The sequence below is a fragment of the Geotrypetes seraphini genome, chromosome 3 (genome assembly GCF_902459505.1).
Source record: "Geotrypetes seraphini chromosome 3, aGeoSer1.1, whole genome shotgun sequence".
NCBI lineage: Eukaryota > Metazoa > Chordata > Amphibia > Gymnophiona > Dermophiidae > Geotrypetes > Geotrypetes seraphini.
In genome coordinates, this window is record NC_047086.1 from 303,154,746 (window position 1) to 303,226,834 (window position 72,089).

At 40.6% G+C, this 72,089-nt stretch overlaps 1 long non-coding RNA gene across 4 annotated transcripts; it reads left to right on the forward strand.

Annotated features, from left to right (window-relative positions):
• The first annotated feature begins 17,581 nt into the window (after positions 1–17,581).
• On the forward strand, positions 17,582–47,821 carry LOC117357617. 4 transcript variants are annotated; one of them, XR_004538836.1, is made up of 5 exons: positions 17,582–17,781; positions 18,010–18,126; positions 19,583–19,747; positions 20,798–20,997; positions 46,691–47,821. It is a non-coding gene; the product is annotated as an uncharacterized LOC117357617 (long non-coding RNA). The 4 variants fall into 4 exon arrangements; XR_004538835.1 differs by lacking the exon at positions 46,691–47,821 and adding an exon at positions 22,885–23,411 and having other exon boundaries at positions 17,583–17,781; XR_004538833.1 differs by lacking the exon at positions 46,691–47,821 and having other exon boundaries at positions 20,798–21,386.
• The last annotated feature ends 24,268 nt before the right edge of the window (positions 47,822–72,089 follow it).

Genomic DNA, 72,089 nt, shown 5'->3' on the forward strand with positions numbered 1-72,089 from the left:
TAAAATAGTGCTTACGTCCAGGATCTGTACATCAAATGAAAGCTGGTGTAAATCCTGGTGGGTATATTATGTGCAGATCCCCCCAATTCTATAAAACAGTGTGCATCTCTAATGAATGACCCTTACCCTCCCTCGCCCATTCCATTTTTAGTTGTATGCTAAAGGATTTATGTGCACAGCTTTATAGAACAGTGTTTAGCAAGATACATACTTAAATCTGAATTTTTGCCAATTAACATCAATAATTGGTTATTAGTCCTAAGTGGCTCATTAAATTGCATGCTTAAATTGGACATGCATGATTTTAAGTACCATGTATAGAATATGGGCCAATATATATAATGTCTGTGTGCATTAGAGAATGACACAGGGAGCTATCCCCGCAGGGAACCGCGGCGTGGCTGCGGGCTATGGAGACTCCATAGCCAAATCGCTGCAGACACAGGGACAAAAGTTTTCACCGCCCGCAAAAACGGTGAAAAGATTTGTCCCCGCAGGCAAATGTATCCCCTTCTACATACCGCGATTTACTGGGTGTTCACCGTGTGTTCGGTTCACTTCGGGACAGGTGTCTGATTTTTTTCCGGCGGCAATGCTTGTCGGCCATGTGGTCTCCTCCAACTCGTCTCTCTCCACCCGACTTGCACGTTGCCTGACTCTGCCCCCTTCAATATTCTGGCTCCTCATTAGTCAGTTCTTTCCTGCTCAAGAAGGGGACCAATCGCTACTGCCACGCATGATATTTAATGGGTTGCAGTAGCGATTGGAAATCGGGGGATTTCGGAGCTGAGAGGCAAGCCCAGGATTTTTTTTGGAGTCGCTGCCTGGATTGGAGAGGAGTCACTGCTGCAGACTTGGAGGAGCTGAAATTTCATTGAAAACTTTGGCGCTACAAGTAGAGGTAAGGTGCACACTTTCCTACTACTTGCCTGCCCAGGGTTGGCGGCGGCGGCGGCAGGGGTGGGGGGATTCTTTGTCCGGTTGGAGACGGGAGTCTGGCTGAGCTGGGAGCTGGTTCTTTTTTTTTTTTTTAATCTGAGTACTAGTGTAGTAGTGTGCTGTGTCCATTCCCATGGGTTACTGAATCCTATTCCTGAACATGTGCTGCAAGAATGGAGGAATCCAGCACATGTTCAGTATGTAACCCAAGGGAATATGTTAATAAAGATAAGTATATAAAATCATACCTGTTTGAGGCTTTTATGCATGCTGCGGTGATGGTGACGGGGCGGTGAATGGGATGGCAGTGGCAGTGAAGGGGCGGTGAAAGGGATGGCGGTGATGGTGTCGGGGCGGTGAAGGGAACGGCGGTGACGGGGCGGTGCAGAGGATGGTGGGACGGGGACGGGGCGGTGACGGGGACAGATTTTTTTCCCCGTGTCATTCTCTAGTGTGCATGACTATTGCTGCTAATGCTTTTGTTTTTATTATTTAATTTATATATAGCACCTTTGGGTGATTTGTTGTTCGAGATAAGTTCCTGCTCCATGGTCTGACTCACTAAAGCTAAGAGAGCCTGGTGAATTCTCACAGCAAGTTGTGCCTGAGTTTCTAAATGAGCACAGCTCTGATTTCTCAGAAGAGTACTCATCCTATCAGTACCCCTGATGCAGGCGATTTTCACGTCTAAAGACAGTGCTGTGTTGGGTTTGGATTTGAATAAACATTTTGATCAGATTTGGTTTGACTGTGGTCTGGTCCTTTGAACATTGTGGTTTGAGTCGAAGGTCCATTGTCCTGTCCCACTTATTTTCTTCTGCTTGTACTCTTGTGGGCCTGTATCCTGCTGCACTCCTTGCAGTTCAAAGGAGAAAATTGGTGCCATTATTGGAATCAGCAGTTCAAATATACCCAGAAACAGGTCTAACATTTGAGGCACCAAAATGAGTGTTGACCAGTGTAATACAAGTAGCAGTAGGTGGTGTATCCCTTTCAACCAAAAGCAAATTTGTTTTTTCAGTATTAAGTTTCAATTTAAATATGGTCATCTAATTTTCCATTGTGTCAAAAACTCTTTCTAGAACATCTATAATATTTTCAATTGAACCAGTAATCAGAAGTAAAATAGTGAGGGGGGGGGGGGGGGGATGGCTTGGAGATGCTATGAAATGGATGTGTGATTGTGAGGCTCCCATCTCCAGGCATAATTTTTCATGATTTTTAAGCCTTAAAAAAATTCCTCATAAAAAACTTGAATATACATAGGGCTCCTTTTACTAAGGTGCGCAAGCGGTTTTAGCACACGTTTAGCGCCCGCTACAATGCCATGTGCACTAAACACTAATGCCTCCATGCTCCCCCTTAATTTAAAAATGCCGTTAGAAATCGAAAGGGCGCATAGAATCCCAGCAAGTCAGTCAGGCCCCAGGCCTTTAATATTTCGTGTCCTCCATTTCCAACATGCTATGGAAATTTTACGGTTGGCAAAAGAGATTAGAAGCCTAAAATATAAAGACTCAAAAATATTATTTGTCCCAGATTTTGCGACGGCAACCGCAAACTTGCATAGATAATTTTTATTGTTGAGACCACAATTAAAACAGCTCAGGCAAAATATGGTCTGTTTTACCCTGTGATAATGAGGGTTACTTATTGTAATAAATCTACACAATTTGATGACCTCGCTAAATTAATGGAGTTTCTGTTTCAACAGGCAGAGCCAATGAATTGAGGAAGGAGCACCATTTATTGATTTAACATTGACTTTATTTTTTTTTTCATTTCATATGGTTTTGAGGTTAAAAAATTTAAAGATGGGAGATTGTAGTGCTTATCAACTTTCAAATACTCTTGTGTATGCAGTATGCCTTCTGACAGTGGGAATGATGCAGTCAGCATTCATGTCAGTTATGGCGGTTATGGCGGTTGAAAAGAAGCTGTAATCCTGCATTGACTCTGGCTCTACGGTGAAGGGATTTTTTTTTCGGAAGGTTGGAGGGAATCTTGTGCAGGATCTGTCGGATTGCTGGGATAGTCCGACCAATCCACTGATGGAGCCATATCGGTGTCGGTATATGGACAGCCTATAGTTTGTTCATCAGGAGGTTCTTAAGAGATGGCTGAAGGTGAAGATAATTTTAGGTGCAAAACTCATGGCCGTAAATATTTGTGAGCTTTGCGAAGCCTAAAATGTGACCTGGATGACTTCAGCATGGGTGAATATTACAGGAACTATCAGCAGTCTCAGGCACAGAATGATTGATGGACTCAGGGCTGTATCTTGTGCTGCTACTTCACTTATATGTGCAAAGATATGTTTTAGCCATAGCCATTTACAAAGAAGCCTGCTTTTCAGAATTCAACCACAAACTATTGTTGAAGATAGAACAAGGTGTCTGAGAGAGATATGGAAAAGATAATATGATGGACAGAAATGGAGAGGGAAAATATAGCTTGGACCAAGATCGTAAAAAAAAACAAAAAACAGTTTTTATTCCTCTACCCGGGATTTTTCTGTCTTCTGTGTTTTACCCAGTTTTATTGCATCCGGGTAGGAAAAACAATTCCACAAACGGATGTGGCACTGGAGTATCAACGGAGAAGATTATCTTGACTATTATAGCCAGTACAGCAGAGAGACAGTTAATTGAAAGTTCTTCAGACGCAATAGGGAAAGATTGGATTGGCAATACAAGATGTAATAACTGGGTTCTTGCTGTCTAAACTTGGATACTGTTGGATGATAAGGTGATATGGACGACTGAAGAAGGGGGAAGTTGTATGAGTTTGAGTTGAAAATAAGTATTTGGTTACAAATGGTTTGCTATTATGGATATCTCAACCACTTTAAGAGAGAAGGGGGAAGGAAAAAGAGAAGGGAAAAAGAAGGGGTGAAAGGAAAATTTTTTTAAAAAATATCTATTTATTAATCTTTATTTATCTTAGAATGTTATTTATTTATCTGTATTCTATATTTCTTTGTTACTTTCTGATATGTAGTTTGTGCTGGTTTAAGTCATTGTTTTTATTCACTTGACATATGTTATGAGATATATTCATTAGTTATGGGGAGTTAATTTTGTCTCAAATTGGGGGTAAGCTTGAATATGCCAGGTAATGACAAATAAGTAACTTAACTTACTAGATGCTATTCTCTTTGTTGACATAGTTAATATTAATTTCAATCCATGGGATTGGGATTTTCTGGGTTATGATATTTTAGGTAGAAGGAAACTATTGGGAGATATTCCCAAGTTTATAATGTATTATGCTATTGGATAGCTTTTTATGGTTTCTAACTACACTTTCCTTAATACATTAATTTATGATATATCTCTAGTCATAGGTATAATTATAAATACAGAGCAAATAATTTGAGTTTTTGAGAGAGTGGATATAGTATATGATTTATGATTTTTAGGGAGTACATTCATTATATTTTCAGGATGATTTTAAATAATGCATAGGAACAAACAAAAACAAACTGCAGATGTGTACAAGATGCAGGCAGAATTTATTGTGACAAATATAAATTTATAAAAATATTTTTACCAAACAAGGGACCCGACACGGTCCGTGTTTCGGACAAACCTTCTTCAGGGGTCCAATATGCAAAAAGGTTTGAAAAATATGCCACAAAAAATATAGAATAAAAAATCATAAACCAAAAGGTCCAATATGCCGAGAATCGCCAACTCCTTTACAGGTATTGGACCTTTTGGTTTATGATTTTTTATTCTATATTTTTTGTGGCATATTTTTCAAACCTTTTTGCATATTGGACCCCCGACGAAGGTTTGTCCGAAACACGGACCGTGTTGAGTCACTTGTTTGGTAAAAAGGTTTTTATAAATTTATATTCGTCAAAATAAATTTTGCCTGCATCTTGTACACATCTGCAGTTTGTTTTTGTTTGTTCCTGGTTGGTTTTTTCTGCAGACAAGGTTGGACCCCTCCTTCCAAATAATGCATAGAAACATATTGTTTGATGAATTTCTTATATGATATTTAATTTTATATGTTAATTTAACATATTTATACTTTTTTCGATTTCATGAGATTTCATATGTATTATATTTATATTTTTACACTATTAATTTTAATTTTTCATCTTTATTTATTATAATATATCACAGTAATTGTTTTATTAATTTATGTATTTATGCATTTATTTATTGGAATACATTGAGGCTGATCAGTGTTTGGTTTTATGGGGAAACAATAATGATGCCTGGAGGTAGGTGTTATTTTTGGGATTGGGTGGAGGGAGGGGAAAAGGGGGGTTTTCCTAAGGGGTTTTGGATGTGTATTGGTTTAATGATGTTGATAAGGATAAGGATAAATATAATTATGGTTTATTTTTCATGGTCCCATTCTGTTAAAATTTTACCATGAGTTTAAAATTGTTTTCATTAAATGTCAATGGGCTCAATCATCCCATAAAGAGGAAAAATCCCTTATTTTTTTTAAATGACAGGAAGCGGACATATGTTTTATTCAGGAAACTCACTTATCTACTATTGAATCGACAAAGTTGGAAGGGGGTGGGTTAAGCATAGTTTTTTCACTCCTGCTGTGGGGAAGAAGGCTGGGGTGGCTATCCTAGTATATAGAAAATGCTCAGCTGCATTTGGTGCAATTACAGAAGATCCTATGAGAAGATGGATTCAAGTGGATATGAGCTCAGGAAAAGATACTCTTCTTCTTAAAGTTTATGCCCCTTATTCAAATCAGACTGAATTTTTCAAAACTCTTCAGCAGTTTATTCTGCCACTGGCTACTTCTAATTTAATAGTAGCTGGGGACTTTAATGCTGTTGGATAAACAACCCAGTAAGATACTAAAATCAATGATGCCGGTGCCCGAAGATCTGCCTCCTCTTCTTTCTGTCATTTTTTCTTGTTCTCAACTATTTTAAAGTACATTATGCCTTATATTATTGCACACTTCTTATACTTTATATCAAAGTGCTTTGTGCTTACTTATTTCATCAACCTCAACTATATTTTATAAATAAATAATATATAAAAAGATCAAATAACTTAGCTTTGTATCATTTAGTTCATCTAACTTCATAGACCTTCAGTTTAGTTTGTTCGGTTTGGGAGGGTTGGACCTGACATGTTTCGCCCACTGCTGCTTCAAGGGTCCTCCCACAACCACCAAAATCGATCCACCTCTATCAAATTTCAATTCTTTAGCACTTTGATATAAAGTATAAGGAAGTGTGCAATAGTATAAGGCACAATGCACTTTAAAAATAGTTGAGAACAAGAAAAAATGACAGAAAGTACAAAATAGAATGAGCCAATGAGGAAATAATCATGTAAAGCTCGCCGTGATGAAAGCATTTTGAGGCGGTGGAGTGGTGGGGCTAAGGCTCAAAAATTCTTCTAAAATTCAAAAGTTGTGAGGGGGCTCAGAGTACTCAAACCATAATGAATATAGTAGTTGGCATGTATGCATTTAAGGTTTCCAACACAGTGATCTAATGAAGTTTTCTGTACTTTTTACTTTAGAGACTCTGTGAGTAAAATGATTTATTCACTTACCGAGTTACTCTGAAGCAGCCAGTCGGCAAAACGCGTCAGGATCCGTGGCTGAATACATATAATTGCACAGCTATATAAGTATTTTTCACCAAACAAGAAAAACAATTTGTGCAGTGATTGAGAACACAAGTTATTATTACAGTGGGCTGTTTGCTCACTTAAGGTCTCATGATCCAGCATATCTCTGAGCGCAAGATAAGCAATACTATACGTTGGGTTATTTGGTGTATCTGGTGAATGGTAGTGATTGTCTTTTGCAAGTATCTTTAGCACCAGATTTTTTTGAACATTATATTCCATTAGTATTTTGAGTCAGATGATGCACCAGATGATTTTTTTGTATGTTTTATGCCATTGGTTGCTATTAAAGTATGTTTTGTTTGAAGACCAGGCTCACTCTGCTATTTCTTTTCTGCCTCTATGATAGATTCAGATGTTATGGTCAGTCCTAATAAAGTAGAAAGCAGGTCTCTGGAGTAGTCCAGTGGGTGGTATAGTCTACTACAGAGATGGGTACTAACTCTAGCTACTATATCCAACTCTAGCTACTATATTATGGTGAAATTTGTGAGCCTTCCAAAATCCACTTTAATCCCCTGTACCTACATGTAGGTGATACCTACAAGTATAATGGCTATTGGGGTGGTATACAGTTGAATTCAATAGGTTTTGGGTGGGTTTTAGAGGGCACACATACACTATTAGGGCCTCTTTATGTGAAGTTCACTGCAATGCACCCTAAGGTACCCCACTGCTTTGCTAGGATGTCTGTGTGGCCAGTCTACTAAAAATGCTGCCCCTTGATTTGTGCATTTTCTTTTGGATTAGTTTTTTTTTGTTGTTTAATAGTTCAAAAAGATAGATGCACATTTAAAAAAATGGTCATTTTTGAAAAAAATGCAAGATAGACGTTTGTTCTGAAAATAGTCATGTTTGGTACTGGATATTTGTGCATGTTCCGCAAAACGTCCAAACTCAGATTTGGACGTCATATTGAAAATGGCCCTCCAAGTGAGTCATATAACTCAGTGGTCTCAAACCCGCCGCCCAGGGGCCACATGTGGCCCACCAGGAACTATTTTGAGGCCCTCGGTATGTTTATCATAATCACAAAAGTAAAATAAAACAGTTTCTTGATCATATGTCTCTTTAGATACAAATTATAATATTATTATTATGACTTAGCCAAAAGGAAAGATTTATAAACTATAAAGAGTTTTACCTCATGCAAAATTGTCATTTCTTTAATAAGATATTAACTATTTTTTTCTGAGGCCCTCCAAGTACCTACAAATCCAAAATGTGGCCCTGCAAAGGGTTTGAGTTTGAGACCACTGATATAACTTGACTCCAATTTATAGAGTTGCCTCCTTGAAAATTGTTAACATTTTGAAAATGCATTTTTGATTTGCTTGGTCAGCTAAGGCTTGGGCAACAACCCTCTTCTTTTAATAGAGCAAACAGTTAAATAATTAAGCAAACAACATCATAAACAATAAACATGAAAGAAAAAAAAAACAAGGAAAAGCCTCAGCAGCAAACCTCTATCTACTCTCCTAAAACCCTTGATTGGAGAGGTTGTTGGGTTTTAGAACCAATAGGAGAGACCAAAGACACCCCCTCTTTTACAAAGGTGTGCTATGCTTTTTAGTGCACGGTAAATAGTATTGTGTGCTAAACGCTAATGCATGCATGTTATCCTATGGACGCATTAGCGGTTAGCACACATGTTGATTCAGCATGCGCTAAAACTGCGCTAAAACACTTAGCACACCTTTGTAAAAGAGGCCCTCAGATATCAGATAAGTTATTTTTATTTTTGCACTACCAAGCTTTGCATTATCAAAGTTTAAAGGGAAAGGTATTGGGACTCTAAGTTTTGCATTGTACAGTCTTTTGGCTCAGAGGGTCAATCAAAAACATAAATAGTGAAATGTACTATAACTATTTGGTGTCGTGAGTGTGTAGAGATCAGAAAAACATTTCAGACACAGATATAATGATCTCTAAGAGAAAATTTCAATGTGAATACTCAAGACTAATAAAGATGTTATACATACACTCAGAAATGTGTACCGGTAATCTTGCCAAAGCCCAAAGTCCCTATAGCCAGACCCACATCCACTCATTGTGTATGAGAAAATATTAATGGCTCATAAGAACATAAGCAGTGCCTCTGCTGGGTCAGACCAGGGCTCCATCGTGACCAGCAGTCCGCTCACGCGGCAGCCCAACAGGTCCAGGACCTGTGTAGCAATCCCTTATCTATCCCCCTCTATCCCCTTTTCCTTCAGAAAATTGTCCAATCCCTTCTTGAACCCCTGTACCATACTCTGTCCTATCACACCCTCTGGAAGCGCATTCCAGGTGTCCACCACCCGTTGGGTGAAGAAGAACTTCCTAGCATTGGTTTCAACTTTTCTGAATGCGCTCTTGTTTTTGTAGTATTTGAGAGTTTGAAGAATCTGTCCCTCTCCTCTTTCTCTATGCCCTTCATGATCTTATAGGTCTCAATCATATCCCCTCTGTCTCCTCTTCTCCATGGAAAAGAGCCCCAGTTTCTCCAATCTTTCAGCGTATGAAAGGTTTTCCATACCTTTTATCAAACGTGTCACTCTCTTCTGAACCCTCTCGAGTATCGTCATATCCTTTTTAAGGTACAGCGACCAATACTGGACGTAGTACTCCAGATACGGGCACACCATCGCATGATAAAATGGCAGGATAACTTCTTTCATTCTGGTTGTAATATCTTTCTTGATTATACCTAGCATTCTATTCGCCTTCTTAGCAGCCGCTGCGCACTGTGCCGACGGCTTCATTTTCTCATCCACCATTACCCCAAGTCCCTTTATTGGGTACTCTCACCCAATAACAGCCCTCCTACATGCAAGACTACATTTCTCTACATTAAACTTCATCTGCCATCTCGTCGCCCACTCTCCTAGTTTGTTCAGGTCCCTTTGTAAATCTTCGCAGTCCTCTTTAGTCCTAACCCCACTAAATAGTCTAGCTATAGGGACTTCAGTCCTTGGCAAGATTACACATTTCTGAGTGTATGTATAACATCTTTATAGTATTGAGTATTCACATTGAAATTTTCTCTTAGAGATCATTATATCTGTGTTTTAAACAAAAGAGAGGTCTTTTTAATGCCTATGAGGTCATTACTTTTAAATCTTTGTACCTTGAGAGTTGATAGTAGAGGTTTGCTTCTGAGGCTTTTTTTCACCCCTTTTTTATGTTTAAATCTGTTTTTATTAGCAAGAAAAACCACACAGCAACGAATACAACACAGCAGACAAGAATTGAAATGATACAGAGCAGGGATCCCCCCCCCCAAGAGGACTGGGCTCTGATGTCCTATCAGGGTACAATGCAGTTCAAACTCACAACCCCCTCCCCCCCAAACAACACCCTCTACCCCCCACCCCCCCTGTCCAAAAAAAAAAAGAAAGAAAACAAGGTCAGAAAAGTGTGATAGGATACAATTGCAAACTGTTCAAAATGCGATTACGACTTCGGGGAGGCAAAATGTCCAAATAAGGAGACCAAACACGGGCAAAGTCTCTGCTTCTATGGCGAGAGGAGTAAGCCATGGCTGCCTCCCACCCCAAAAATTCATGTAATTTATTGTTCCAATACCAAAAAGAGGGAGGAACATCAGCCAACCAGTGATTCAATATACATTTTTTCCCCCAGAATATAACACTTACTTAAGAACAATATCTCCGCAGAGGTATAAATAGAAAATGCAGAGAAATGAGCTGTTCATTGTTTTTGTTTAGGATATTGCTTGCTTAATTATTTATCTGTTTGCTTTATTAAAAGGAAGAGGATTCTTGTGTTGTTATATTTATATCTCTTCCATCCTCTATTGTGTTTGCAATTTGATTCCAATTAAGGCATGGAAACATTAGAGGAAGACAAGAGAAGTTTGCACTTCTCTTTATCAACTGAGAACACTGGAGGAAAGGTTCAAGTTTCTTCAAGTTTTCTTCATTTTTGATATACCGTTTATCATACAAGTATCTAAACAGTTAACAATAAAATAGAATATAAAAATTAAAAACTTAAAATAAAAACATGGCTAAGCCAAAAGGAGGGAAGCACTTACGCATATACGTACATGATACAGAAGGGAAACAAGGGGAGAGGAGAGCTTAAAAACATTTAAATGAAAAATAAAAATAAAGAGAGGCAAAATGGGAAGGGAAGTACAATTGGATAAGGGGGGGGGGGATCGTTTCAAAATGTTCTGTGCTATCATGAGATAGGAAGCCATCTTTAAGACCTGGGCACTAGAGTAACATAGTAACATAGCAGATGCCAGCACATAAAGACCCGAATGGTCCATCCAGTCTGCCCAACCTGATTCAATTTAAATTTTTTTAAAAAATTTTTCTTCTTAGCTATTTATGGACAATAATCCAAAGCTCTACCCGGTACTGTGCTTGGGTTCCAACTTCTGAAGTCTTCGTCAAAGCTCACTCCAGCCCATCTACACCCTCCCAGCCATTGAAGCTCTCCCCAACCCATCCTCAACCAAAAGGCCATATACAGACACCAACTATGCAAGTCTTCCCAGTACTGGCCTTAGTTCTTCATTATTCACTATTATTTTCTGATTCTAGATCCTCTGTGTTCATCCCACGCTTCTTTGAACTCCAGCACCATTTTCTTCTCCACCACCTCTCTTGGGAGTGCATTTCAGGCATCCACCACCCTCTCCGTAAAGTAGAATTTCTTATCATTGCTCTTGAATCTACCACCTTCAACCTCAAATTATGTCCTCTGGTTTTACCATTTTCCTTTCTCTGGAAAATATTTTGTTAACTATGTTAATACCTTTCAAGTATTTGAACGTCTGCAAGAGGCAAGTAATTTAAATGCCCAAAACAAGGTCTGATAAAGTGGCATAGTAAGAAGGGGGTGGGGGGGGACAGTCTGCCCTGGGTGCCATCTTGGTGAGGGCACAGGTACCCATCCTCCTCTCCATCCCCTCTCCTTCTCCTTCCCCTTCTGCCATGCGCGCGTGCTGCTTTCCTTCCCCCGTACCTCTGTAACGTTCATGGCGTGAGCAGTAACCCCCAACCTGCTGTTGCACCAGCATTGGCTCTTCCTCTGATGTTACTTCCTGGACCCGCACCTAGAAAGTGATGTCAGAGGAAGAGCCGACGCTGGTACAACAGCAACTTGGGGGTTGCTGCTCATGCCAGGAATGTTACAGAGGTACGGGGGAAGGGAAAGTAAAATTACACAGTATTTTCACACTAATACTGATGGAAAGCCATGGGTAATGCAATGCAGGCAGTGTAAAAATTTCCTTCTTAACACAATATGTATGAGATACTACTTTAACAGGCATGATAATTGTTATCAGCCTTTAGAGAAGTTGCTTATATATATATATGCAGACACAAGGATTCTTTTTAATTAAAATTTTATTAAGTTTTACAAGAAAAATCAAAGAAAATTATATTAGAATATCATATCATCACAAATTATAAGATTCAAGTCCATATGAGGGAAGGATCAAAACTGGAAGTATTACTTCAATTTGCCCTAAGCAAACAATTTAGAATTTCCTACAGGACAGTATCAATTATTTATTGATTTATTTTTTAAAATTTTATTCCGCCAAAGATCTCAGCAGTTTCCAGAGTAACATGCAAAAAAACATTAAAATACACATAAGCTGGTACACAGTAATCCAAAATTGTCATGCGTATTGCTAACGACAAAAGAAAAGTACCCTTAAAAATACTTTCAGCAATTACAGAGGAATAATTGTCATACCGTATCATAAGTAAGCATCGACGATTAGCTTAGTTTAAGCAGCTTTTTAAAAATAAAGGCCCAAATTCTGTAACCGGCGCCTAATGTTAGGCACCTATTTCAGAGACGCCTAACTTGATAGGTGCCTATCTAAATTGAATAAAGCTCAATTAAGCCTTGTTACAGAATCGCTGCTCTTAAGCATGCTTAAGCACTCGCATGGGCGCCTAACTTTAAGCTGTGCCTAGAGCTGGCCTATTTATTGGGCGCCTCCAAACTAGATGCCAAAATAGGTGCCGCTCAACGCAATTCACTAAACAGCACTCAATTGTACATGAATCGAGTTGAACGGTGCCTATATCAGCGCCTAACTTTTGGGCGCTTCTTATAGAATTTTCCCCAAAATGATGACGTCATCAGGGACGCGGCAGAGGAAATTAGGCCAGTAGAAGACCCGAAGCAGCGTTTAGTGTGCCTGCAACGCTGCTGCTCCTGCCGGGTTTGTCATCCCTGTAGCAGTGGGAGGGGCAATGGGGGTTTCGGTTGTGTCGGGTCGGGTCGGCGGGGGGGGAGTCAAGCAGGCAGGCAGGCAGGCAGGCATCGGGGGTGGGGGAGTTTCAGTGGAAGGTGAATGGGAGGGAGGCAGGCAGGCTGGCATCGAAGGAGGGGTGGGGGGTTCAATGGAAGGCAGACAACCAGAATGGCATCGGGGGGGGGTTCCATGAAAACATGCTGCTCAGGGGGAAGGGAGGTAAGCAAGCAGGCAGGCATGGGGGTGGGGGGGTTTTCAGTGGAAGGGGAATGGGAGGCAGGCAGACTGGCATCGGAAGGGGGGTGGGGGTTCAATGGAAGGCAGACAACCAGGATGGCATCGGGGGGGGGTTCCATGGAAACATGCTGCTCAGGGGGATGGGAGGCAGGCAGGCAGACTTGCATGGGGGGGTTCGGTGGAAGGGGGATGGGAGGCAGGCAGGCTGGCTTTGGAGGGGGGGTTCAATGGAAGGCAGGCACGCAGGATGGCTTCGGGGGGGTTCCATGGAAATATGCTGCTCAGGGGGATGGCAGGCAGGCAGGCTGGCATGGGGGGGTTTCAATGGAAGGGGGATGGGAGGCAACGGAGGGGTGGGGGGTTATCAATGGAAGGCAGGCTGGCATCAGATGGGGAGGAAGGAGGCACTGGGGGCACTAAGGACATAGAAAGGGGCACTATGGACATAGGATGGGGCACTAAGGACATAGGAAGGAGGCACAGGGAGATTCACAGACAGAAAAAATGACAGACAGGGAGCATGCAAGGAGAGAGAGACAGACATCTACTCTAGCACCCGTTAATGTAACGGGCTTAAAGATTAATATATTCATAGTTGATTGATATACTAACTTCATACTATTAACTGATCGCAGAGCTTTACCGGTTCTGTACATATCCCAGAGACACTTGAACCAATATGGTACTGTTCGATACAAAATTTTATGCACCAAGGATAATACTTTAAAATGAATCCTCTGTTCGATTGGTAACCAGTGTAGACTTTTTAATACAGGGGTAATGTGAGATGTTCTTATTACTAAGCAACAAAGTCACCTCCAAAAATCAGCCACTGTACTAGTTCACAGACTACTCAATGCCAAGCCTCAGAGACCTAGTATTCAAGCAACGAGTTGCTAGATACACAGTCAGGTCAAAGTCTCAATCACTGGCCAAAGGCTTGGCATTGAGTAGTCTGTGAACTAGTACAGTGGCTGATTTTTGGAGGTGACTTTGTTGCTTAGTATTCATTATATACTTCCATAGTATTTGTGTTTTAGATGTTCGTATTACCCCACTAATCACTCTAGCTGCCGAGTTCATCATAACCTGTCAAGCTCTCAGCTTAGTTTTCACTAACCCCAGTAACAATGAATTACAGTAGTCAAGCCTACTCAAAAACAATGATTGTACTACCGTTCTAAAATCATAACTTGTCAGGAGAGGTTTCAGTCTATATAGTAAACAAAGTTGAGCATAACCCTTTTGAACCATACTCAAAACTTGTTGCCCCATATTCAACAACCATATCTAGGCAAACTCCCAAAAAGTGAATTTCCTTCTTTACCTTTATCACCTCACCCATAATAGCCAAACTCGCCATCACAGCCAACTCAATATCTCTTCTTGCAATCATTAGTTCTGTTTTATTCACATTCAACTTTAGACCGTGTTGAGTCATCCATTCGCAACCCTAACCAAAACTTGAGTCCAATAACTGATCATCCTGAATTAGATTTAGATTCTTCAGGTAAAAGAAAAATTTCCAAATGTACTGGATCTAGGAAAATATTGGAATGAGACATAAAGTTCCATAGAGGTAAATCATAATTTTATCTTGTTACTCTTTTTGTAAGTTCTTTCCTATTAGACACAGTCGCCAAAATGAAGGATTACTAGCTTGCTTTCAATTTCCCTTTCCCCCCTTCTTTTCCTAAGGAGCAAAGGCTGTGAAGCATCTTTGAGCATATTTAAATGAGGTGATGCACTTTCGGATTTGAAAGATACTGTACAAATAAATAAATGAATCTGATGACTGAAGGATGAGCAAGCATTTTTGACTTCTTGACCTCAGTGTAAACTGAATTCACAGTGGGATGTGCTTATTTTGTTTCCTCTGCCCTTTGGAAGGGGGATAATTAGGGTCATGCATGTTGTAATGAATTCAGTAGGGGATTTCAATCTTAGCTCATGCCTTTCTTGGTAGTTTCAAGGTGTTACATTCTGGTTCTGTAGATATTTTCCTGTCTGAGGGCTTACAATATTAGGGGCTCAGCAAAAAATGGTTTACCACATGGCACACTGTGAGATCCTGAGGTAATTTTATTTTTTTTTTGTAATCTTTATTAAGTTTTCAAAGCTAACAAAAAGTGCAAAACATTATACATACATATATTAATAATCACAATAAGCACTTATAATCAATCGGTAACAATACAGAAAGAATAAAAAACCCTCTCCCTTCCAGCATTTTCAATCCTGAGGAAATCTGAAAATGCGTTATTTTATTGTGTTGGAGGCTAGACTAGGAGCAGAGAGTGGGCATGATATGTGCAAATCGGTTAGCATGTGGGCATTGCTGTGCACTAACCAATCAGGTCAGGTTTAGCACGTGAGTCCCTACCGCCATTAGGTGGCAGTAGGGGATGATACACTAATGTGCCAATGGAAGAATGAGTGTGGGCTCATTAAGACAAAATATAGGAAAATCAGCCATTTTACCCCAGCAGTAAAAATGGTCTTAGTGCACATGGATTGAGCTATCCAGGTTTTACTCCCATTGAAAGCAATAGAATTGAGGATGGATAGAGACATCTGGGTTTTACTTCCATTGAAAGAGAAGTAAAACCCGGATGTCTCAATCCATTCTCCTTTTTTTCCAGAGTCATATGGTAACCTTACCTGATATGACCTTAGGGGCCTTTTAGCAAACACCAGTAAAAAGTGGCCTTTGTGCACAGGAATGATCTTTGTAAGGTGCGCTAAGGACACTTTTTACTGGTGTTTGGTAAAAGGCCTCTAAGGTCATATCAGGTAAGGTTACCGCATGACTCCAGAAAAAAAGGAGGACAGATTGAGACATCCGGGTTTTACTTCTCTTTCAATGGAAATAAAACCCAGATGTCTCTATCCATCCTCAATTCTATTGCTTTCAATGGAAGTAAAACCTGGATAGCTCAATCCGTCCTCTTTTTTTCTTGAGCCATATGGTAATCAGAGGCATTGGAGGGTTAAGTGACTTGTCCAGGATTACATAGAGCAGCAGAAGACTTTGAATGCGCGCTTCTCAGCCCACATCTTTGACCATCAAGTCACTCCTCACTCTGCTATCTTACATACCTCCAACAGGCCAACTTAAAAACTCCCATAAACGTGCCTCTGAGCCAGAATTTTTAACATTGCATGTGCTGAATTTTGTCCTAGCCACCAAACGTCTCTTCATTGTACAAATTCCTAATGCACAAATCGAGGTGAATTGCTGTATGTCATTGTGTTTGTTCCTGACATATTATTGGAAAGTACTGTAAATCGTGAACAGAGTGCTTTGTTCCCGAGAAGATTTTAATTAGGATTTCAAACAGTGAGATTCAATGCATATACCTGCATGAGATGGTAGTAATAACCTCAGTCAGATTTTTTTTTTTTTTTGTGGAAGAATATTCTAAATCTGGTTCAGCATAATACAAATTATTCCAAACCTCATAGTTGAGGGACTGACTGATGTACTCCTTCCAAACTATCCACTACAGAAACCTGGTCAGACCAGTGTAGCCTCGGCTGAACTGAGCCGTGAAGGCACTGAAATGCTGCAATCAGCTGTTTGTACCCTGTCTTGATCTCTGCAGTGAAGGGTTTTGGACTAAAGAGTTTGGGGTGAATGCCTCTGTTATTTCTTCAACCTCTATTTGCTGTGAAGATAGCAGAGACACTGACAGACCGGCCTGAAGCGTCGAAAGCGGGCTGAAGGGGAAGAAGGCGAGTGCAGGGTGCTGGTTTGCTTCCTTGTAGTGAGTCCTTTGTCCACTGTCTTGGTACATTTTCATCTGTACTACAGTGAAATATATTTTCTGAACAACTCTTAATTGTTTTCCCATTATGTGGGAGGTTTTATTACCCACCCACCCACCCCCTTCCCCATAATGTTTCTGCTCGTTAGGTAGGAAGATCTTGATCCTACAGAATTACCCAGGGCTGGCTGGGGCTATCCATATGCACAGTTTTCCCCTTGTAAAATACATTTAAAAATACACTGTGGCCCCTTGTAAAATAAATTTAAAAATGTATAAATAAAAATAAAGATAATACACATACCAAAAAGGAAAACCCTACATTTTACCACAGATATTGCCCATGTTTATGATCACAAAGATATTTTGTTTCAAACTTCAAATGAAATGAACATCTCACACTTTCAGATTTTTTTTTTTTTAAGGAAGGTGAATGTTTTCCCAAGATGATTTGCATCTGTAAAACTGAGACAACTGACCACATAAACTGCTCATCTCTCAATTTGGTCCATTTTAAAATGAGAAGGAGAGAAAGGAAAAGGAACTCGTCGTCCTGTAGTGTAGTGCATTTCCTTGTGAAGAAAATTCAGTCAGATCTCAATGACCTGAGCCAAAGCAACAAACAAACTGGTTTGATGCAAGAATCTTTAATTCTAATATCCATCAGTACCACAGACATTTCATATACAATTGTTTTATGTCATCCAGGGAGGAGGGGAACACTGCAAATAATTACTCTTTTTTTGGCATGTGTTTTTTTTTTTCCTGGTCTGTCAACTGATTGCAGATTTCACTTGAATTTCTACTGGAGCAGGGAAAAGCTCCTCAGCATAATGGGTTCTATCATTGTCACATCTGTACTATGTTACACCTCACCTGAACTAAAGTGAAAAAGGAAAGCTTTCTAACAGCAGGTTCCATTCACAGGAGATAAGAAGAAAGGAGGGAAGGCAGATGAATGATGAAAACAGAAAAGGTCAGTAACACAAACCTAAAGAAGATTCTTTTTTTCCCCCTGTAGTGCTTTGTACATTGGAGATATTTCTGTTCGACTAGCTTTGCTTAAATCCAGTCTGCCAGGTTCTATATGAGGGCATCAAGACACATCCCTGGTGATTCAGAAAATCTAATTCTAGCCTTGTTCTCTTTGCTTCCTTATTCAGTACAAGAATACCTATCTTGATCTCAACATTATATTACTTAGTATCTTCTAGGGAGAAGATCATATTGCCTAGAGGGTCTTCTTTTTTATTTTAACTAGAGGCCCCAAGAAAAAGATTTGGATGATCCTAGGATTACCCGAGGCAGTGAAGGCTGAAAGGTATGTAGTATTCCATATATCACTTGGCTAATATTAGCACTGTTCCCATTTAATACAGCAATATTTCTTCAAAATTGGTGATGTGAGTAATAATGTTATTTATTTTGAGGCCTTGGAACTGAAAAGTGACAAAAGTAAAAATTCATGTAAAAATTTGTGAAAAATGGTTTAAAAAAATTCACAAAAAAATATAATATGTTCATGATGTAAATGTATGCATTAACAATGGAATCATTTTTTCTTTCTAATTTGACCACTTATAGCTGATAAGAACAACATAAGGCAATTTCTACATAAGAATAAAACCAGCTTATTCCTAAATTGGGGATCATCTATGGGGATGTAAATATTAGGAGGTGATGAGAGAATTTCTTTCCCAAGGAGGTTGCTTAGAAGGTTTTTTGGCATTTCCAGTTTTGTTTCTAGGAAAGTGTCTGATGCATTACAGACCCTGTTTGTTCTCTCTCTTTTTTTTTTTTCCACATTGCTAATCTGAATATATACGCTTGCCCTTTGCTCAGATTTATGGGCTGGGGCAGTGCTGTGTGTATTTACAGTCTCGTGACCTGAAGACCTGGAGCAGAACAAGGGAAGGAGGAAACTAGGGCCCATTCCATAAACAGAGACAGATATGAGTGGGAGGCAGGGTGCATGGCTAGCAGTTAACATTTTTAACTATTCAACCACATAGACAAATTAACAATTATACTGGAACCAACATAAAAAGCAGAAAAACAGCAGAGGTACCCTCAATAAATTGTTTATATCTGCTATTTTTATATTTTTTAGGTTAAACAAGTAAAACTACAGAATATGTGCTCATTAAAAATGTGTTTTAGAGGGAGAGAAAAAGGATAATATGAGAATTTAAACTGAAGAAAAGTTTTTTAGTTCTGTCTTCATGGCAAAAGTAACAAATATTCTATAGAAAAAGCACATGGAAAAACAAGGTGTGCATTTTTGAACTAGCATTTTCAAGTTTCAAGTTTTATTTCAAATTGGATTGAACGCTTATTATAATTTCTAAGCGATGTACATCGTTTAAAATGGGGACACCAAATTTTAAAAAACCAAAAACGTACATCTGAACATTCACCAAAACTAGACTAACTAGAGACAAGTTGGAAAAGAGGGGGGGAACTACAATTTTAAAGTAAAGGAGACATTTAAGGGATGAACAAAAGGAGGGCTGAGGAAAAGAATTAGGGAGCCTTGATAGTTAGGCAAGTGAACTTAGTGGTACTAACACTCTAATCATAGTTTTCAAATGCACCCTTAAAAAGAAAACATTTGAGGCAGCCTTTAAATCTGTTTAGTGTGGTTTCCTCCCTGATGTAAATAGGCAGGAAGTTCCAGAGCTGGGGGGGGGGGGAGGAAGGGACTGTGATTGAGAAACTTGTGGATCAATGTTAAATAAAATATACAAAGTAAATATTTGTTTACACATGTCTTTTAGCTCAGTTATAGTCAGAGATTCAAATCACCTGAGGAACGAAGGTTGCATTCAGTAAATGCTGCTGCATGGTACATAAAGCCACAGTGCCAAACTGGCATGGTCTCTCCCTCCCCACAAGAAAAAAAGGAAAAGGTGGAGAAGTCACTGCACGGACCCATAAGCACAGTAAGTATAACTTGTAATTCTTCAGCATGCTTAAGAATTAAAGGGGCTATAGAAAAGAAGTGAACAGCAAGTGAAAATGCAATGTTTACGTGGAATGATATGCCTTTTTATTGCAAAATAGATGGTGCAGTCCACTAAGGAAATTTAGCTCTCCTTTGCAGAAATGAATACTGAGCACAGACAAATGACATCCACAGAGATGGGCAGAGAAACTACATATTCATTTCCCTGTGTGCAGGTCACTTGCTTTTATTTCTTATGAATGCGAGAACATCACTTTCTAGAAATAAGAAACTTTTTCTGGAAGGAGATATGCAGCCCTGAGAACTGTTTCGAGGCATGACAATGTGGCTGCTATGCTTTTCTTTATCATTTCTGCTGAGCTCTATTTGCCAATCAAAAATAATTTTCTGTTCGGACATGATACACTCCATAGCAACAGTAGGTTCCTTATGTAAGCCGATCCCAGCAGAGGCCTACATCGGTCTGTCAGGAAAAGTACCACATAGAACATTGAGATGGATGGTTCTATTTTATGAGCCATAAAAGTTTTATTCATCTTGTCACTAAAACAGGTTTAGGTAGTGAGCTGACACACCTTAAAGAAATAAGTAGAATTAATTCTTGAAACAATGAAAACAGGCTTACGGCACTGAGAGCAAACTCGTCTCCCCGTTATTTTTAGATATTCAAGTAGATAGGTGCTGTGTTATTTCTGTGTGCATGTGTGAATATGTGTGTGTGTGTGTGTCTTCACCTGCGGTCTAGCTGATCCCAGATTCATCCTCAGTTTATCTGAAGCTGGAAAAAAAAAAAGGTTCAAGACCTAGTTGTACCAGTTCTCCCACTGACAGCTAAGGAACCAGTTTGGCGTCTGGTTTGTCTGTTGTTTTACTGCTGACCTTCAGATCAACTTTAACCCCTGACCCTTGAAGGCATCTATCATGACAAGAGGCTGTTTAACACAAATGATGCCCATTTACAGGGAGAAGAGAGTCAGAAGATTTCCTTTTTATGAAGAATTTGTTTTTTTCACCCCTCTTTTCTCAGTCACCACAGGTGAAATCCCTCCTAGCAGCTGGCTTATGAAATAATGTAAGGGGAGGCCTTAATGAGCTGAAAGCACCCTCAGCTGGAGACAAATGTATGCAAATGAGATGCACAAACAAAGGAGCCTGGACAGAGAAATATCTGCAGCGCCACAGCAAAATGCTGCCTGCAGCTAGAAGATGAACAGCTTTGATAAAATGGTAACCAAAAAAGCACCTTTTTATCCTGGGGCTTGTTGCACATTGCAGTAGGCCATTGTCAGTGGGAGCGGTTTGAACATGGGGAGGTCACTTGCACTGTTTCAGAAACCTGTTACAACCTTTGTTTTAGGCCATTCATGAAATTTAATTAGTATGATTGGTTTTTTTTGTTATTTTTCTGTACTGTTCTAAGTTGGATTTTTATTATAATGATTACTATTACTTTGCTTCACTCTTTTGATAGGTTATCTGTTCTGTGCATGAAGTAAACGCATATAATGTTTCACTTTGGATGTTAACTTTCCAGCCATGTTAAAAAAAACAAAACATCTTTATACTGAAAATCCGTGCTGTAAAGTGTTTAAGGGAATAGGGGATTGAACACTTAAGGATCAAAACAGTTCATGTTTACAAGGAAAAACAAGTGACTAAATACTATTAATTCAGTCACAAAATAAAACATGTTCTTTTTTTCCTCCAAAACTGCTTTTTTTTTTTTTCACTTTTAATCACTCAATTGTTTTAGGTTCATCAATGGCCAGAGCCAGAAAAAAACGCTGTACAGAGAAGCAGCAACACTTGAACGTAATGTAAATTAGTTCAATATAAATAAAATATTGATAACTGGGATTTAAAACACAAAAAGAGAAGAAAACAATCTTAGTGTTAATGAGCCAAATCAGAATAACATCCTTGCCCTAAGAGGTATGAAACTTTTCCCAGAGACTACAGTTAAGCTGTATAACTTCAAACCCGAAAAGTAGTTCTGTGAAGAAACAAGTACCAAAAAAGCTCCTACCAGAGCATCGAAGAATATAAAACAAAGGAGAAGAAAATGAGAAAAATACTGTCTGTTTTTTTTTTATCTTACAAAATGGTTCTGTAAATATTTCAGGAACTCTATGCTACAGTCTTTTAGGGATACAAGTTATAAATATTTTAAAAATCAGACCTTTGAGTTTAGTGAGTCTCCAACAATTTGCTTTACTAAATTCAAGCATCTGCGTCGCTTTCGTAATATATTGCAACCCGAAGCAAGCATTATATCCTGCAAAGAGTTTAATCTTCCTAACCTAAAGCTGATTTGGGAATCTTTAGATGCACGTGGGAGTTAGGGCATAGTGTGCGGGGATACACTATACGCTGTCATTTCACCTTCTGTAAAATCTTGGGGTTGTCAGAATCAGATACCGTCACAGGCTGACGGGTCTGCTGAAACCCGGGGACAAAATGTGACAAGCAGGAATCAAAGAGTTAACTGCAACTTGCTATCATTTTCTGGATTTTCCTCTAGTCTGTATATGAAGCGGCATAATTAGGTTCAACTGCTGTTCTTTGAAAAAGGGCAAACAGTATCTTAGGCAGAGAATAACGAAATTGCAGCTGAGATATAGGCTAGCAAAAGCCATTCTCTCCAGCCTGTTATGATTCATTATTTCCCATTAAATACAGTATTAGAAATGTACACCAGATAGCTCATGGTTGCTGCGCTCAGAGCACATTATCTATATTACGCAGGTCTGGGGAGCAGAATTAGAGAACTTTGGGGGAATAAGCAATATGGGTTTGCTGATAGAAGTACCATATGGCTCATCTTTCTCAATAGCTTTCATTGCAACTCTGATGCTGGAGAAATTAAACTTTTATTTGATGTGGCACAGCTTAATGAACTGTCTTCTGTTAGGAAAATTGAATATGTTGCCTGTTATTCCAGCAGAGTCTTCCTGCTTTTGGCTGATGAGGGATGCATTATGTATTGTTTGTTTAGCATTTCAAAAAACACCAGCAACCTACTGAAGGTAAAATGGATTAAATGGTGAATTTGATTGCATGATAAGGCTTCTTTCCTTTTTTTTTTTCTCTCTCTCTCTCTCTCTCTCTTTCCAGAAATGTCATTTGGCCATTTTGTTAGACTTGCTAAGCTTCAACAGGACATGTATTACGATCCTGGATATGCTGTCCTCTCAGACTCCAGTCGCTCTGGTGGAACATGTTTCCGGCAAATGCTTCATGGAAGTATGAAGCTGTTTTGCTACTTTCTCTCTCTCTCTTTTTTTTTTCTTTGAGCAATGTATTCATTTTTTTAAAAGCAGCCAAGGACTTTGGAGGACCAGTTTAATGAAAGAAACCAGGCCCTTCTAATTGGATTAGCCAAATTGCTTAAGAGCAGACTTGCCTATATCTGCGAGGAAAGGACAACTGGGCTTAAGAAAGAGAAACCTAAATATTTTCCTTACAAATGTTGTTTGAAGTGGGACATTGGCTTCATTATGTAAACCACGGTAGAAGAGAGGGAGAGAAAACAAGATGAATAATGAGTGTTGCTAAAAGGAAAAAAAAAAATGAATAAGCAAATTATATGAGATAAAAGAATTTACTGAGAGTTTAAATAAATACTGTACCATGAACAGTCAACATGAGGAGTGACTCTGATGGAACATTTCATGTCACCTTTTAACACAGAGGCTGAAGCAGATGTAACAGAGTTCACCATCACTAGTTCCAGAGACTGTAGAGATACAATCTCAAAACCTTTAACTTAATTTCAGATTTTCAGAGCCCTGGATAGCACCAATTTAGCCACAGGCATAAAAAAACAGTACTCTGCCCTGTTTTTCAGTATGCTGTGAGTGTATAAAATACGAAGATTTATACCTATAGATACACACACATACACGAAATGGGTGCTGAAAAGTTCTCAACCCAACCAGCTTTCTAAATTCTGAGCGTCATTTTGTCACTATAGCTGAAAAGAGTGTTATCTTATTTTATTAAGTATCAATGTGCAGAAACAAAATTCTATGTTTTGACATTGTTTCAGATCATTGATTGAACCATATCCACGCCATTCTCTTCTTGATTGGGCTGAGAACTTTTCAGCACCCCCTCATATGTGCTGGATTTGAAATTTGATTTTAAAACTCAGTTGCCATTAAAAAAAAAAAAAATTTGTGTGAGATTCAGGGGCTTTTACTGGATCAGACTTTGCGAGCGCCAAGCATGAAAGGCACAGTTAAATGTGCGCACTGTGTATTTTCCAAAACATGCGTCGCTCAAACAGAATTACTATTATATCTGATGTGGACATGATATTTAGAGGATTTAAGAAGCTCTTGCTTCTGAAATCAAATTGGATTAGCACTGTTTCTTATTGCTACTTAAAAAAAAAAACAAGACCTTTAACATTTTTGAATTCACTCTCTGTATCTCTCACTAACCCCCCTCCCCCCCCCTGATTTTACAAAGCCGTGCTAGTAGCTGACGTGTGGCAACGGCCCTGAAGCCCTCTAAATCCCAATGGGCTTTGGGGCAGTTACTGCAGTGGCCCATGCTAAATGCTTTTGCTAAAGAGGCCCTATATGAATTTAAATATATATAGATATGTATACATAGAGCGGCATAGTTATCAATGCAAGCTAATGTTTATATATGTTATTTTATCACTTACTCATGTGGTTTTAGCACAGGGTCTATTTTATGCAATAAGTCCTAGTTACTAAAAATTAGGGTTAACAGTAAAAAAGCATGAGTTAATGGTAGCCCACATACGATAACTTCATTCTCTCTCTCTCGATATCTATCTATTTATCTATATCTATATATATTGAAAGCATCTTTGTGCTGTAAAGGCTGACAAATTGCAGGCTGGAAATATTTTCCTACCCAGGGTTGTTATTAGCCTGCAACATTGTTATAACTAAAAGTCAAGCATGCAACTTACATTTCCAATCAAGGAGTCCTCCAAGCTTCCTTTTGTTTTGTTTTTGTTTTTCTTTGCTTTGTTTTAGTCGGTTGTCTCCTGTCTCTCGGAGGAGCTGTGCATTTATTTTTTCTGAAGCCCTGTACCATGACAAGGGGGGCCTTCTCCAAGGAGCACCATTACGCATTGTTATCAGCATGGTGTAATTTGACTGTTGACAAAGTATCTATGGCAGTGAGAATGAAAGCAGTTAGAAGTGTGGCGGGTTGTAATCAAGAAGTTGCTTAGCTGTGCAACGCTGCATCTTGAGCAGATTTGAATCAACATTGCCTTGAGGGGACACACACATACAAAAAAAAAAAAGTCCATTAATTTTTAGTGGGAAAATTAGACTGGCACTTGATGAAGTGAAATTTGACATGTGTTAATTGCTCTGCAGCTCTCCTAATTAGAGATTTTCAAATTCTTTTACTGCTGTCAGGCTGATGGCACATTGTCTTACTGGACAAATACTCAGATCGCAAATAGGGTTTTATTAAGAAGTTCTTTGCCTGATCCTTCAAGCTACCGAGTTCAAGGCAGGCAATAATACTCTTCCCTTTTTTGCAACTTTAAAAATTATTATTTCAATTAAATAGCATCACTTTTGATCCCGGACATAAATAGGCTAAAGTATTGATTTTGATTTGTGGAAAGAGAAAGGAGGAAATCTATTTTTAATACCATCTATTGGGGTGAAAATTAGAGATTGGCACGGGGACAAATTTGCCCCCGTCTCCGCGGGATCTCAATATCCCTGTCCCATTCCCGCAAGTGCTGTCCTTGTCGCTGACCCATTCCTGCAAGCTCTGCCTTAACCGCACAAGCCTCAAACACTTATGCTTTCAAAGTGTTTGAGGCTTGTGTAGATGAGGGCAGAGCTTGCAGGAATGGGGCAGGACTTGTGGGCACAGGATGGGTTTAGAGAGATCCTGCAGGGACAGGGAATATTTGTCCCCATGTCATTTTCTAGTGCAAATATAATAGTGGCCAACACAAAAAGGAAATTAGGTGTGCATAGAAGTTATTATTAATGGTCTATAATTCATATATAGTAAACAGAACATAAAAAGCCAATACTGTATCCAGGTGTAACATATCAAATGTAGCAGATATGCATGCCCTCATGTCGAAAAGTCATTGTAATTCAGTCCAAACACAAATATTTTTCTGAATCTGGAGCAGCAGTAATTGTCCCTTCCTTCCACTTGTCTAGCTTTTGAACCCATATTAATTCATTAACATATTGAATTTTTTTTTTTTTTTCAATTTTCTTTTTCTTACCATAACAATATTAATGGTAGGGCCAAGGCTTGATTGGAGCTAAATTACTTGTTACCTGCTGGCATTTATTTATATGGCATTGAATTATAAAGCTTTGCTATTGTCAAGCCTTGGGTGAATTGTTTATGACACCAGTAATAGGAGTAATTGTTATTGTTGAAATTACCTGTCAGCTACCCATAGCAGTGGCCCTTGTCCCACTGACAAATAGTGACAGGGGAGAGGGATCCTCCACGCGTCCCCGTGATGACTTCTCCTCTGATAATAAGGAGTGCAGGGCCTCTGATAATTTGCCTGTCACTGCTGAGTGTGGCTTGGAGAGAGTTGGGCCAAATTGTTGTCATTCACTTTGACAAAGACAGCGGCAATGCTCAGTGTAGGAAGAGGATTATTAAAATTAAAAGAAATCACTTATACGGCCGTGGTTTGTTTGCATCCCCTAAAATCCATGGTTTAATATGAGTGTTGTAATGCTGGAATACTTTGATTATCAATGTTGTTCTCCACAGGGTCTTTATTGGGGGGGAGGGGATCACCTATAAAATATATTCTGCTTATTTTTTGTTTGTATGCTGGAAAGTTGATGAGTTGGTTGACCTCTGCAAGAGCAGAAAGAGTGGGGGAAAAAAAGAACTTAAAAATACTCTTTAATAAATTCACTTGCCAAAAACACCTGATTCTCAAATGAATCTGCTTTGCATACTGTAATTTAGCATAAACACTAGAGGGCAAATAGAGGGAAACAGTGTAATACCTGACAATATTAAATTAACCAGAGCTACAACCTGCACATCCTTACCTCCTTCAAATAAATGCATTTTGCTGAAGACCTGCATACCTTTAAGGGTTTTGTTAACTGGTATCCCAGTTCCTTCCTTTAAATTCATATAAAATTAAAATGTCACCCTTTCCCAAGCACTGATAGCTCTTTAATGCGATGTAGGATTCAAAAGACTGACTTTTGTCTTTAAAACCAGCTACCTGTCTTTATATTTACATCTGATGCACAGCTCTGCAGACAAGGATATAAATATATCTTTTTATTCTGTTCATCCTTTGGCTTTAAGAAATGAATGAGTAAAAAAAAAATTCCAAACTTAACTCCTAAGTTGAAATACAGACTGTAGAATAACTTAGGATTCTTCATTGGTTTGATGCATAAAATATTTCCCTCAACTTGAAAAGGGTTTTAAATGCTATCACATTTGTACAACTTTAACTATAAATGATAATATGAAAACCAATGAATTGAAATTCATTCTGAGGAAAAGATAATACAGGTAACCAGTTCATTTGTGGTTCCAGATGCACACTGGAAAGTGTGGGTGTTGAAAAAGGCAAATAAAACCTAAATAGAAAAAGATTTTAATTTCTGATCTGAGGAAGAAGGGGGTTACCTTCGAAAGCTAATCATAAACTACATTAAGAGCTCCTTTTACGAAGCCGCGTTAGGCTTTTTTTTTTATTGCTGGCCACGGCGCTATTAGCTCCAATACTCCTAGAATTCCTATGAGCGTCATAGCGAATACTGCCGCGGCCAGCGATAAAAAAGCCTGATGTGGCTTCATAAAAGGGGGTAAATTAACCCCCCCCCAAAAAAAAAAAGTATTATTTTTTTTCCTTTATGTTTATGTTTTATTTCTACATATTACCTTTAAGCTTAAAAAAGTCACAAATCTGCCTAGAAATGGAGTCTCTCTCAACGTATTATTTTGCGTGCCCAGCTTTGTCTCTGGATAGACACATTAGCGATCCCAAGAGAGAAAATAAACACACATCGTTCAATTTATTTGGATTTAGCTAGCATATTTCAGTGCATTCCTGTACCTTGATTTTTCTGCTCCCATCCCTAAAGCCTGAATTAATCTTCACAGGATGGCTGTGTCTCGTACTCCTCTTTTCATCTGAAATCAAAATACCTTTTAAACAGATTGTTATCCTCTAGAACAAGAGCGCACTAGAACATGTAATTATAAACGTGCTTTCCGCCTTATCTCCCCATAGTTCTGATTCCAGTCGTAGCAGAAGGATAATGCATCTTTAAATTCTGGCTTCATTTCACATGTAAACTTTTAACAAACAGTAATTGCTTGCATAGCTGAATTGCTAAGGTGACTGACAGCAAACCTTTTTTTCTCATGTAACATTTTGAAAATACCCATCAGTGTCAAGCACAACTGCACAAATCTCAGTTACTACTCCAAATAAGGCTGGGCAATGTTAAGAAGAATGTCAGAAAACAAACCTCGGTGGATTCGAGCAACATTTCTGGCTGGTATCAGCATGGATGACAAGACTTCATATTCTGCATAAAGGAATTAAGGAACTGGGGGGAAGGAAAAATATTAAGAACATAGCTATACTGGGTCAGACCAGTGGTCCATCTAGCCCAGTATCATGTTTATTGTTCACAAATTGTGGTTGTGTTTGTTTTTTATTCAGATAAATATGAATAATTAAAATATTATTCAACTGAATATGAATAACGGGCGTTGAGCTTTAACATAACAAATAATAAAAGAAACAAGGTAAAATCAGAGATCCAGTGTTTATTTTCAGGATTTAGCACAGTAAAACCTTGGATTATTCGATTCGAATTTAAATCACTATTAAGCCAAATATGAATAATGTATTCGGTCCACTCTTCGGGGCTGAAATGAATTGAGCATGAATATTCGGTAGTTTGTATATACCTGTACATGGAGTTTGGAAAAAAACAGTCCCCTCCAACATTTTTCCCCAAATAACCCCCCCCAAATGTACTATTTGAGCCCCTCTTTCAAAATGTTGTCATTTAGGAAATGGCCATTAATATCTGTTTTAGCAAAATGGTGTTTAGTGAAGATGGAGAAGTTGCGATTAAACTTTTGCGACTAAATAAGGCATAGGACACAAAAGTGTTTGTTAACAAAGGTTGGGCCGATTTTTTTTTCTTTTCAAAAGTTATACTAAGGCTCTCTTTTACAAAGGCGCACTAAGCGTTTTAGCGTGGATTTAGCATACGCTAAATCAACGTGTGCGCTAACCACTAATGCATCCATAGGATAGCATGCACGTGTTAGCGTTTAGCATGTGTTTAGTGCATTCTAAAAAGCTTAGCGCACCTTTGTAGAAGAGGGCGTGGATCTCAAAGTCCCTCCTTGAGGGCCGCAATCCAGTTGGGTTTTCAGGATTTCCCCAATGAATATGCATTGAAAGCAGTGCATGCACATAGATCTCATTGGGAAAATCCTGAAAATCCAAATGGATTGCGGCCCTCAAGGAGGGACTTTGAGATCCCTGATATAGATGGATTGGATAACTTCTTACATAACATAATATAAAAAACTTCTATGCTGCAGTACCGTTACATTTTATGCAGTTTACAAAAGTAAAATGAATTACAATTAGATGAAATACTTCAGTTGTCTAAAAATCTAGTTAACAGATATGTTTTTAAATCTCGCCTAAATTGTTAATAAGAACTGGAAGTCGCAACTAAACAATTCAAATCCTTATCCCAAGTTGCTGCTCGATAAAACAAGAGAGGTTGATGATATCTTTTACGGCAAATTTATACCCTTTAAGTGATGGAAAAGCAAATAGAGCATGTGAACGTCTAGAGCATTTTGAATTAACAAATATAAACAAATCCACATGATAATTGGGTATAAGGTCAGATGAAAGTCTATAGTCTGTTATTGAGAAAGACATGGGGGAATCCACTGCTTGCCCTGGATCGGTAGCATGGAATGTTGCTACTCCTTGGGTTTTGGCCAGGTACTAGTGACCTGGATTGGCCACCTTGAGAATGGGCTACTGGGCTTGATGGACCATTGGTTTGGCCCAGTAAGGCTATTCTTATACTTTGAAGCAAAATCAACCAAGCTTAAACTTCACACAGGCCTCAACTGGCAGCCAATGCTGTTCGCAGAGAAAAGGCATAATATGATCAAACTTTTACCGATTGAAAATCAATCAAATTACTGCATTCTGAATAATGCGCAATCTGTTAAGATTTTTTTTTGAGCACCAGCAAAGTATACAATGTTACAGTAATCGAGCTGGCTCAAAATAGTAGATAAGTTATGATTTGGAGGAATGTACATCATAAAATATATACAGCAGCTTCAGTGATAGTCTATGAGGATGATGCGTTTTGTACTTAATATATTGATTTTAAGCAAATATAACTGGTCTCCTACTTTAGCAAAAAAGAAAACAATTGTCAGTTTCATTTAGCAGTGTGAACTGGAACTTGCTATGAAGCCATCCACACTTGCTATGTTCCTGAACCTTTTTATGTATATTCTTTCTTCGAGTTTTCCAAAGGTACAAAGAGGTGTTTAAGACTAAAGCACAAGGATCTACAAAAAGAAAAGAATAGATTAGGCACGTTCCTATCTATATAGAAATCTCTATCTACGAGGGGGCCACTGAAAAGTTCTCAGCCCAACCAAGAAGAGAATGATGTGGAGCCATGAAACTTATGAGTTATTATGCACGTTTCTCGACACTTTTCGTTTCAATGATGTGAGACGGAACAAAACGTGTCAAGGAAAGTGTGGCACAGTGGTTAGAGCAACAGCCTTGGCACCCAGAGGTTGTGGGATCAAACCCCACAGTACTCCCTATGACCCTGGGCAAGTCACCTAGGCCCAAATTCTGTAACCAGCGCCTAAAGTTATGCACCTATTTTGGAAGCGCCCAACTAGATAGAGGCGCCTATCTAAATTGAATAACAAGCTCAATTAAGCTAGAAACATAGGCGCCAATCAAGAAAGTGCGATTCTGTAACAAGGCGCCTCTAAAAATTTAGGCGGCCTTCATAAAAATAGACGCTATGCACGTTAGGTGTGGGCGTGGCTATATATTAGGCGCCTTCTTGCAGAATCGCTGCTCTTAAGCGTGCTTAAGCGCTCAACTAGGCGCCTAACTTATAATTGACCCTAGAGCTGGCCTATTTCTTGGGCGTCTCCAAAATAGATTCTACTCAGTGTGATTCATTAAATAGCACCCAATTTTACTTGAATCGCGCTGAACAGTGTCTAATTAGGTGCCTAACTTTTGGGCGGTTCTTATAGAATTTGCCCTTTAATCCTCCACTGCCCCAGGTACGTTAAATCGATTGTGAGCCCTCCAAAGCAGATGGGGAAATTGCTTGAGTACCTGAACGTAAGCCACCTTGAATATGGTTATAAAACTACAAAAAGGCAGTATACAAGTCCCAATCCCTTTATATAAATATCTACTATAATTGTATGTGTGTGAGAGAGATTTGGATATATATTTATGAACATACATGAGTGAAATGTACACACTGAGAGAGAGACATTTTTATAAGTATTTGTAAACATATACATTATACAGCATAATGAAATATGGTTATACATTCATATACTGTAGATAGATAAAATAGATTTACTCATTCTCTCTTTCTCAAACATGCATACATATATAGATCAGGTGTACTGTATAGTGTACATTGCAACATTTTCCTTTTTTTAAACACAGAGTAGTATTAATATGGATGTCATTTGCATTTGTTAACAAGAAGGGAATAATTATTGTGATTTGTTTTAGTTTTATTACTCTGTTATAAGTATACTGTGGGACTAATCATTTCATTTTGAAATCTTTCAGACATCTGGTTGAAATATTATCATTAGCACACTCGGGCCAGATTTACTAAGCTTTTATTCCCACAGACACAGAAGGAGGGGGAAAAAACAGTTGGTAAATCCCCAAACTTATTGCACAATACCAAAAAAAAAAAAAAAGGTTACATCTATTGTAAAAGATATTTCTTTCATAAACGATGAAATTTAGACAAATTTGCCCTTTAACCTTTAAAGATTTGACAATTTTGGACTATCCTTGATTGCATTCATTTGCTATGTAAATTATATCATTAGCTGAATATGAATTTACCAAAAATTCAGATATTGATTTGTAAAACAGTACCATTAATTATTATAATAGCTACGAGCAATTGATATTACAGTCATTTAAAGGTTTTTAATATAGCATGGGGCATACGTAGATAAATAGACATTATGGACCAAACTACAATTTAGCTATCAGCAGTTAATGAAATCCTTGATGTATATTCAGTGTAGAGATTGATTATATTGTTGCTTTGTAGAACAATATATATTATGCCATTTGTCAAAGTATATTGCAATGCAGCAGTCAAATAAAAACAAATTCTGTCAATCTCGGAGTTGTTTTTTTTCCAATATATTAAATGCTGGTAAATATAATTAATTATATATGCTCCGGTGACTTGCCATTCATCTTGACGGGCAGCTTCTTGTACATTGGTTTAATCTGTATGTGAACCATTTTACAGACTAAGTGGGTGAGGTGTATTTTATTAAATAAAGACCTTTTTTTTTTTTTACCAAGACCCCCATGTCCAAAGTAGAAAACATGAGCAGGGAAAATGACAAAAAACCTCTCCCACAATTGTTTATCAACCATATAGCTTTACTTTTTTAAGGAAGATTGCGGACTAAGGGACTTACAGTACTTTAAAGCATCAAATAAGACAGCCTCTAAATATAAGCTTCAAAAAGACAAAATATAAAAAGAAAACCAGAAACAACATGAGCAAGGGCCAGCAATACAGTTCAATGACGTTTAAAATATTAATCAGTTAACCTAATCCATCTTGAGTTAAGTTTACTGCTTTCCACATCACAGATTAATAGTGAGGTCTCGGTGACTTTTTATTCACATCACTTATCCCCTCTTGGCGATATATGTTACTGATTTATTATACTGTTTTTGCTTTTGGCCACGCAAGACTAAAGCAAAGCAGCCTAGTTTTCTCTGAGCAGCAGGGTATCCTTTATGAGAAACCAGAAGGATTTTTTTTTTTTTTTAAGTACAGCATTTGCCATTAACTGTTTGGATGCTGAAGTATTCTTTCTACTAACTTGTGGTCAGGTCTGGTCTAAAGCAGTCGCGTACTTAGCATATGTGACACCCGGGGCCCATCATTTTTTGACACCCCTCCATCTATAGGAAAAATATGATTTTTAGTAACAATCCACATATCGCACAAGAGTGTACCTAGGAAAAGGCAGCATCTTAAACAGTGCAGTGAACACTAGAACACCAACACATACATTGTGAAACTAAACAAGCCAGATCCCGCAGAATTGATCCTGCAGTCAATGCCAACTGAAAACTATGTTCTTTTCATACACACAGAACAGAGATACACCCTCACCCAATATGGAATAATCACAAACTAAAAATAGAAATATGTAGACAAAAGTTAAACTGAACCGCCAAGAAACCAGACTCTGCATACAATGCAACACCACAACACCACAAAAACAGTAACACATGTCCTCTAATACAGTGGTTCCCAACCCTGTCCTGGAGGACCACCAGGCCAATCGGGTTTTCAGGCTAGCCCTAATGAATATGCATGAGAGAAATGTGCATATAATGGAAGTGAGAGGCATGCAAATCTGCTCCATGCATATTCATTAGGGCTATCCTGAAAACCCGATTGGCCTGGTGGTCCTCCAAAACACGGTTGGGAACCACTGCTCTAATACTGTGCAAAATATAAAGACAGTAGATGTAAATTTGAAAAAACTGATACATAACAATCACCACTTTACAAATTAACAAATAAAAATAAAACAAATAATGAGAAATAAGAAAATACCATTTTATTGGACTAATCCATTTTTCAATTAGCTTTCAGAGGCCAAATCTTTCTTCAGAACAGTACTGTTATGGTATCCTGTCCTGACCTGAGGAAAAGGGTTTAGTCCAAAAAATTGCCTTATTTCCATTTCCTATTTATAAAATTTTATCAATACAGTTACAATACTACTTGATTCTAAGTAAAGCAACAAAAAAATCTTTCTACCTTTTGTCGTTTCTGTTTTAATCATCTTCTCTTTGCTCTCTTCTTTCTATACAGCGTTTATCCTCTCTCCCTTCCATCAACATCTGCCCTCTCTTTGCCCCTTCCACCCAGCTTGTGCCCTCTCTCTCTACCCCTTCCATCTACTGTCTACCCTCTCTCTGCTCCTTGCATCCACTGTTCACCCTCTCTCTGCCCCTTGCATCCACTGTCCACCCTCTCTCTGTTCCATATGGCATCTTCCCTCTTTCTATGTCCCTTCAATAAACTGTATATCCTGTGCCCTTTCTCTCCTTTGTACATGATTCATTTTGGCTTCACCCCCTCCTCTATGCTCTGGCATCTCTCTCTTCTCCTTTCCTTCTCTCCCCCCATGCCCTGGCATCTCCCTCCTATCTCTTGCTCTGACACCTCCTCTCCTTTCTTTCCCTCTGGTCTGGCATTTTGTCTCCTTTAGTTTCCCTTCCTTCCTCCATGCCCTGGCATCTCTCTCCTCTCTTTTCATCTCCCTCTTCCACTCCATTATCTAGCATCTCTTTCCTTCCTTTCTTTTCTTATTTCCACCTGGTCTGGCATCTGCCTCCTCCCCCTCCCCCATGATATCTCTCCCCCCCCCCTTCCATGGTCTGGTAGCTCCTTTCCTTTCCTCCCATGGTCTTGGCATCTCTTTCCTCTCCCTTCCCTGGTGTTCCTTATCCTCTCTCTCTCCCCAATTGGGTGCAGCAGCATTTCACTTCCCCCTCCCCCAAAAAAATTGGGTGCAGCAGCAGAACATTTCTCTTCCCCCTCCCCTCCCCCATTAGGAGCAGCAGCATATCTCTTCCCCCTCCCCCTTTGGGTGCAGCAGCAGCACTGCTCTTCCCCCTTCCCCTCCCCAATTGGATGCAGCAGCAGCACTTCTCTCTTGCCCCCTCACCAATTGGGTACAGCAGCAGCATCTCTCTTCCCCCTCCCCCCTTGGGTGCAGCAACAGCATCTCTCTTCCCCCCTCCCCGGGTGTAGCAGCAGCAGCATTTCTCTTCCCATCTCTCCCATCGACGGAGTCGCAAGCTTCCCTCCATCGCTGACCTCTTGCTGCTCTTCCTTGCTTCGGGCCTTCCTCGTTTCCAGGTCCTGCCTTCGCAGAAACAGAAAGTAGGCAGGACCTGGCAGCAAGGAAGAGCAGCAAGACAAGTTTTAACTTCCCTCTGTCGCTGACCTGTCTCCCTTAGCTTCCCTCCGTCGCTGACCTTAGCCTTAGCGAACTCATGCTCCGGGGCTTGAACGTGTGCGTGCCTTCTCTTCTCCTCCCCCACCACCGGAACGTAACTTCCAGTTTCTGAGGGAAGAAAAGGGAAGCTGGCATGAACACTTTAAAACCCCGAAGCATGAGTTCGCTATGTGCTAAGGTGGGAAATCGCCAAGCCGGTGAGAGGTGGGGGTTGTTTTTTTTTTTTTTAATGTTGAGCAGCGGCAGGATTCATAATAGATGGCAGCTGGGTGGTCATCTAAATTAGCCGGGCTCAGCGCCCAGCTAAAAGGCCCTAGGGCAGTGGTAGGCAAACTCATTAGTCAAAAGAGCCAAAATCAGCAATACGATTAAGATTTTTTTTGAGAGCCATGCCCGTGCCCGCTTGCGCTATGATGGCTACATCAACCCGACTGACACCCCGCTCGTCTGCATGTAGTCGAAATCGATTCATGGCAGAGCCTAGAGAATGACAGGGGAAAAAAATTTGTCTCCGTCCCCTCCCCGTCCCCGTAAGCTTGGTCCCCATCCCCGCAAACCACCTGATTCCATCCACACAAGCCTTGAATTGTTTTATATTGAACTTATTATATTAAAGTATAAAAAGAAACAATATTCTGTACAATAGCCAATTTATAAATCAGCGTCTTCTCCCCACTCTCTCTTCCCCATTTCCCTTCAGCGTCCTCAGCCCACTCTCTCTCCACTTTCCTTCAGCGCACGCACATAAAAACAAGCAAGTAATTTTATATCATTTTCATTCTATTCATTCATAGAAATTAAAGTCTAAATAATGCCAGTCACATAACAAAACATGATTTTACAAAAATAATTCCCTGCACAGTCAAGCCTGCAAGGATTACTAGATGTCTTTCAGCAGCTCACCTCCCTCCCCCTTACCTTTGTGGCCAAGTCAAAATGATCTACCAATATTAAAATTTTAAAACACAAAGCACACTGTACGCAGAGAAAATGTTAATTATCATTTATATTCCACGGGTTTTCAAAGAGGTCAAGGCAGATGACTTTATGCAATGTCACCTAAAAAATAGACAAATATATCCCCTCCCTTTTTACTAAACCGCGATAGCGTTTTTTAGCACAGAGAACTGAGCTGAATGCTCCACGCTGCTCTCGACGCTCATAGGTTCCCTGCGCTATAACCACTATTGAGGTTTACTAAAAGGGGGCCATAGTGCAAAATATAGACAGCATATATAAATTCTCAAAATGGACACATTTTGATCACTAAATTGAAAATAAAATCATTTTTCCTATCTTTGTTTGGTAATTTCATCAGTCTCTGGTTGCACTTTATTCTTCTGATTGTGCATCCAATATTTTTTCCCTTCTTTCAGCCTCCTGTATGCTTCCTCTCCTCCAGACCTCATTCCCTCCCCCAATTTTTTCTTTGTTTCACCCTGCCCCCTTCTTTCTTTCTCTCTCCATGCCCCCTTTCTTTCTCTTTGTCTGTCTTTCTCTCTCTCCATGCCCCATTTTTTTCTTTCTTTCTTTGTTTCACCCTGCCCCCTTTCTTTCTTTCTGGCTCCATGTCCCCCCCCCCTTTCTTTCTTTCTGGCTCCATGTCACCCCCTTTCCTTCCTTCTGGATCCCTGTCCTCCCCCATGCCACCGCCATTGGGAAACATGCTGCCACTGCCGCCATCAGGAACAGGCCGGCACTGAGTTCTCCCTACTTTTCTTCCCCGCGGCGCCGACCAACTCTTGCCACCCGATGTCAACTCTAACGTCAGAGAGGACGTTCCGGGCCAGTCAGGCAGCGATTGGCTGGCCCAGAACGTCCTCTCCGATGTCAGAATTGATGTCGGGTGGCGAAAGTTGGTCGGCCCCACGATGAAGAGAAGCAGGACAATCTTGGAACACGGCGCCGGCCTGTTCCCCAATGGCAGCGGTGGCTTGGGGGAGGGCAGTGAGAAAGGAAGGGAAGCAGGTTGGACACCCCTGCTTTTGACGAGCCGCGAGCTGCAGTTTGCCGACCATTGCCCTAGGGAGAACACTGGAGGGTGGCCAGCTGTGCATCCCCTTGGGGCATCCACCCGGAGCAGACCGCCTCTCCCCCTTCCCCCCCTTGGTACGCCACTGGTCTAAAGTCTTCATTGCAAATCACTCATTTTTTTAAAATATATTTGTAACTCTTCTGTGTTAGCATCAGGTGCATGACTCGCTCTCAGTAAAAAAACTCTCAGGCCTTTAAGGTACTTTTACTAAGGTGTGCTAATAGATTTAGCACATGCTAATAGTTAGCACATGCAGTCCATGGGATGCCTAAATGCCATGGAGTCCATAGGATATATTGGGCTGTGTGGAATATAGGCTATATTCTATAGTGTCCTAATTGCAGCTGCCTAGTGATAACTAAGATTTGGATCTGCATGTAACTTTTTTTTTTCATTGGCATAATCAGCGTGGTAATTGACCGTGCCGATTTTCAGCCAATCAAAAAAATAACATTAAACAATTTAACAGTTTGGCACCAAACTCTTAGAAAGCCTAGTGTCACCTAAGTGGAAGCGCCTTCCCATGCCTAATGACTCCTAATGACCCCTATCTGAAACAGTAGGCTTGGTTATAGGTGGAAAATAGGCATGGTCAACTTAGGCGTTGCTAAGTGCCTGACATAGGTGCCGTCAAATTAGGTGAGTGAAAAGCTGGCCTAACGGAGTGGCACCAATATCTAGGATGCCTAGCGATGTCTAAGTTTTCTTAGGCACTGCTAGGCGTGATTCTATAAACGGTGCCTAGCGGTTAATTGGCAACTGTGCCGAGTGGCACGTACAATGTAAGCACCATTAGGCGCCATTTATAGAATCCAGGCTCTAGCTCCTGGGTGCCATTGAGCACAGTCAATCAACCACTAGACACCATTTATAGAATCATGCCTAGTAGTGCCTAAGCATTCTTAGGTGCCGGTAGGCATTAACAACTTAGGTGTACCACCATTTAGGCCAGGGTTTTCTTGACCTAAATGAGTACGCCTAAGGTAGGTGCCTACCAGCACCTAAGTGAAACCATGCCCAAAATTCAGCTCAAACTATATCTACTTGTCAATAGGTGCCTTGGTATAGATGTCTACTTGGAAGTGGTAGGCTCCTACTGAATTAGGCTCCTACTGGCTAATTAACACACACACCCCTTTTAGGAAGCCATGTTAGATTTTTTTTTTATCACCGGCCATAGTGATATTAGCTCTGATGGTCATAGAATTCCTATGAACGTTGGAGCTGATACATCTGCCGCCGGTGATTTAAAAAAAGCCTAACACGGCTTTGTAAAGGGTGGTAAATATTTTTACTGTTTATTAATGGCACTTTCATTTATCAATGCTGATTAAGCCAATTAAAAAAATTAAGTTAGGTACCTAGATTGGCTAGGCATGCTAGTATAGGCGCCTAATTTCTGGCGCCATTTATAGAATCTGGGCCTTAGCGCACACTAATCATTAGCATGTACTTAAATCGGTGTCTCTGAAACTTTTTTTTAGCTCCAGCACACTAAATAGAGCAAATGTTTTTCGCAGCACATTATGATTGAAATTATAAAACTGCAAAACCAACAAAAAATAAAATTTGAGAGTTATTTATTTAAAGTTCTTTAAGCTACGGGCTCCTTTTATCAAGCCACGCTAGCGGGGTTAACACACGTGACTTTTCATCATGCGTTAACCCCTGCACTGGCCAAAAACTACTGCCTTCTCAAGAGGAGGCGGTAGCGGATAGCGCAGCCGGCGGTTTCGCGTACCCTATTACACGCGTTAAACCGCTAGGGCGGCTTGATAAAAGGAGCCCTATGTACGGGTAATTGTAACAATGGTGAAACAAATAGGTCAAATAGAATCGCTAATCAATGCGATGAATGTGCTTGTTTTTGAGTGCAAACTAACTCAAAACATGGCTCGATAGTCGACAAGCATCCACCATCTGGAGTTCTCTCTCTCTTTTTTTTTTTTTTCAATTTAACTTATGTCAGAGCTGAAAATCCAAGTTCGCAAAAATAAGAAGATACAAATGGTAACAAAGCCTTGACTGCTTTGCAGCTCAATTAGGATAACTACTGCATAAAAAATAAAAATAAAATTACTTGCCATTAGTTTCTAAGGACCAATCACGTCAAAGGCCTTTGACAAGGTACCCCATGAGCGGCTACTTAGGAAGCTGTGGAACCACGGGGTGGAAGGGGACGTACACAGATGGATCAAACACTGGTTGGCAGGCAGGAGACAGAGGGTTGGAGTGAAGGGTCACTACTCGGGCTGGAGGAAAGTCACGAGCGGAGTTCCGCAGGGGTCTGTACTTGGACCGCTGCTGTTCAATATATTTATAAATGACCTGGAAACGGGGACGAATTGTGAAGTTATAAAATTTGCGGACGACACTAAACTCTGTAGAAGGGTTAGAACTACGGAAGAGTGTGAGGACCTACAAAGGGACCTAAACAAACTGGAGGAGTGGGCGAATAAATGGCAGATGAAATTCAATGTAGGGAAATGCAAAGTCATGCATATAGGGAGAAAAAACCCGATGTTCAGCTACCAAATGGGGGGATTAGTATTAGAGGAAAGTAACCTTGAAAGAGATTTGGGTGTACTGGTAGATACAACAATGAAGTCAACGGCGCAATGCGCAGCAGCCGCGAAGAAGGCAAACAGAATGTTGGGTATTATTAAAAATGGTATTACGACCAGAACAAAAGAAGTCATCCTGCCGTTGTATCGGGCAATGGTGCGCCCGCACCATTACGGTGTTCAGTATTGGTCACCGTACCTTAAGAAGGATATGGCAATACTTGAGAGGGTCCAGAGGAGAGAGACACGAATGATTAAGGGCATGGAAAACCTTTCATACACTGAAAGATTGGAGAGGCTGGAGCTCTTCTCCCTGGAAAAGCGGAGACTCAGAGGAGACATGATAGAAACCTACAAGATCATGAAGGGCATAGAGAAAGTAGAGAGAGATAGATTCTTCAAATTTTCAAAACATAAAAGAACAAGAGGGCATTCGGAAAAATTGGAAGGGGATAGATTCAAAACAAATGCTAGGAAGTTTTTCTTTACTCAGCGGGTGGTGGATACCTGGAATGCGCTTCCAGAGGACGTAATAGGGCAGAGTACGGTACTGGGGTTTAAGAGAGGATTGGACAATTTCCTGTTAGAAAAGGGGATAGAGGGGTATAGATAGAGGATTACTGCACAGGTCCTGGACCTGTTGGGCCGCCGCGTGAGCGGACTGCTGGGCGCGATGGACCTCGGGTCTGACCCGGCAGAGGCATTGCTTATGTTCTTATGTTCTTATGTTGTCTGGGCGGTTGTATTCTTATTCACACAGACGCTCATAACATTGACAGACTCATGCGTTTGTGACGTGCATGTCATCTATTCTAGAGTATACTTATGAAGGGAATTTTTAAACATAAAGTAAAATTCTGGAATCTCTTGTGGCACACCTGGAATTTCATCATGGCACACCACTGTGCCTTGGCACACAGTTTGAGTGACACTGTATTAAATTCATTAGTGCACCAATACATAATAAAGCAATACCAACATTGTTTTTGTCAAATTCAAAGGTATGGTAAAAATTCTCCTCCGACAGTTGTTGAATCCCTGTGGGAAAGAACCCAATATCTCTCAAGCATGCCCAAAAATACGAGGCTGAACAATGGGCAAATATCTCCATTTATTTGGCACAGAGATGTCGTAGAAATGAGACCGCTGTGTGTTCGATAAAGCTTGCCAAATTAGCTAATTCCTATAGTGCAAAAACAGACATCCATCACCAGGGGTAGGCATTCAAGTTACCCTGATTTTTTGTGTGTATAATGAAGCCCAGAGCTTACTGACCATTAAAAAAATGTATCATCTAGCACTTAGGAGTGACAGTTTACTTCGCCACAAAGGACAGTCATGCCAGCAATTAAGAAATCTTGCTTGAATTAATATCCTGCTTTTTTATTCTGCAAGCAAAAGGGTATTGCTGTCATTGTGTCCTGGTTGTTTATGAGCTCCAGCACAAACCTTCCCAGCTTTGTGTAGTACATTTCTAAAGCCCAGACGGGAACAATGCTATTAGTCCTTATTTCCAAAGCAGCTTGCTGTTATGGTTTGGATATTCAAAGGACATCAATGTATACATTTTTGTAACTAAACATGGTTCTCATTTCTTTTTCTATTGCACCACTGTAAGCTCATATTTTAATTTTGACTGTAGATTATCCTAGAAAAACTCTTCTTGTCTTAAAAATAAATTCATCTATAACTTCTTTGATGTATAATGTAGAAATAAAACAAAAACAAGAAGGGGGGGAAAAAAAAAACACCTTTTATACCTAGCCGCGTTAGGCTTTTTTTCTCACCAGCCGTAGTGATATTATCTCTGATGCTCATAGAATACGCAGCTTCTTAATGGTGGTGGTGGTGGTGGGGGGGGGGGGGTTAAATGTAATTTATGTTTAGGTTATGAAGATAACCCCTTCTTCATCAGATCCAAAAGAAGGGGTTACCTTTAAATGCTAAATCATAAACTAGCCCCCTCTTCCACTAAGCCGCACTAGCGGTTTTAGCGCAGGGAGTCGCGCTGAAAGGCCCGTGCTGCTCCTGATGCTCATTGAGTTCTTATGAGCATTGGGAGCAGTGCGGGCCATTCAGCGTGGCTCTCCGCACTAAAACCGCTCACGTGGTTTAGTAGAAGAGGGAGTAAATTAAACCCCCCTTATACAAAGCCACACTAGCGGCTGCCACATGGCAAAAGCCCCTAAGCCCTTTCATTCTCTATGGGCTTTGGGGCAGTTACCACAGCGGTAGCCGCTAGCACAGCTTTGTAAAAGGGGGGGAGGGGTAAGTTAGTCCAATAAAAAAGTATTATTTTTTTTTCCTTTATGTTTTTATTTCTACATATTACCTTGAAGAGTGGAGTAACATGGCCACTGTACCATTTCACTTGATCTATCATAAAAACTGCAAATTAAAAATTAAATACATGCATAACTAAATATATCAACAAATCAATCAATCAATATATCAACAAATCAATCAATCAAAAGCAACAAACATAAAGGTCTTTATTCAGTAAAATGCCTAAGGGGACCTTTTACTAAGCTGCAGTAAAAAGCGGCCTGAGCACATGCTTATTTATGTGTGTCATTCCTGTGCGCTAAGGCCATTTTTACAGAGTGGGTGAACGGGCCAATTTTTCTCTTTCCAGTATTAATAGCCACACCCTAAATTTTCCCTTTAGCGTGTGGCCATTATCGCATGAGCACTCATTAGCACCTACGAGTTTTGCAGGCAGTGAGGGCTCAGGTACTAACTATGTGCTAATCAGTTAGGGCCAGATTCTATACACAGTGTGTCAATCATGCTTAAGCACCATTTGCAGAACTGCACCTTACAGCACCCATCACAAAGCTTAAGGGCCAATAATGTAGGTCAGGGTTTGACTGGCCTACATTGCAGGTGCTTAAGTTCCTTTCAGAAACACACCTAATAGCACCTATCACTGTTTCTACCACCAAACATGCCCATTTAGGTGTCAGACACTGCTAGACCCTATGTGATAGGTGCCAACCATTTATAGAATTAGCTAGGTGCCTATCAGCCAATTTAATTTATTTTTCCAATTATGAGCTTGTTAAAGCTCATTTACCCCCTTGTTGCAAAACCATAGTGTGTTTTTTAGTGTCGCCGCAGCGGTAACAGCTCCAACGCTCATAGAATTCCTATGAGCATTGGAGCTGTTACTACCACGGCCAAGGTTAAAAATCATGCTACGGTTTTGTAAAAGAGGGGTTAGATACCAATTTATGTAGGCACCTAAAAAAGGTGTCCTCTACAGAATTTAAACCTTATCCCCTATTTTACAAAGGTGCGCATGGCTTTTTAGCTCACGCTAAATATTAGCACGCGCTAAAGATGCGCTAAACGCTAATGCATGCATGTTATCCTATGGACATGTTAGCAGTTAGCGCGCGCGTTGATTTGTAAAAGGGCCTTAGTGTGTGGTGATGTACCTCCTCTAAACAATTTTTTTTTTTATTCCTCCAATAAGATTTTATTGAAAATATTTGAAGAAAACAACACAAACAAACAATATAATACAGTGGTACCTTGGTTTACAAGCATAATTCGTTCCAGAAGCATGCTCGTAAACCAAAATACTCGTATATCAAAGCGAGCTTCCCCATAGGAACTAAGGGAAACTCGCTTGATACGTTCCCACCCAACCCCACTCCCCGAGGCCAGCGGCACTGCTCTACCTCCCCCCCCCCCGAGAACCGGCATTGCTCCTCCCGAAGCCCCCACCCCACCCCACCCCCGCGTGATCTGGCACCCTCCCCCCCCCCCGTGATCCGACACCCTCCCCCCCACGATCTGGCACCCGCCGCTGTGATCCGGCACCCCCCGCCATGATCTGAAATCCCCCAGACCCACCCGAACACGCTTCTTATTTCCATCTGGCCACCGGCACCGGCATGTCCTGTGCGTTGGTGCCGGTGCCCGAATATCTGCCTCCTCTTCTTTGCTGGGCCTTGAGCATCTGCGCATGCTCAAGGCCTGCGACTTCACGCTCTTTCCGAGAGCCCAGCAAAGAAGAGGAGGCAGATCTTCGGGCACCAACGCACAGGACATGCCGATGCCGGTGGCCAGATGGAAGTAAGAAGCGTGTTTGGGTGGGTCTGGGGGATTTCAGATCGCAGTTGGGGGGGGTGCCGGATCGCGAGGGGGGAGGGTGCCGGATCGCAGAGGGCGCCGCTCACAAATCGAGGCAAGCTCGGTTTCCGAGGCGCCGATTTTGCGAATGTTTTGCTTGTCTTGTAAAACACTCGCAAACCGGTGCACTCGTAAACCAAGGCAAGCTCAGTTTCCGAGGCACCAATTTTGCGAATGTTTTGCTTGTCTTGTAAAACACTCGCAAACCGGTGCACTCGTAAACCAAGGCAAGCTCGGTTTCCGAGGCGCCGATTTTGCGAATGTTTTGCTTGTCTTGTAAAACACTCGCAAACCGGTGCACTCGTAAACCAAGGCAAGCTCGGTTTCCGAGGCGCCGATTTTGCGAATGTTTTGCTCGTCTTGTAAAACACTCGCAAACCGGTGCACTCGTAAACCGAGGTACCACTGTATAATATAATACATAAAGTCAAAGGGTGTCATAGCATATGATACAAATTAAATACAATAACATTCAATCTGTGAATTTAAGTAAACAATTCTATATCTTATTAAACTGTCTCAAACTACCTTGCTTAATCACATACATTTTTTTATATTTGCTATATAAACATAAAGTATTCCACCATGTATTATATTCCAATTTAGAAAGATCCTTCCAATTAATTAAAATTTATTTAAGTTATTTATATACCGCCTATCAATGGAGGTTGTCTAAGCAGTTTATATTCAGGTCCTCAAACATTTTTCCCTATCTGTCCTGCTGGGCTACTCTCTGCTCTGACCTGCCCGAGCACTAAAGGAGAAATATATTTGTCACTACATGGGTATTATGCACACATACCAAAAATTACCAAGGGATGCCTAAGCTTCCCAATGGTAAGCAAATATTACTGATACTTAGGGTTCCTTTTACTAAGCCGTGTTAGGGCTTTAACGCACAGAATAGCGCGTGCTACATTGCTGCGTGCGCTAGTCCTTAATGCCAACATTGAGCTAGCATTGGTTCAAGAAGCATAGCACGCGGTAATTTCCTGCATGCACTAAAAACGCTAGCGCACCTTAGTAAAAGGGCCTCTAAGTTACAGAAATGAAGCAGTATCTGTAGATACCTGTCAATAAGATATTTGGGTTAGTTCAGGGGACCGACTTACAGAGGTTTTACTCTATCTCCAATATTCACAGAATAAGGACCAGTATGAATTACTGAAGACCAGTCCATTATTTATTAACTACACAATCAACTAAACACAAGCAGGACTATCCTGAGCCGGAAATGTGTCCCGTGCAATGCATCCCCTAGAGCACATGTGTCAAGCACAAGGCCCGCAGGCCGAATCTGGCCCACCTGGCCATTTTATGTGGCCCACAGTGACTGTGCGCCTTACACTACATCAGGGGTATCCAACTGCATTTTGCTCATTGCCGCCCCTGAGTATTTAACTTCTGGCCAGCTCCGTCCTCCTCACTGCCGCACTCATTTCTCTGCACAATTTAGTGATTGAATTGTATGAATTTTGAGAATTTACATCTGCTGTCTATATTTTGCACAGTTCAGGAAGAAATGCATTTGTTTCTATTTCTCTGGGGTTGTGCTGCATGCAGAGTTTTGAATCTTAGGGTTTCATTTGTATATATTAGTACTTTTAGTTTGTGGTCCCTTATTTGCATAGGGGTTATCTGTGTTCTGGTAGGAATGAATGTTGAGAAGCATGCAGTGTGTTTTGTGTAGTTTAATTTTGTGGTTAACCATTATGTGTCATTAATAAGATTACATTGTGTGAATATATGAAAAATGAATGGGAAAAAATGGTATTACAATTAGTGCTATTATGGGGGTGTGGTCCAGGGTGGAGATTGGGGGAAGGGGTCTGGCCCTTGACTTAGCCTGTGTTTTAGATTTTGGCTCCTTAATGTGATTGAGTTTGACACCTGAGATTGAGCCTCCTGTGTGGCCGCACTGCATAATAGTCTATGATAAGTCAACCTTACGTTGTTTGATCGGCCCAATTCTTTGGTAGTCTCATTTCTTTTATCTTCAGAATACAACTAGATTTCCTCTTCACGTTTAAAGAAATCCCAGCACCGCAGGGAAGTCTTATAAAAGGCTAACAGAACAAAAATTAAGATTTTTAAGAAAAGCGGCCTACGTTGCTTAGGCAGGTGTCATGAAAGTTGTGACTGACATTTAAGGCTGTGATTTAGTTGGACTCTTACAAACACATATCTCTGTCACTAAACCTCAGTATATCTAAATGTTCTTTCAGCAGCACGATATGATTAAACTAAAGGTCTCTTACTTTTTTTTTCTTCTCCCTTTTCTGTTTTGTCCATCACCTTGGTTTCATTCCCCTGGTTTTGACCTGTGCTTTTTTTTTTTTTTTTCTGGAACAGGCACAGGCAGGTTGAGAGGTAATAAGAACCAGATGGACATACTGCAGAAATTGTCCAAGTGGGTATGAGAATGTGGGGAGCTGTCAGGAAAAGAGAGAAGCTGGAATTTTTCAGCAGTAAAATGGGATTTATCACCATTCTACCACAGTCATTGCCGACAACCGTTTACCTTGACAGAAACACCATTCCAATAGGCCACTCCAATGCCATTATTTTGTTTCCTCCAGAAAGAGTGATGATTGGTATTTGTTCTAAGGCTCAAATGGCCTGCACTAAAGGTGAAGCATTAGGCCAAAGTCCTATATTCCCTACTGAGGCAAATGAACCTGCTAAAATAAGTTCTTTCCACAATAGCTGTGTAATTGAAACCAGAAAGTGGGAGAATTTGATAAATTGCTTGACCCTGAAGGAATGTGAAGGTCATAAATCCTCATTGCATTTTTTTTTTTTTGCTCTTTTTTTTGTTTGTTTGTGTTGATTAAACTTTTATTTCTTTCAGAAAATCAAAGATGACTGTTACGCTTCTACGACTGCCCTTAGATAAGGAAAAGTAAACTAGTGAGTCAAAAAGCAGAGCAAGTCAACCTTTTGCCTTCACATGTCAGATCCAAGATACAGCTGCTAATGGATGCTAATTGTGATAACGCCTTCTTATCAGTGTTCTACATGAACGTGGATAATTGGGAAGGTGTTTGCACAGGCTACATTTACTAGGATTATACATGACTTACGAAGAACTTATAAAGTGTGCCAAAGTCTAAGAAATATATTGGATCTGTATTAATAACTGTACTGATCTCCCTGTACTAGCAACTCTATTGAATGTCTGTATCAAACAATCCATTGTAACTTCCTCGGTAGGTGACCCAACCTCTTGTAATGTAATCCAACCTTGAACTGAATAAGTAAATACGGAATAGAAACCCTGATTAACTTAACATAACAACATAAACCATAACATCTCAGCTGTTAATGGGTGTGTCCTTCGGCTGGTCTCAACTATTTCCAATGAATAGGGACTAGAGGTATGCACTCAAGAACATCAATTAAGCTCATCTAGGCACTTCAGATTTGAAAGTAGGTGCAAATCACTTGTATGTGTGCATATAGAGGACTAGGGTGTAGGGCCAATTAACTGTCAATTAAGTTCTTGTTAATGCTAATAATTGTTAGTGTGTAAATGATAATTAGTTTATGCATGGATCTGGGATCCATGCTCAAATCTGGGTGACCTATATAGAATCTGGGGCAAAACACACAGTTCCAACTAGAGGTGTTTGTGGCCATAACAATGTTTTGCATAATTTGGGGTATTTTTCATATTTGTTTTACCTGTTCATGTTTTTTAGGCATGCATTGCATGGAAAAGAACTTAAAATGCAATAGATTGTATATTGTAAGCATATTAATTCCTAGATATACTTTAACTGAAAAAGGATGCCTATTCCCTCCTGCCGGCAGGCCCGCCACTGCAAAATGGCAGTCCTTCCCATTTTCCGTGCATTCTCGGATGCCTAAGGTCCCTCCCATACGCCAACAGGAGACCTAGGCCTCCTTCACAGTGCATCCTGGGATGCACTGGGAGTGGCCTAAGACTCCAATTCTCCAGATACCTAAGGCCCCTCCTATAGCCCCCTTAGGCATCTGAACCAATCAGGGCCTTAGGCCTCTCCCCGGTGCATCCCAGAATGCAGTGGCGCAACTGCCGGCAGGAGGGAGTGGACCTCACTCCTGTTGGCCATCAGATAAATGGGTGGGGGGTTCAGGGGTGGCAGGGGATCTTAGGGGTGCTAGAGGGCATTTGGGACATGCCAGGGGGTCTTGGGGTATCAGGGAGTGTCAGGGGTGGAGTTGGGGAGTGTAGGTGGAGTCAGGGAATGTGGGGAGGTATCAGGGATTGTTTGGGGATAAAAATTTTTATTGAAAAATCTCACACTAACTATGGCATATTTAATATATAAACTATATATTATGTATATTGATTTTAGACTCATAGTATAAAAACTTGTATTATAATTATATTATATAACTATATTATGTATGTTTAACCTGTAACCCATTCTGAGCTCTTTCGGGACAATGGGAAAGAATACAATTTAAATAAATAAATAAATGAGTGTATAAGTGTACAGAATACTGGCACTGGTGGGGGCAACTGTAACCTTACACATACACACCATTCTGGAAGGGTAAGCATAATTTGGATAGGGGCTGATTCTATATGTAGTACCTAAAGAAATTTGTGGCAGCTAGTATGGCACTTAGGGCTCCTTTTACAAAGGTGTGCCAGTGTTTTAGTGCGCGCTAGCCGAAAAACTACCGCCTGCTTAAAAGGAGGCGGTAGCGGCTAGCCCATGTGGCATTTAAGCACATGCTAAGCACGCGCTAAAACCGCTAGCTGAAACCTTTGTAAAAGGAGCCCTTAGCGCTATTCTATAACAGTGTTTCTCAACTCGGTCCTGGAGTACCCCCTTGCCAGTCTGGTTTTCAGGATAGCCACAATGAACATGCATGAAAGAAATTTACCTATAATGGAGGCGGTGTATGCAAATCAGGTTTCTAGAATAGCACACTCAGATGCTATTCTAGCAATCTAGCTGTAGTGTGTCACTGCAAGGGGATGTGCATATTGGAGAGGCCGTGGCATGCTCAGCACTTATGCGCTAAAATTCTAGAATACTGTTAGTTATGCATACAACTGCACCATTTAGTTGTGGTTATTAACAGCAGCCATTGGAATGGCATAAGCAGCTCTAGCTGAACATTGGCTTGTAAATGTTCACTCACACAGGTATTCCATACTGGCGATTATGGGGCTCATAAGTGAAACAAAAATACGTCTAAAACCCTACCCAAATCGGCACTTGGATGATCTAAAAGGCAGGTTGTCCAAGTGGCGATAATTGAAATGGATTTTTAGACGTATCCAGAGACTTTAGGCCTCTGAATCCCACTGTGCGCCCAGAGCTGAAATGGGCGTTTTTGGAGGAGTGGTTAGGGCAGGATGTGGGTGGGACATGGGCCGACCTAGACTTAGTGATACTGCAGGAATAATTGAAAGTTTGATGAGGCTGCCTAGACGGAACTTATACGTTGTGACTTAGGCGATCTAAAACCAGGTATAAGTGTCCAAAAGGTATCCAAAGTGACCAGATAACCACTGCCGGGACAAAGTAAAGACACCCACATCCCCCCTTCTCTCCATGTTCACTGACGCCGTTGCACCCCCACAAAGTTCAGAATTAAAACATACATACCTGCCCCCGGAACATCAGCGCTTGGCAGGGCCGGATTTTCCTATAGGCTAACTAGGCTTCAGCCTAGGGCCTCAAGATTAAGAGGGGCCTACATTCAAATTGCTAGCAAAATTAAAATTACACTATTCTAAAAACAGTGAACACTAAAACACTGAGTCCTGGTGGCGTGAGGTGTGCTTCTGTGTCACTCCTCACGGCGCCTGCACCAGCGACTCATCAAAATTCAGCCAGGGGTGGGGAATCCGAATTGCACACGTGCTCCAGCTCCGAATCGGATCCCGCTGCTCCTCTCCCCCCCCCCCCACCCCTTTCCCGGTTCCGGAGGGGAATCGGTCTCAGCCCCGGGTGGGGGCACGCGCCGGTCCCCAGTCCAATCCTGCCTCCGGTTCAGGTTCTCGACTTTTTTAAAATTTATTATCCATGTCACATTTTTTATAAAGGTTAGAACCGATAACAACATGTTTCATTTAACATATTGATATATATCACTGTAATGATGTATTTTATTATCTCTCATGTAATTTACAAACTTAAAAATGGGAGGTGAAAGGGCCTCATATGTGGAATAGCCTAGGGCCTCTTTTCATCTAAATCCAGCCCTGGCGCTTGGCATAGTAGAGCTGCACAGAGGTGGCTTAAGTAGTCTGGAGGATGGGCTACTGAACCATAGAGAGGAGGACCCAGGCCCATAAGCCTCTAACCACTACATTCATGGTGGAAAATGTGCACCCCAAACCCCCCCAAACCCTATTATACTGCCATACAGGTTTCACCTGCAGCCATAATGGCTTTTGGGATTGTAGACAGGTGGGTATAGTGGGTTTGGTGGGGCTCACCATGACCTGCAAGGGAGTTCTGGTGAGATTTTTATGTGGTACCCTTTTTGTGACGTTCACAGCAGTGCCCTCTAAGGTGCCCCATTGCTATGTTGCCATGTCTGGGTAGCCAGTCCATCACTTTGCTGGCCCATCTCTCATTCAAAAGGTCTTGTTCTAGGCGTTTGGGACTTTGATGATTTTTTTGGTCGAGAATGTGATATAAATGTTAATGGATTATTATTATGGTTTATGGTTTGTTTATTTATAATCCGCCTTTTTCAAGGTGAAGTAGAACAGCACACATATAATAGTACTTCACACACATTTCAGACATCTTACAAAAAAAACCAACAATATACATCATATTCAGCATAAAATCAAAATAAAATACCAGCCTGACAATAATAGCAATACCAATCACTTTTCCTATACCAAGAATCAATCTCAAGCAACCTAATACAACTCAGATTTTCACCGACCAACACCTCATACTGTGTATTAGGGTAAATCTCCACCAATAAAATATATCGCCCTCAAAGAGAAGAATATATTTTATACAGATATATTAATCAGGGGAAAATATAGCTCTGCCTGTTAAAACGTAGCTTTATAATATTATATATATATTAAAAGACCAAGATTAAATGCATTTGCAATCAAACTATAATTTTATTTCTTACAGAGCAGGATTTATAAAATCAGGCAGATAGAGCAGGTTACAGATAGGATTTTTTAAAAACTTTAAAGCAAGGGACATTGTGCCACATAACAAGATATTGCTAAAGCAGAATGATTAATTTACATTGTTTCAAAAGTTACTCACCATGTGAAAAATCCTTTAGTTGGAGAGGAGACCGCATGGTAGAGCTGGGAACATGGCCTAGAAACACATGGTTTATAGAAGAGATGTTGCAGCAAGATGATCCCCAGGAGAAAAAAGAGAGGGAGACATGGTTCCAGTGCTGGTCCGAGGGAAAGAAAAAGAGCATGGGTGAATCTTCTGGTTTTATAAATGTGGGTGGATTGAAATCTGGTCCCATGAGACACCAGAATCCAGGAGCAATTGTCCAATCCCAATGCAGGAACTCGGGGGGGGGGGGGGGGGGGGGGGCTATGTCTCCTCCCTGATGCTGACATCGCCTGTTTCCAGGCGGATGATGTCATCTGATTGACTGAATGTTCTTATCTCTGTCTGAGTGGCTTAAAATGGTGTCCCAAAACAGAGTATTATTACTGTCCTTGCTGAATGTGATGTGAAGAGATACTGGCATACACTCTCTATTATGGTGCAGTAGCACTGGTATCCACCCTGGCTGTCTTTTTGTTCTCCTTTGAATAGGTGCATTTAACACAAAACCTGGATAAGATGGCAGTGCTGGCTCAGGAAACCAAGTTAGAAATACACTTTACTTTAAATCCATCAAAATGAATCATTTCTTGGGTCAGGCAATAACTTTTTATTTTATCATACTACATAAAGATAGACATACTAGTGGTCTGGATGATCAAATGGCTGGAAGCAGAAGTAGATGATTTTCAAAAAATATATATTTTGGATGTACTTTTAGAAAATGAAAATTTTGCCCCTGCTGACTTTGGGCAACTAGCACTCTATGTCCAAATTGGACTACCTCTCCAACCTGCTGATTAGAGAATGACACAGGGAAAATATCTGTCCCCTTCACTGCCCCGTCCCTGCCGTCCCCTTCACCGCCCCGTCCCCGCAGCATCCACCCTTCCCTCTCACCATCTCACTGCCCTTCGGCACCCCTCGTGCGGTCCGTGCATCTCCCTCTCCCCCTTACCTTGTTGGCACGTTTTAAGGTTGAAGATTTGTTAAAAGCCGCCGGAGTGTTCATGCAGTTGTGTGCGTGTGTGGGCAGAAGCTTCTCCTCTGATGCAACCTGAAGTCATGTCAGAGGAGAAGCTTCTGCCCACACACGCAAGCGACTGCACGTATGCTCCGGCAGCTTTCAACAAGTCTGTAACCTTAAAACACGCCGTGAAGGTAAGGGGGAGGGAGGGAGATAAATTCGGGTGGGTAGGTAGGAAGGAGGGAGGGGGCTGCGCGCGATCGGTGACCACGCACGTTCCCTCCCTTAACTGCAGGGATATGGCCATTCACTGCTCCACGGAGCGGTGGATGGCCTTGTCCCCATACCTGCAGTGAGCACCTTTCCCCCCTCCACCGTTTTGGCAGGTTACCCAAGGCTACTCGTGGCTAGCTGCGGGTAACATCCACCATGTCATTCTCTACTGCTGATAACAACACCGGGCTACAAAACCCTCCATAGGGAAATAAAAACCCTACTATTCAGAAAATATATTAAGACAACATCAAGCCAATCCAAAAGATACCTTTGCCCTTCTAATTAGCACAATTTGTCACAGCACCATATATCCCTCCACTCCAGTACCTTGTTCTTTACCCTGTACCTCTTCTGGTAATGCCCAGTTTACATCTTTTGTAATTCGTCTAGAACTGCAAGGTTAGGGTGGAATATAAATCACTAATGTAATAAACTTATAATGACTGGGGTTGCTATTCAACAAATTACGTATAATTGGAAAAATTGGAGTAGATTAAATTATAATTTCTGGTGGAATTCCTTATGTCATGTTTATAAAATGGAGAGATTTATAGCAATACAGAATGGTTCTTTCAAGAAATTTCAGGATGTGTGGGAGCCATTTAAAGTATTGTACCGATTAAATGGCTTTTTATTTATTTATTTATTTTTCCCCCTTAAATTTACAAGTTTGATTGTGAGGGGGGAGGGAAAGGTAAATTTATGTTACATATTGTATAAGGTATTGATTATATGATAAGAAAGGGTGGGAAGGGTGGGAGTTAAGAACATATCATTTGTACCATTGATGATTATTAAGTGATATAATTATTGTTAATTTGTTTGAATATATTGTTATACTTATTGTAAATATGAAAATGAATAAAGAATTGGAATTAAAAAAAAAAGTAATGAACTCTTTGGAATCACAGCTACGTCAACTGTTTATACCACATCTTGTGGCAACAAATTTTATAGTTTAATCACTGCGTGAAAAAAAGACCAACTTTGGCTCAGTTCAGGAAAGGTGTGAAAACAATTTTATTTGCACTACGATTCATGAGGTTATAAATTTGCTTGTGGTGGGTTTCACTGACTACCTTTTTTAGTTGTATAATCTGCTTTTTTTAATGCAGTTTTTATGATGTTTTAAATTTTTAGCTTTTGTCATATAGTTTTTGTAATTTCTGTGATTTTGTCTTGTTCTGTTTTGTATTTTGATTATGTATGTAATTTTGGAACCCGCTTAGCATTGTTGGATTTGCAGGATATAAATATTTTAAATAAACTATATAACTAAATATACTTATTTTCTCTAATTTGTTTCAAAAGGGTTACTCATAAGCTTTGAGATTTAAACAATTTTTTTAAAAAAAATTGTTAAAACATCATCTGCTTTGTAAGATGAAGTATGATGGTTGATACCTTTTATGTGAATTTGCAATTTTGATTTTTTTTTTTGCCATGTTTGTTTGGTTTTGTTGTTCTTTTGATTGTATATGTTTGGTTGTAAATCTGCATCATTAGCAAACTTATTATTTAGTGCAATTTTGCTGTAAGTATTACATTTTGTCCCTTATATATTACTACATGAGTCCATGTTGGGTGCCATTTATAGAATAGTGCTTAGTGCCAAGATCTGGGCTCAATTGTGGTGTGAGGATTTACACCAACCAAACCCTGTTATAAAATCCAAACCCTGGTGAAAAATCCTTGTGTCCAAATTAGGCATGGATCTCTCAAATTCTATGCGAACAAATTCTAGAAGCTCCCCGACCTACCCATGCCCCTCCCATGGCCCCTCCCCCCTTTTTGGATCCACATAGCATAATTTACAGCACATCTTTATAGAATAGTGACTATAAGGATGCATGTGTAAATTCCAATTATTGCCAATAATTGATTGTTACCATCCAATTAACACTAATTGGCTCATTAAGCAAATTAAAATGTGCGCACTGATTTGGGCACCTGCCCAAATTGGCACCTAACACCACTGTGGGCAATTCACATCAAAGGTAGGTGCCATAAATGTACGCCTGGAAACCATTATTGGAGCCAATTAACTTCACTAATTGGTGGTTAGCAACCGATTATGCTAGTTAATGCCTTGTTAATTAAGTTGTCGCTCAACTTGGGCGCGCACCCAAATTTAGGTGAACAGTTTTAGGTGTCATATAAAGAACCCAAGTGTGTTTTTATGTGTGTTGAGTATTATTTACTGGAAAACACATTCTATTGGACACAAATGAATCACAAGTACATGGCAAAAGAAATACAGAGGCAGTGAACGTAACTGATAAACAGATCAGTCTGCTATAGTACAGATCAACAACATTTCAACTTCTCTCAGATAGGACATGTTTTGTGGCTCACTGTGTGACAAACTACTTACTACCTGAAGAAGATGGAAGCTGAAATGCTGTGGATTTATTTTATCTACTTGCATCCTCATTTCTCCTCTCCGTCCCTTTCGGGGTAGGGAATTTCCTTATGTAGCGTACATTTATAACTTGTGCTAATCAATTATATCTTCTCTATATTTACTTTGTTAGGTTTTCCAAGGCAGTTACTTTGGGCCTGATATTCCAAACTATTTTTCCAGGCAGGAAAAGCTCCTGTCTGGTTAAATCACACCAAGGAGATGATATTCAGCAGTATTTAAATTGCCACACCATATTGCCACTGACTAGTTATTAATCTGTTTATTCATTGTCACTGCTTTATAAAACAATAATAACAAAACTTTGGTAAGCTAATCAGTTACTTGTCCACAGCTGTACATCATATTTTTCTTGTCTAACTTACATTTATATGCCAGAAATCTAGCTGAAGATTCAAGGTAAGATATAGAATTCTGGTAGCATTTGATATACCATCTTTCTGTGGTACAATCATAGCAGTACACAGGGCAGGATTAATTTGTTGAGGGCCCCTAGGCATACATGTACCCTGGGCCCCCTGCCCCGCCCCACCCCACCATGCGCCCAGGCGGAAACAGGAAGCTGCGTCAGAGGGAAGCTTTGGGCAAGCAGCACCACTTGCACAATGACAGTTCCCATTGCCTTTCTTATCCGCGTTGCTTGCTTGTCTTATTTTCCGTCGATGGGGGAGAGTTACGTTGCCGATTGGGGTTGGGCCTGCATTGCCGATCGAGGCTGGAAAAAACAATATTGATGCCCTCCTTCATCGGGCCCCCCTGACCATTTCGGGCCCTAGGCACGTGCCTACTTGACCTATTGGTTAATCCTGACCTGGCAGTACATATTATATACAGGTACTTTTTTCTTTCCCTATTGGGCTCACAATCTAGAGGGATGATTCTATAAAAGGCGTCTAAATCGACCAGCGCCTAGAGAAATGGTGCCAGCCATGTATCAATCACACTTAGATGCCATTTACAGAATCACGGCTAGCGGTGCTTAGGTAATACCTTAGGCGCCTGAAATTTAGGCAAGGGTTTTAAAGGCCTACATTCCAGTCATTAGAGAATTACTTAAGTCATGCTCCACCCAAAGAAATGCCCACTTAGGCATTTTGCCAATTAGGTGCATAAGAGGAACCTAAGGGACAAATTATATAAATGGTGTCTCGATTGAAGGCAACGGTAGGTGTCCTACCACTGTCTAACCAGCTAATTGGGATACACGTATTCTTTAAAAAAAAAAACAAGGCAGGCTGCCTACACCTAAGGCATCTGTTGCAGGTGCAGGGAGGCACCTAGGGACACTTAAACTCCCCGAAGGCTGGGCATGGACATTATTTTGCGCAGAAGTAGACTTGGGCGAGCTTAAGCGGCCCTAGATGTCTCCCTAGGGTCATGATAGATGCCTGAAATGTAGGTCATTAAAATACTGGCCTACATTTCAAATGGACACGGCCACAAAGCAGACCGCGGCAAGGAAATCTACTTCCACGATCATCTGAGTGACCACATCAGGGAAGCCCTGAACCCCACTGCAAGTCAGCCAAAAGGAGGGATGCCCATTTCGGTCTGCTGCCACTCCCAAACACCCCCCCCCACAACACTGTCTACGGCAGGAAGGATGCCAAATTCCTCCTGCTGCACCCCCAAACTCCCACCCAACAATGTCCGTGGCAAGAGGGATGCCCATTCCCTCCTTGCTGGAACAACCACCCCCTGCAATAGGCAGGAGGGATGCTCACTCCCTCCTGCCAGCAGCACCACCTCCAAACCCATGATACTATCCCCCAGACCTGAACCCCCCATCCCGGCACCCCAAAACCCACCCTGACAGCCCCAATAGCTTATGTAGTTTGGCAGGTTGGAGGAATGCCTATTCCCTCTAGCCTCCAGGCCCGCCACTTCACATTGTGAAGAGGCAGGCCTGGTGGATGGAGGGTGTAGGCCAAACTATAAAAGGTACTGGGCATCCTTCCTGCTATTGTGGTGGTGGTGGAGGGGTTGTTACAGGGGTTCCAGCAGTGGGAGGGATTGGACATCTCTCCTGCTGCAGATAGTGTTGGGTAGTGGTTCGGGGTGACAGAGGGAGGAAATAGGCATTTTTCCTGCTGGCCAAAGCCTCTCAGCTGATCACAGTAGTGGGATTCCCTTGCCATGATCAACTGAAGGGAAGGGATCAGGTGCGATTCTCTAACTGGTTCCTGTGACATGGGCATCGGTTAGGTGAGGTTGGATGTCTCTCCCTTAGGTAGACGCAATTCTGTATAGAACACTGGTGTGAGATTCTCAGCCACTTCATAGGTGGTTGCAGAAACCGTCCTATACAGAATTTCCCCCTAATTGTTTTTGTACCTGGGATAATAGAGAGTTAAATGACTTACCTAGGGTCACAAGAAGCCACAGTGGGAGTTGAACCCAGCTCTCCTGGTTCACAGACCACTGCTCTAACCATTTGGCTAATCCTCTATTCCATAATACCAGCTTCTCATTAAAAGCTGACAATTAGAGCTCCAATGACATGGGTGTTTATTCTTGTTGCCCTTCCCTTATCTTCTTGTTTTGCATGGTACATTTGCCCCTTTTTCAGTCTTTCTTCAGGTTAACAGCTGCTGAGCTCATGTTCTTGGAGAGAATGAAGAAGCACTACTGAGTGTCTTTTAAAAAGGCAAAATCTTTTTGACTGTATTACTGGTACAGAAAACAATTCTTTGAAGGTTGTGACCTCATTAACTAGGGCAACATAAGTATGCTGCCTATAAATCCCAGGCTACCATAAGATGTCTATAACAAAATCAGGTAAACCCCTATAGCAGCAATCTCCAACTTTTTTCATGTAAAGGGCCGCAGTGTGAAAACGAGAACGCTCAGAGGGCCATCACATGATTTCAAGCTTACACATACTACTAATTTTGTCAATCGCCTTGACCTGCTTGTTCAGGCTGGGTATTAAACATTAACAATTAATGCTAATATTGATTCTACTAAATTTAATGGCTTCAATATATTAGATTTTTGAGTAGAGGCAATATTCAATGCAGGAAAACTCAATTAATGCCACACTCTGTGATATCTTAAAGTTTGTAATATCACCTATTGCTTATAGAAATTTCCTACTTGTTTCTTTTCACTCATAGCAGAATCTTTCCCGACTTCTTATCAAATCCTTATATGGCCTCAGCGGCTACTCTCGAGTGTCATATTTCATGTAATACTCGAGCCTATAAGTAGCCAGCCTCCTCATCGGCCTTTAAATAATTATCTCAATGTTTAAATATAAATAGATATATAACTTAAAATTAATGAAGAATTTATCGCATCTTATGTGAATATACTGAATGGGGCTCCGAGGTGAATTCAGCGTTTCGCATTACAAGCTGTTTCAAGGAGTAATCCCCATTTAAGAAATAACACCACTATCTCCACCACTATCACCACTATCTATCTTAGCACTTCAAGGATATATTTGAAAAACTCATTTTATTTTGGACTGTCAACAGTTATAAAATTATTTAAATGAGATTAATACTACTATTTATTATTTCTATAGCCCTGAAAGGTGTACATTTTAACATACAATAGACAGTCCCTGCTCAGAAGACCTTACAATCTAAATTTAGACAGGACATTTCAGGGTTGGGGAGGTTATAGTGGGTATAGGTAACTGATTGCAGTGAGGGGGAGTTAAGAGTTGAAAGCAGTTTCAAAAAAGTGGGCCTTTGAACACTGCTATGGACGGAGCACGAGTAACACACTTAAGAGATTATTTGCAGTTATCTGAGAGGACAGGGGCAGTTTCGATCTGACTCACAGCTCTCCATAGCTCCATCTAAGTCACTGTGCCCATTTCCAAATGACCCTTACACAGCTCTGTTATGCTCTCCTTAGCTCTTCTGGCAGCTTTGGTCTCAGTGAACACCATTCTGTGCCTCTCTTATTAATTTTTTTTTTTTTATTTGGTAGTACTCTGCTACTTTGTTTTATTATCAAGGGAGGAATCTATCAATGTATGCTTCAGCTGAGCAAGAACCCATGGTTCTTTCTCGGAGTAGGCCCAAGCAATGTCTCAGGAGCTATCTCATCTTGAGCAGGAATAATAAAGCCACTCAGTGCATCACATTGGTACAAATTCTTACGCCTTAATAGAGCAATGCGGCCTCAAGAGACTGAATCTCGTTGGAATATTGAACTGAATTTAGACTTAGCAGACAGCGAATGGCAACTTATATGGTGTGTAGATCAGCGTCGTTTCTTCAGTCATCTTTCTTCCTGCTCCACAGGGCCTTTTGGACTCCCAGTCGCTTATCGAAGCTCAGCTCCAAAAATGATGACAGATCTGCAAGAGGCACGCTGCGTCATATGACATTCAACTGTTCCCTGCTTACTGTTTTTTAAGATAAGAGTTTGGACAGATATTTGCTCATTACTTCAGATCACCTGTCCTTTGTCGTTCACCATTATTATTGTTGGAGGCTTAGGGCTCCTCAGCCTCTGACGAGAGATCAAGATAACTTATTGCACATTTTAATTCTTATAGCGATAAAAATCATTCTCTCAAACTGGAAAACTTTGGCTGAAGTGGAGCATACCATATGGTGGAACACAGTATGCTTAGTTGCCAAGTATGAGCACATAGCTGCCGAACGATCCCATTCCATGAAGAAATTCAAACGACTTTGGGTACCTCTGTTGCACTATGCCAGGGGTGGGCAACTCCGGTCCTCGAAAGCCAGAATCCAGTCGGGTTTTCAGAATTTCCCCAATGAATATGCATTGAAGGCAGTGCATGCAAATAGATCTCATGCACATTCATTGAGGAAATCCTGAAAACCAACTGGATTCTGGCTCTCAAGGACCGGAGTTGCCCACCCCTGCATTATGCTAAATCACCCTATTATCCTTCCTGATTGCTTCTTCATTATATATATGGGTTATTGTCTAATGTCTCATCGTGATAGCATTCAAATCAATGATTTCTCATTATAGTATCACAGTATTAAAATTTAGGTGACTGACTTACAGGTGTTACTTGTACTTTTTCTTGCTTTTTTCCTGCCTATACATTTTTGACCTTCTCTTTTTCTCATCCCTCATTAGTTCTTTCCTTCCTTATTTCAATTTCTTTGCTGTTTTATTGATTTATGGCCTTGCCTATGAGTATTGCAAGTTTGTAATTGTTGAACTGAGCCATTTTTGTTCGGTTTTTTTGTGTTATATTGATTATTCAATAAAAACTTACTTGAACTTAAAAAAAGCCACTGAAGAATGAGGGCAAGAGAAGGCTTGACCACAACAGGGTAAGCATCATTCTTCCCTTGTGCTTCCCTTGGCAAAATGCAAAGTCCCAAAATTAGCACAAATCACCCAGACATCAGAGCATAAACTACTATTAGTGCTCAAGTCATCATCTTGGGCCCCCATGAGTAATGTTTTGGGTTATTTTTTTTATTTAAAACTACATATTTAATACCATCTGCCTTCTCCTCACTCCAGGAGCATCCCTTCATAACGTTGCATTGTAAAATAATATGCCTAATTTTCCCCACAGACCCCTATATTCTATCTGTGGAGTCCAAGATGTGTGCACAACTAAATTGGCTAACAAACCAGTTAGTACCAATAATTAGGTGATAATTGGCATCAAATTGGATTTGCAAGCACATCACGCTATGATCTGTTTAATAACAATGGGCTAGATTCACGAACCTACCCGATCGGGCCTGATCCGGGCAGGTCCGATGAATTCTTAAAACAAAAATATGCAGATGGGAGAGATCGAGGAATGCCCCATCTGCCTGCCCGGATCGCTGGTGTGCGATCCCCACACACAGCGCAGACCATTTGTTTTCCCTGCAGATGGTCTGCGTATGCGTTTTGTGTCCTTTTTTATTTTTTTTAACTGGATTTTATTTTTTCAGGCCCGACTCTCCTGCTCCTGTTATTCCCGATGATGGCAGCCTCTTCCTGCCGGCGGCAGCCTCTTCCCATGCTCTGCTCTCTGCGCCTTCCCTGCAGTGCGAGCCCGTGGGTTTAAAGCGGGGCTGCACTGCGGCGTGCAGCCCCGCGTTAAACCCGCAGGCTCACATTGCAGGGAAGGCAGAAGAGATCAGTCTGGGTGGCGAGAGGAGCTAAAGTTTCAAATTTTAAAGTTGTGTTTCCTACTGCAGCCCATTCCAGCTTTGTTTGTCAGGGAAAAAAACAGGCACTGCTCTCCCCCCGGCCCCAGGGCTTCTGTAGCCCCTGAAACAGTAAAGGCAGTGAGATCGGGGCAGCAGAGAGCAGGAAATGGAGCTGAGAGTGGGAAAAGAAGGTTTGCGACTGGTCCCCAGCAGTCGCTTCATGAGTTGATCGGCCAGCCCAGTCGGATCGTGAATTTTGTGTTGTGAATCGTGTTACTCCTTCTTTGCATTCGTTTCTCCTCATTTGCATGCACGGATACAAAGCGGATTGCTGGAGAGGTTAGTGAATGGGGCCCAAGGGAAATCTGGTCAGTTTGCTTTATGAATCTAGCCCAATATGCACATAAATCCCAGAGTGTGCAACCCAAAAAGGAGCATGTCCATTAAAGGCATTCCTAAAATTTGTACACAGTGTTATAGAATACTGGAGATGTTTTCCCAGATTGGACATCAGGAATTACATCTAGTTTTAGCAGGTGTAAGTCCTGGCACCCAAATTTGGGCGCTGAAGTTGAACTCAGCACTCAATGCGATGCTTATAATGGGTGCTCTCATCTTTGATATTTGAGGACCATTTGCTAAATCTAGGCCATTGTGGTAAATTGTTTTGTTTTTTTGGAAACCATCTAGGTTTAGGTGGTGTATACATTTTTAAACAAATAAATCTATAACTGGACATCTAGTATAGGCACTACTTATGGTACCCATTTTAAGCCTATTCTATAAACAAAAGTAGGCCCCTACAGTTCTTTACATAATACTAACATGAGAACATAGGTGTGAATAATTACCTATAGGAGGCATAAATGCACATGCATAAATGTCTGCATGAATGCACATACTTTATAGCATTCTCTATTTTATGTACTTACCTACTACTACTATTTACTATTTTTATAATGCTACCGTATGGACGAAGTGTACATTAAACACACAAGAGACGGTCCTTGCTCGAAAGAGCTTACAATCGAATTATGACAAACACAGTGACAAATGGTGAATCAGTATAAGCTGCTCATGTAGGCAGCGGCATACCTAGGGACACCTGGGGCCCATTGTTTTTTGACACCCCTGCCATCATTTTTGACACCCCCCCAATGTAAAAAAATGTTTTTAGTAATGTTCCCTCAGGTGCAAACCATGAGGGGGGTGTTCTTGGCCTGAGAGTCATGGGCTGGGAACTTCCCTTCTCACGGCCCGGTGCCAAGGCTCTGGGTAGTCCCCGTGACCCAGCATGTTCCCAGCCTTCTCTCCTGTCTGATGGCCCTTTACCTTCTGTGAAGCTGAAAAAACAGCCGGCCTCGGCAATGATTCAGCTAAGTCACCTGCGGCTCCACTTCCTGCTTTCTGCCTCTGCCGCAATCCACCCGGGCGGAAACAGGAAGTTGTGTCATTGGCAGACGCAGAAAGCAGGGAGGGGAGCCGCGGGCGACGTAGCTGAATCACTGCCAAGGCCGACAGTTTTTTCAGCTTCACAGAAGGAAAAGGGCCATCGGACCAGACAGGCGAGAAGGCTGGGAACATGCTGGGCCACGGGGACTACCCAAAGCCTTAGGACCAGGCCGTGAGAAGGGAAGTTCTTGGACCATGACTCCAAGGCCAGGAACACCCCCATCATGGCTTGCACCCAGGGCGGACCGCCCCCCCCCGCTCCCCTTGGAACAACACTGCATGTAGAGAAATACAAGTTTTAAGTTTATTTAAGTTTTGAAATACTGCTCATTATAAAGCTGAACAGTGTACAATAAAAAAATGGTGAGAAAGAAAAATTACATAAGAAAGAGGGATTCACACATAATAATAATAGACATAAGATATGATAGGATAATAAAGTTTAAGGAGCGGGGAAAGAACTACAATATCTTCATAGGAAAGAAAGTGAAAGGAAATTACAAGAGGGAAAAGGGTAAGGGAATTCAAAGATTCATTGGGAGGGGCCGAATGCTCTGATTGGTTCAAAATTGCCATTTTAAGCTGATCAGGGCCTTTGGCCCCTCCCACTGCATCCCAAGATGCAATGGGAGGGGGAAGCCCCATCACTGCAGCACGGGGCCCTGTAGTGAGTGAGCTTCCCTCCTGCCATTTGCTCTTCCAAAGTTACCGGAAGGGAGGGGGATTCTGGGGATGTGGAAGGGGGAACCAGGAATGTTGGGAGGATGGGGGGTAGAGATTTCAGGAAAGGTACATGATATCAGGGGGATATTGGGATATGAGGGGGAATGTGGGGTAAATCAGGGGGATGTTGGGATGTGAGGGATATCAGGGGGATGTCAGGGGGAGGGGTGTAGAGCTCCATGGCTCAGCTGATCTTGGCAGGGGGAATCCCTATCTGCTGAGCCCCCAGGAATCCCCCAAAACCGGCTCAGCTGATGGGGATTCCTTCTGCCGCAATCAGACAAGATAGTTGGCGGGTATGTCTACAAAACTTGCTTTTGTACGTTTTTCACATGGACATTTTTATTTTTGAAAATGGGCAAAAAAGGTAGATGTTCTAAAGACCGAAACTTATACCTAGCTTATTTTCAAAAATAAAAGATAGACGTTTGGCAGCTTTGAAAATGGACATTTTTCCGGTTGGGTTTGTGGACTTCTTGCACAAAACGTCCAACCTCAGACTTAGGCACAGTTTTGATTATGCCCCTCCACGTGCTTCAACATCCAACCAGAGGCATGCCCACTACTAGAACATCATGAAAAATTAGTAGCATGGCACATGATACAACTATAATATGCATTATTTACCAGATCAGATTTGCATTATTAAAAGTGAGCTTTTTTCCTACTCTTTTTCTGGTGGTGTATGTCACCCGCAAGAAAAGAAATTCAAATAAAGCACGATTACATATGTTCATCGTGATTACATTCAAGTTTTTCTTTGAATACACATTTTGTTGTGATAGTTGACAAATTATTAATATTTCTGGAAGCTAATGACCAGCTAATGTAACTCACTTTAAACAGTACATCACGTTAGTGTCACACAGCAGTGGCCTGAAGTTAATTACCAAGAGTTTGGGTTTGAACTTTAGGACATGTTTGAAGTATGTGCTGCTACAAATTTGTGGCACACACAAAGCTTGATGAAAGGATTAACATTATTTTAAAGTGATGCTTAAATAGAAAAAAAAAAGAGGTTATTCTAATGGAAGATATGTGAAATGTAAGTAACTGGGCAGAACAGAAACAATGACTGTATTATGGAGGAAATATGTTGCTATAATAAGGGTGTTAATAAAAATGTACAACTTAGTAGAGTTTTCCTTTAAGAATGAATTTTCTTGCAGAAGATATCAAAACCTGCAATAGAGTAGACACCCCTGATGGTGTGAATAACATGAGGAAGGACCTAGTGAAGCTTGAGGAATAGTCCAGAAATTGGCAGCTAAGATTTAATGCTAAGAAATGCAATGCCATGCATTTAGGCTGCAAAAAAACCTAAGGGAATGGTACAGTTTAGGGGGTGAAGAACGTTTGTGCACAAAAGAGGAGCAGGACTTGGATGTGATAGTATGTGATGATCTTAAGGTGGCCGGATTGAAAAGATGATGGCAAAAACTAGAAGGATGCTTGGACGCATAAGGAGAGGAATGGCCAGTAGGAAAAAAGGAGGTATAAGACACTGGTGAGACCTCATTTAGAATATTGTGTTCAGTTGTGGAGACCACACCTTCAAAATTATCTAAACAGGATAGAGCTGGTCCAGATGAAGGCTACTAAAATAGTCAGTGGTCTTCATCATAAGGCATATGGGGACAGACTCAAAGATCTAAATATGTATACTTTGGAGGAAAGGCAGGACAGGGAAGATATGAGAGAGACATTTAAATACCTGCATTGCCTAAATGCGCATGAGACAAGTCTCTTTCATTTGAAGAAACTCTGGAATGGGCATGGAAGAAAGGGGATAGATTCAGAAGTAACCTCAGAAAATATTTCTTCAAGGAAAAGATGGTGAATGCTTGGAAATTTCTCCTAGTGGAGGTGGAGACAAAAAGTGTATCTGAATTCAAGAAAGCTTGGGACAAGTCCGTTGGGAGAGGAAGGGATAATAGATGGCATAGACAGACTAGATAGGCCATATGGTCTTTATCTGCCTTCAATTTCTATGTTTCTAAAATATCAATGGGAACAAAACAGGGACATAAACATTTATGTGCCAGCAGAAAAAAAGTTTACGTTCTGCAATATCAACATATACATTTATGTGGTGAAACATAAACATTTATGTTAGCTGTTTTATAAATGTTTATTGTACCTAAGCTGTCACAGAGTTGGATATCCCTTGCCAGTTTTGCATTCAAGGGAGATAGCAACCACAGTGGGATTGAGTGACCTCCTCTAATCCCCCCAATAGATCACTGCACAAAATGAAGACTTCATTGAAACCTGATGGCCCAAGTAGGAGGTGTAAATCTCAACGCCAAACATTTTGGACATAGGCTTGTGTGCCCCCTTCTGAAATGAGGAATACATGTTTCTATATTTATTTTCTTTTTGTCCCACCCTAATTCCACCCAAAGATTGCTCAGACCGTACTCCCTTGCCGTATCACATGTTTATATAATATATGCAGGTCATCCGCACACGCTAAGGCCATTTTTATCACATGATAAAATGGCTGATTTTTCTATTTTCAGCATTAAAGCCATGTGCTAATTTTTTCATTAGTGAATGACCATTAGTGTACGAGCACTTAATTACACCTATTTTGTAGGCAGTAAGGCCCAAATTCTATAAATGTTGCCTAAAGTTAGGTGCCTAGATCGGCACACCTAGTCGATCTAGGCGCCTATCTTAATGAGCTCAATCAGTGCCATTAATTGAAAGCATCTTTAAAAAACATTAAAAATGGATTAAAAAAATTAATTATCTGGTAGGTGCTAACTCAGTAGGCGCCTACCACTTTGAGGTAGACATCTACTCTGAGGAGTGTACCAGAAAGTAGGTGTGGTTAGGGGAAGACTCTGGGTGGAGCTTGGGAATGGGAGTGTACTCAATTAGGTCAAAAAAATCCTGACCTCAATGGGAGTGCACCTAATGTTTCAATAGCTACTAGAGCTTAAGACTGCTTAGGAATCGCTAAGTGCAATTTTATAAATGACGCCTAGCAGATGATTGCAACAAACGATGCCTATGAGTTGGGCATTGTTTCTAGAATCAAGGCCTAAGGGCTTATGTGCTAACCACATGCTAATCAGCATCGGCAATGAAGCTGCTCTAACCGATTAACACAAAACATACCTTCTCTCTGACACTGACCCACTCATAGTAATAAAAAATAAAGTTAATTTTTTATCATGGGGGAAGCATGAGAACATGCAAAACTTACCACAGGGTGTCTCAGCATGCCCGTGGTAAGCATTATTTCTCTGCAGTAAGCACATTTATGCCCTCTTATACTAAGCCATTGTAGAGGTTTCTACCATGGTTTGGGATGCTAAATGCTCTGAGACTCATAGGAATTCTATGAGCGTCGGAGCATTTAACAATCTGAGTCATAGTAGAAACCTCTATCATTAGTACTTACTGCAGCTTAGTTTAAGGGCCCCTAAATTAGACAGTTATGCTTAGTCTCACAAGGAACCTTTAATACTGGCCTTTTCCAAATCTGAGGTCAAGATATTTTCCATAATAAAAGTATGTATTCTTTGGAGGAAAGGTGGAAGAGAGGAGATATCACAGAGATGTTTAAATACCTTCATGGCATAAAATCACATGAGGTAAGTTTCTTTTAATTGAAAGGAAACTGTAGAATGAGGGGGCATATGATGAAGGTGAAAGGGGATAGACTTAGAAGTAACCTCAGAAAATACTTTTTCATGGATAGGGTGGTGAATGCTTGGAACGGCCTCCTGGTGGAGGTGAACATAAGGACATAAGAATAGCCATACTGGGTCAGACCAATGGTCCTTCAAGCCCCGCAGCCTGTTCTCACAATAGCCAATCCAGGTCCCTAGTACCTGGCCAAAACCCAAAGAGTAGCAACATTCCTTTCTACTAATCAAGGGCAAGCAATGGCCTCCCCCATGTTTTTCTTAATAACAGATTATGGACTTTTCCTCCAGGAAATTGTCCAATCCTTTCTTAAAACTAGCTATGCTATCCACTCTTACAACAACCTCTGGAGACAAAGGGCCTGAATCTGGAAATGGCATCTTCAAAACAGACACCTACCGCTTGTCAATCTATTTTATTCTACAGACACCTTAAATGTAGGTCAGCATTTTAGTTAGGTGCCATCGACTCATGCTCGAGTCCTAGCAACTTGATGAATTACAGATCCAAAAATAGATCAACTTTGTACTAGTCCAGTAAGGTTACTGTGGATGGGAAGACTGGATGGGCCATTTAACCTTTATCTGCTATCATGTTTCTATGTTTCTATCCTCGTGGTTGTTTTCAACATGTCCAGTCACCTGGTTCCTTTGATCTTCCCAAACATAATGTCCTTCTCCAATGATCTTTCTCTTCTAATGGTTTGACCAAAATAAGACAGTCATAACTTCATCATTTGGACTTCAAGTGACATAGCTTGTTTGATCTTTCCAGAATAGATTTGTTAGTTCTTCTGGCAGTCCATGACACACATAAAATCCTTCTGCAGCATCAAAGCTCAAATGAGTCAATCTTCTTTCTGTCTTGTTTCCGTGAGTGTTCAGATTTCACATCCTTAATTGACCACTGAGAAAATGAGTGCATGGGCAAATCAAATCTTCATTTGGAGTGTTATGTCCCTTTGTATACTTTGTCAAAAGCCTTCATTGAAGAGCAACCCAGTGCTATTCTGCAGAGTATTTCTTCCCAAGTTGCTTCTTTGTTTAGGAAAGAGCCCAGAAGATTGAAATCCTTTACAACTTCTATCACCTTCAAACTCGAAATCTTCATCATTTTCCATGTTCATGATCTTCATCTTGTATACAGTATGTTTAATTCTAATCCCATATTATGACTTTCAGCTTTGACTTTTCTCAATAGATACAGCATGTCTTCTTTGCTGTTGCTGCTGCTGCTGATCTGCATAGTGCAGGTTATTTATATTTCAGCCGCCAACTTTTACAGGCCTACATTTAAGATGTCAGACTCACGCTTAAGAGAAACACCTAGGCACGACTAAGGAGGCCTAAGACTACTTCCAGTATAAACCATGCCTAAGCTGACCTTAGACATCTCTGTACACAAGTGAACAATGTCTACATTGCAGGCATCCTATGCCCTATAATTATTTTTAAAAAAAGTGCATCCTGATTGGTCCATTAGACGGTGGTAGGACGCCGTTTTTAGAATCAGGCCCAAAAAGTGTATCTGAATTCAAGAAAGATTGGATCTCTAAGGAAGAGGAGGGGATAGTAGATGGCATGATTAGGCAGATTAGAAAGGCCATATGGTCTTTATTTGCCTTCAATTTTCTATGTTTATGTTTCAAAGTGGTTGAGCTGTTCTAGAACAAGGATCTCAGTCCCTCCCTGAGGGCCGCAATCCAGTCGGGTTTTCAGGATTTCCCCAATGAATATGCATTGAAAGCAGTGCATGCACATAGATCTCATGCTTATTCATTAGGGAAATCCTGAAAACCCGACTAGATTGCGGCCCTCAAGGAGGGACTTTTAGACCCCTGTTCTAGGGCATGCCATGTCTGCAGACCAAAGAACACATTTAAGAGAAAAAAGAAATTATTTCATAGGGATGGAGATGCCATTTCTTGGGTACTAAATGTTATTCTTCCATGAAAGGAAAGCACAGATAGGGTCATCCATACTTCTATTTACCTTGCTCAGGATCATCATATGTGGGATTTGTTCTACTCAGCTGTTAGGTTACTATTATGAATTCAAAGGAAATTAAATATTTCTTCAATGGAAAGAAAACAATCAAAATCACCTAATAATTTCCCCCCCTTTTACTAAGTCGTGGTAGAGGTTTCTATTGCTAGCCAGAGTGCTAAATGCTCCAACACTCACAGAATTCCTATGAGCATTGGAGTAACAGAGCATTTAGTGCCCCAGACCACAGTAGAAACCTCTACCATGGCTTAGTAAAAGAGAGCCTTTATTTCTCAAAAAAGAAAGACTTCACGAGAAAGGCCTTAGAGATCTAAGCTTTTATAGCATTTTAGATATTTTCATACACCTAAATCTTAATCCATCATAGGTAACTTATGACTTATCAAAATGGCTAAAATGCTATAAAAGGCCAATTGTATCTCTGAAGTCCTTTCCTCCTTGTGAGGACCTCCTTTTTGAGAAATATTTGTACCAAAGTTGCAAAGGCTATTTTGCTGAAGTTTAAGAAGGTTAATATAATTATAATTTTGTTAAAAAGGTGAGAAAGATTGCTCTCAATCTTTGATATCAGAAATGCACAACAAGGTGTAATATCTTTCATAAATAGTACATTTTCCTTCTTTCTGTCTCTGAAATTTCATTCTCCACTCTATTCCTAAGATAAATGACATGACATCCATAAATAGCATAACACAGATCACACTGTCCAGACAAGTAAGTCAGGGAAGATGAATTAATAAAAGTTGGCATCTAAGATAGCATAACTATTGAAAAACTGGTCTGAGAGTCTAGTGGCACCACTTGATCTTCATTTATATTTCAATTATGCCCACTATATTGAATGGTATCAAAAATATGACACATTTGGATAGAGAAGTGAAAAGCATAGAGGGAACCAAAGTACAAGCCACACAAGGAGCAGAAAGAAAAGAAGCACAAGGGGCTTTCACGTTTCAGGCATTCAGACTTCAATTTATTGATGGACCCGTCATAGACCATGTTTCAGAATACCCGCCTGTGTCAGGGGTCAATCAATGAGATCATTAGTGATTATACCAATATTATAAGTTTGATCAGAATTCTATCTCAGTAGAAAACCCAGCACGTCATCAATCCATCAGCATCCAGGTCGTGGTAAACTGAAACCATATGTTTGCATGCTGCCTGTATGCACATGGTTTCAGTTTAACGCAATGCAGATGTTGATGGATTATTGACATGCTGGGCTTTTTTTTAATTGAGAAAGAATTCTGATCAAACTTATATTCATATAATCTTATGTCAGATTATTATGTTTGCTCATTAATTATTTCATCAATTGACCCCTGACGCAGGTGGGTACACTAAAACACAGCCCGTGTCAGGTCCATCAATAAATTGAAGTCTGCTTGCCTGAAACTTGAAGGCCCCTTGTGCTATATTTGTATTTCCTGTCACTCTCTAATTGGTGTTGCTACAAAGGCCCTCAGATTTAGTGGGTAATTTTCAAAGATATTTCCCCATGTAAAAGAGGATTTATATGTGCAGAAATGTTTTTGAAAATCATGCCATTCTATATTTTTAGAACATAAGAATAGTCTTACTGGGTCAGACCAATGGACCCTCTAGCTCAGTATCCCATCTTCATGGTGGTCAATCAAGGTCAGAAATACATGGCCAAAACCCAAATAGTAGCAAAATTCCATGCTACCAATCCAAACTTCCCCTATGTCTGTCCCAATAGCACACTATGGACTTTTCACCCAGGAATTTGGCCAAACCTTCTTTTCAACCAGCTACATTAACCACTTTTACCACATCCTCTGGCAAAGTGTTCCAGAGCTTAACTATTCTCCGAGTGAAAAATTACTTCCTTTTATTGGTTTTAAAAGTATTTCTCTGTAACTTCATTGAGTGTCCCTTAGTCTTTGTACTGTAATTTTTGATGGAGTAAAAAAAATGATCTACTTGTACCCATTCTACACCCCTCAGCCGTCTCTTTTTCAAACTGAAGAGCCCTAACTTCTTTAGTCTTTGCAAATACGACAACAGTTCCATCCCCTTATTGTCTACAATAATACCCAAATCTTTTTCTTGAGTGCTGACCCCCAAGGTGGACCCTAGCATCTGGTAACTATGATTTAGGTTATTCATACTAATGTGCATCACTTTGCATTTGTCCATATTAAATTTCATCTGCCATTTGGATGCCCAGTCTTCCAATCTTCTAAGGGTCTACCTGTAATTTTTCACAGTCTGCATGCATTTTAACAACTTTGAACAGTCTAGTATCATCAAATTTAACTGTGGCATGTGGTCACGGCCTTCAGGGGATTCACCTCACCCCCTAAAGGCCCTTAGGGCACTGCTCTAAATTTGATTGATTGAGCAGGCAACAAGCAATGAAATTCAGATCAGTACTGTCAGGGTCTTCAGGGGTTTCCAAGAATCCCCAGCCCAAGAGCTCTGCTTTTTTGTTTGTTTTGTTTGATGCAGTTTGACTGGTTGAGCAGGCTGCCCACTCAACAAATCAAACTACATCAAGCAAAAAGTAAACAAACAAACCAAAAAAGGCATGGCTATAGAGCTGGGGGATTCACTGAATCCGCTGAAAGCCCTCACCACACGCCACTGAAAATTAATCACCTCACTCATCATTCCAATTTCCAAACTAGTTATAAAAATGGTCCCAGTACAGATTCCTGCGGCACTCCATTGAGAAGAATGTCCATTTAACCCTGCCCTCTCTTTTCTGTCCAATAACCAATTCCTAATCAACAACTGAACATTGCCTCCTATCTCATTACTCTATAATTTCCTCAGGAGCATCTCATGAGGAACTTTGTTAAAAGTTTTCTGAAAATCTAGATACACTACATCAACCAGCTCACCATTATTCACATGTTTATTCACACCTTCAAAGAAGTCAAGCAAATTAGTGAGGAAAGATCTCCCTTGGCTGAACTCATGCTGACTCTGTCCCATTAAATCATATTTAGCTACATGTTCCACAAATTTATTTTTTACAATTGTTTCCACTATTTTGCCTGGCACTGAAGTCAGGCTTTCTATGGCCACCCTCCAATCTTCACATACCATAGACGATTTTTGCAATAGGTTACAGATCACTAACAGCGGATCAGCAATTTCATGTTTGAGGTTTTTTTTAGACCCCTAGGATGTATACTATCCAGTCCAGGTGATTTATCATTCTTTCAGTTTGGCTCAGTATATCTTCCAGGTTCACTGAGATTTCTTTCAGTTCTTCCACATCATCATCTTTGAAAACCATTAACAGTTCAGGTAGATCTCTTTTATCTTCTTCCTTAAAGACCAAAGCAAAGAATTCATTCAGTCTCTCTGCTATGGCCTATCCGCCCTGAGCACCCTTTT